Here is a 60948-nt window from a genome sequence, read left to right as displayed (position 1 = left end):
GTTTAACTTCCGTATAGCATATTAGTTTAAAAAGATCCAGAGTTATAAAGCAACAATAGTTAGCCTTCAGACGAATCCAAGAGGTGTGTAGAGATGCTGGAACACAGCCATAACCCATGATGATGATGAGAGGGTGTCAGGCAGAGTTCAGAAGTCTCCACTGAGGATTGCTTTGAAAGGTATACTAGAGTTCCTCTATAACTCTTGTTCTAATTAAATTAATTTGTTATCATTAGTTACACTTAAAGGTTTAATATATTATGGATGTTAAATTTCATTTAACAATGTTTACTTCAGCAGTCGTTTGTCTTCCTACCCTTTTTAGGGTCATAAGAGCGATCCTGCACACATTATACACATCAGAAAAAACGGTCCACATAAAGTTCTAGACAAAAACGGATAAACTACATGTTTCCACCTAGGCAAAAATGGGTAGTTCATTCGTTTCTGTCTAGGCCAGGTGGTGTGAATCACCGTGCATACCAATTTGGATGATGTTTTTTTTTATATACTGATTGGATCAGTTAGTTTTTAGAGATGAATTTCAATTAATGTAAATAGGAATAGTAGTTATTCAATTTCTTCGACCTTTTCAGGTCCATTTTTCAAAAATCCAATTTTTAGTTCAGGAAAGAAAGGATATTAAGTTTTTGAATGGAAAAATGAAAAGGGCGGAAATGTACCAGAGGGACGGTGATAAGTAATTGGGGGTAGCAAAACCCATAAATATCTACCCTTTGCACTATTTTACTTTCCCAGATTCCTTATTCTTTGTAATTATTATACCTCTTTTTCTCAATTTTGATTGGATATTCAGTTTTTATTGCACCACTTTTTTGGTCTCTTATGAATTTATTATGACAATAATACACCCAGGAATGACTAGAAAAATGTCATATTGATGAAAAAATGAATGAAATGATGCGTCTTTACCAAGTTTGTCATCGCCTATCTATCCTCTCACTAGCCCCTCTTTCTTCTCCACTTCCCTTCCTCTCTCTTAAACCTGCGCGATTTACCTCTGTTGACCACCTGAGAACTCACTCTAAATTAAGGCCAATCATGACGGCTGCCACTTCCAGGCTTGCCAATCTCGTGCCTGCAAACTCTTTTCCCGGTGAAAATGGTGGGGGTGCCTCCAACGGCTCCCTTACTTCTTCAGCTAATATCGCAACTGAAGACGACGGTACTCAATTTTCTTCTCCATTTAATTTTTAGTGATTGTTTTTTCTCTGCATGTTTCTATTAGATTATGTTCATCTTCGATGATATTATTGAGCTTATTTTCTAGGCTAAAATTGATTGACCTGCTCGAAGCTTGCTAATTGTGTAATATAAAGTTTAGGAGGAAGTTGAATTGTATTATTATAGTTTGCCGGCGCTTTAAGCGATTCTTCGAGTAACTCAATGAATTTGTCTTGTCTATCTAGTATTCCTTGTTAATTCCTTCTTTTTGCTATACTATCTTCCGTTTAAAATACCATCTCATGCTGTTGCTCTCTGCATTTCTTATTCGTTACTGTGTTACTTTTGAAATTAGCATGACATGATTTTTGTTTCTCACTTGGTGGTGTTTATATAACTTTTATGTATGATTGACTGGACACTGAATGTTTCACTGATGCATATACATAGCGACTCCTTTTCAGATTGAACTCCATTGATCTTCTTAACGGCTATGCTTTTTTTTAACTGCTAACTGACAATTGCAGCGGCTGTGATTGTTTTTAATTTATATGTTTGATTCATTTGTATTCTGCAGAAGCATTGGGAAGTAAGTACCAAATTCCTCCACCAGAGATTAAAGATATTGTTGATGCTCCTCCTGTTCCTGCATTGTCATTTTCTCCACAAAGAGACAAAATACTATTCCTTAAGAGGAGGTCTCTACCTCCATTGGCAGAACTAGCTAGACCTGAGGAAAAGCTTGCTGGTATGCGTATTGATGGAAAATGCAATACTAGGAGCCGGATGTCATTCTACACTGGTATTGGCATCCACCAATTAATGCCTGATGGTACTTTGGGTCCAGAGAAGGAGATACACGGCTTCCCAGATGGTGCTAAGATCAATTTTGTTACCTGGTCTATTGATGGTAGACATTTATCCTTCAGCATCAGATTTGATGAAGAAGATAGCAGTAGTAGCATGCTTAGAGTATGGGTTGCTGATGTAGAGACAGGAGAGGCTAGACCACTTTTTCAGTCCCCAGATGTCTACCTAAATGCTGTTTTTGATAATTTTGTTTGGGTGAATAACTCTTCTTTATTGGTTTGCACAATTCCATCATCGCGTGGAGCTCCACCTAAGAAACCTTTGGTTCCCTCTGGTCCAAAGATTCAAACTAATGAGGCAAAGAATGTAATTCAAGTTCGAACCTTCCAGGATTTACTAAAAGATGAGTATGATGAAGATTTATTTGACTACTATGCCACCTCACAACTTGTATTGGCGTCTTTGGATGGGACAGTGAAGGAAATTGGCCCACCAGCTGTGTATACATCAATTGATCCTTCTCCAGACGAGAAGTATATCTTAATTAGTTCTATTCATAGGCCATACTCTTTTATTGTTCCATGTGGTAGATTTCCCAAGAAGGTAGAGGTATGGACGAGTGATGGGAAGTTCGTGAGGGAAGTCTGTGATTTACCCCTTGCTGAGGACATTCCTATAGCATTTAATAGTGTTAGAAGGGGAATGCGGTCAATCAATTGGAGAGCTGACAAGCCTTCAACTCTGTATTGGTAATTAGCTAATATTTTACCATCCTCACGGCTTATGATTTGCAGTCTACTCATTGCTGTGGCTGGGCAAGATTTAACATAAATTAATCGTTAACTTGGTTTGGCGTTATTTTACTTATTTGTTTTAACAATTTTAGGGCAGAGACACAAGATGGGGGTGATGCAAAAGTAGAAGTTTGTCCACGAGATATAGTCTATACACAACCCGCTGAGCCAGTTGAAGGTGAACAGCCAGAAATCTTACACAAACTTGATCTCCGCTATGGGTATGGATGAGTCTGATGTTCTATTCTTTTCCTTAAAAATTGGCTTGAGATAGCACTCAAATGTTGAATGTGGTTGGAAGAACATTGAACTTTCATTTTCTAATGATACATTTAAGTTCGCTGGACAACTTGATTGTGCTTTCAGACCATGGGAATGTATATATGTTTAATTGCCATGTCTTGTGTTGTGCTATAATCTGGGCCTTAAATTTTCTGTAATTATAGAATTTCATCAGAATGTGGTTTTCAGTGATATGAGTTTATTGGGAATTGAGGAAAATATGGTAGTGGATAGGACGGAGTGGAGGGAGCGAATCTGTGTCGCTGACACGACTTGATTTTCACGGTTTTATATGATGGTTCATGTTAGCCGACCCCGAATCATTTCGGGACTAAGGCTTTGTTGTTGTTGTTGTTGTTGTTGTTGTGGTTTTCAGATTTTTAGGAAGGTTTCATGGAGTAATTGTGACACATTAGCTTTGCTGATTGTGCATATATTTTTGAAAAGCAGCTCAGAAAGTTAAACCTAGAATCTGTTGTTTTATTTTTGGATTTTCTCAGGGGAATTTCTTGGTGTGATGATTCTATGGCTCTAGTTTACGAATCGTGGTACAAGACTAGGCGAATAAAAACCTGGGTGATATCCCCTGGCTCTAAAGATGAGAGTCCACGCATACTATTTGATAGGTCATCAGAAGATGTTTATTCTGATCCTGGCTCGCCTATGATGAGAAGAACTCCTTCTGGAACTTATGTGATTGCAAAGATAAAGAAGCAAAACAATGAAGGCACACATGTTTTACTGAATGGAAGTGGTGCTACACCAGAAGGGAATGTCCCTTTCCTTGATCTGTTTGACTTGTGAGTATCCGTTTCAATGATGTGTTCCTCACATGATCCATTTTTCCATCAGTGCCAACAATCTAACCTGAATGCTTTCAGAAATACAGGCGAGAAAGAACGAATTTGGCAAAGTGAGAAGGAAAAGTACTTTGAGACTGTTGTTGCTCTAATGTCTGACTATGAGAAAGGGGATCTATACGTTGATCAATTAAAATTTTTAACGTCAAAAGAGTCAAAAACTGAAAATACCCAGTATTATATTCAGCAGTGGCCAGATAAGAAATCTTATCAAATTACAAATTTTCCTCATCCGTACCCGCAGTTGGCGTCATTGCAAAAAGAGATGGTCAGGTACCAAAGAAAGGATGGAGTTCAGCTTACTGCAACATTATATTTGCCCCCAGGCTACGATCCATCAAAAGAAGGTCCTCTTCCATGTTTGGTCTGGTCTTACCCTGGAGAATTTAAAAGCAAAGAAGCTGCAGGTCAAGTCCGTGGTTCTCCCAATGAATTTGCAGGCATCGGACCGACATCAGCTCTTCTTTGGCTGGCTAGGAGGCATGGAATTATTTATTCTACATGTTTCCTTTGACTCTCATTTTGATGTTCTTGTGTGTCAATTATCATACAACTTCATCTAATTGCACCTTTACCTTGGCTTGCTTCTATTTTGTAGGTTTGCCATTTTATCTGGACCCACAATTCCAATAATTGGTGAGGGTGATGAGGAGGCAAATGACAGGTAATTTGATGAAATTGTTGTAGAATTTTATTTTCAGGCTATTTCAGATAGATGAGTTCTTGTGGTTTCTTTTTTCCATGTTCCTGATACTAAATCATAAGTAACACAGATACTCATGTAACCCAAACTTTTCCTTGCCTCTATGAAATCAAAGTTTTAAGTGATGCAAGCCATTTCCCAAGTGTATATCTTATCCGCATATTAAAACAGCATATAATCAATAGGTGCGATATTGAAAACAGAAGTGTGAATTGTAATTTTCCCCATTGGAATGATGCCATTCTACACTGGAAGCAATGTTTTTTATTCCCTTTTCAGCTTTTCTGATTTGTTTCCAATGAAATTATACCATACATAAATACCCTTGACCTCTAATTTGAATTGAATCCATTGGCTAGTTATGTAGAGCAACTGGTTGCAAGTGCAGAGGCAGCTGTTGAGGAAGTTATCCGACGTGGAGTAAGCTCCTCTAATGTTTCGCATTTGACTATAATCTTATGTTGATGACTGAATTTGTGATGAAATTAGTTGATGTTGTGCTTGTTAAGGTTGCTCACCCTGGCAAAATTGCTGTTGGAGGACATTCGTATGGTGCATTCATGACTGCAAATCTTTTGGCACATGCCCCTCATCTTTTCAGTTGTGGAATCGCACGCTCTGGTGCTTACAACAGAACACTGACACCTTTTGGTTTCCAGGTAGCACACTGTTGATATAAGTGTACGTTCCAGTATAAAAATTGTGATTGTCAATGTCGGCAATTGAGCATTGTTTTCTGTATTTTCCTCCTCTTTCGTTTTTTTTTTTTGTGTGTGTGTGTGTATTGTCTATTCATTTCTTTCACTATGTTGGCGTAGAACGAGGACAGGACACTTTGGGAGGCTACTAGTACCTACGTTCAGATGAGCCCTTTCATGTCAGCTGACAAAATTAAGAAGCCAATATTGCTTATCCATGGAGAAGAAGATAATAACCCAGGAACCCTAACCATGCAGGTGCTAGATATTTCCTTCTTTCTTTTCTATGTTCTGTATCTCCTTTTTTATGCATTTACTTTTACTTGTTAAGGGATTTTCAAACTCTTTAATTAACATAGTAACCTTAGGCAGGACAATTGTTTCTTCTTGTTGTCTAGTCAAGTGGACTAATATTTTGTTGTTGGTAATTCTTTGTGGCCCAATTTTTCTGCTGCTTATTTGCAATTCAATTCATGCAGTCGGATCGTTTCTTTAATGCTCTAAAAGGTCATGGTGCACTTAGCCGCCTGGTTATTCTTCCTTATGAGAGCCATGGATATGCTGGGAGAGAAAGCATTATGCATGTTCTCTGGGAAACAGATCGATGGCTTCAGAAATATTGTGTGACAAACACTTCTGATATGAATGCAGAACGTGATGCGTGCAAAGATGATGTAGGCGAAGCCGTAACAAACTCTGAAAGTAAAACAGTTTCTGCCAGTGGAGGTGGTGGCTCGGAGCTGGCAGATTTTGAGCATGACGAATTTCATTGTATGCCAAGATCATTGTTATGGTAATGTCTTAATCCAGTATATTTGTTGCTATTTATATGATTAACCATGACACATCTGATCTCTGCATCATCTAATGAAGTGCAAGAAGATCAGGTTTTATGAATTCTATCAAATGGTTTCCCTCTTTAGTGTCTGTTAGTGATGCATGTTAATATAGTACCTATTAACAAAAATCAATGCATAGAGTATGTTAATATCTCTTTGCTGAAATTTTCATATAACTTTCTGTGGGTTCATTCCTACCTTTTAGTGTGTGTATTTTTCAGTGGTGAACCTATCACACTCCAACTTATATTTCACATATTATCTAAAGCATCAAAAGGAAAATGTCAGGAATAGAAAGACACAGAAATTGGCATAATGGGGCACAGTAAGTATTAGTGGCGCGAGCAAGTGTTGCTACAATGAGATTGGGCGTTAATGAGGTCTGGTTAAGAACAAGCAGTGCATTCCAAAGGGATAGAAGTGCTTAAATGTTAAGAAAATAAATGTTTGGGGATGTTATACACTGGGTTAAATGCAAAAACTGTCCCTAAACTTAGGTTTTATAATTTTTTTTTAAAAAAACTACAAAAGTTTCGATCCGTGTCGTAAAATTCTAAAACTTCTATTAGACGTCTAGTAAAACCATTCCATTTACTTTTTTAGGCGATTGATTCACTGAATCTGATGTGACTTCCGCGTCACTTATTGACTTGGTGAGATTGACTATTCACACGTCACATCTTGTACACATGTCCATTTGAAATTTATTTTTCAAGTTTTTTCTGCTGACTTGGCTCCACATGGCAAAGTGAACCAGAATACGTGTGCATGACATGTTGTGTGCTTTGTTCATCTCACCATGTCAACCAGTGACATGGATGCCATATCACTTGAAAATGGACAAATTAGTTTACTGAATGTCCAATAGAAGTTTTAACATTTTTATGGCACAAATTCAACTTATGTTCCTTTTCCTTAAAATCAACGCCCAAGTTTAGGGACGGTGTGAATTTAACTCATTTTAAGTTTGTCAAAAGTTTGAGGTGTCATTACTTTGGATGAAGTGCAGAGTCGAGTTTATGTATGAAGTTTTGATCTTTAGGGAGTGAAAGGCAAGGATGGGAAGGACAAGGGAGAACAGATCACGGCATAGCAGAATGTCTAACTCCTCTAAATTAAGTGTTGCATTGCATCAGTGTAGTGGGTAGATATGCACATTTTACGTAGTGATAGTATATATAACTAGTTTGGCAGTGGTTTTGTTGATTTTTGCTGGCTTTGAAAGTTCTGGCTCAGTTTCTTTCTGTATTTTGTGATGAATTGCCATTATTAAGTGGCTACAATATATTTGTTTGGCCACCACATTTGTTCCTTTGAAAAACGGAGGTCGTAGATCCACTTTGCTACCTGCTAATCGAACAATGTCAATTCAGACTATTCTGATCATGAACTTAAAACTGCAGTGCCTAATATAGCTTTTGCTTACTCAATGTTGCGAAACCTACAGTTCCAGATTTTTCTAATGGGAATGCCTGTTTTTTGTTCATTGGTATTGTTCCTTTTGTAGCTGTACATGTTTTTGTTTGGCCTTGAACTGATCAACTCGTTTCGTTTCCGTGTAGATTGAATTCTGGATGTTCAACTTCTGAGGAATGATACAGAAGCAGCATACAAATGGATACTGAAACAGCACACACGTCCTTCCCCAGGAAGATGAACATGTACACTATGGGGGTTAAGTTTATTATTCATTCCTCTTCCCCAATCTGATCAGCAGCAGGTGCCTTGTCTCTTGCGTGTTCTGGTATGGAATCCTCTATTACACATTCATGGTCTGCGATCATAACTTCACAGACGGCTCTTATTAATTTCTCATTTTCCTTCACAAAAATATGCATTAATGTATCAGTTGACTCTAGAAAGATTTTTCATAGAAATATCAAAATAGTTCTGTAGTTATAATATTATTCGCTGTGGTTCCCTTGCCATGCCGAGTACTGACATTTTATCATGGATACGAAATTCCTATCAGGCTTTTTTCCACGTTAAAACACACCAAAACTTGTAAGTTTTTGGCGTTTGGACCTATAACACATTTGAACTTGTCAATTTTGAACCTCTTAATGTATTTATATGCTGACATGATGGCATGGAACATGTTGTTTAATCTTTAATAATAACGAGGTGCCAAATTAGTAAATAAGGGTGTCGGGTTCAAAATTAATAAGTTTAGGTATGTGATAGATTCAAATTTACAAGTTCATGTGTGATAGGTTAAAGGCTTAATACATTTGTCCTCTGAACTTGTCCAAAAAGCTTGATTAGCTCTCTGAATTCAACTTGCATAAAATGTTCAGTTAGCACTTGAACTTGTGTAAAATGTAATCAATTGATCACTCGGTTGCAAAAAAAGTAAGTTAAATGTGAAAGATGTATAAGTCACAGAATAGATTAAAATGAAGTTCTTATTTGCTCAATTATAAAACTTCTCATATTAGAAACGCATACCCCTGACTTTGGTCGTTTTTTTTTTAAAGTGTGTGCAATACATTTTCCACATTTAACTTACTCTTTTTACAACCGAGTGATCAATTGATTACATTTTATACAAGTTTAAGGAGCTAACTGAACATTTATGTAAGTTGGGGGAGCTATCAGAACGTTTTGAAAGTTCAGGGGTCAATCAAGCTGTTTGGGCAAGTTGAGAGGGAAAATGATATATTAAGCCTAGGTTGATGGGTAAAATATATTTATGATTCTTGAATTATAGTGTTTAACACTATCGTCTTTAAATTTAATTTCATAATGTAGATTCTTGAACTTTATATTATTTTGCATTAAAGAATAAAATAAATTAAAAATCTGTGTAAGCTTTTAGTGAAATGTGATGATTTAGAAATATATATTTAATTATAATTTAGGGTGATATGAATTAAAAGAGCAATGTAATCAAATTTGTTCTAAGTTATTATTTTATTAATTTATAAATTTTGTAATTTTTATTTAATTATTTTTTGATAGAAATTGGGACGAGATAGAACTAAATAATATAGTTAATCTTCAAATTTGTTTTATTTTTATTTTTTGAAAGAAGGGTAAATTTACTTTTAATATATGAAATAACAAAATTTTGCCGTAATGTTTTCTAAAAATATCAATTCATTCTTAGCTGATAGAAAACTTTAATAAAGGGTGGTTTACCATTATTTAATTGTCATGTCAAATTTGTTGGTCCCTTGTAAGGTTGCAAATATAGTTCCAAGGGGGGGTTAGGAACTATTTTACCTTTTTTAAAGATTAGGGCAAATTTCTTTTTCTTAAGAAAAGATTTTATGACAGCGGTGCTGATCAATCGACAAGACTCTGGCTTAGTCAACTAGTGACTAGATCAGTTCCGTTGCTTAGGTCAGGAAATAACACTTAGAGTCTATTCCTGAACTAATTCGTTGGCAGCGCACAACTCAGCTTGACCTCTTTTACTTGGTCAGTTTTAGTTTGTTTTAAGCAAGCAATATAAATAAGGAGTTAAGGTTTAGAAATACTTCATTCAGCAGATTTATCCAGGTTCGGCTTCTTCTAAGCCTACGTCCTGTCCCCGGAACACTTCCGAGATTTCAAATCCTCTACTGAGCTCTTTAAAGGTAGAGCCTCAAACCTTTTACAATATCAGCAATTGAGTATGACAAGAGTACCTTCCGCTATACTTCTACTCAATCCTAATCTCTCCGCTGAGTACTTAAAACCGAGTACTCAGTCTCTCCTTTCTATTCCTAGAAATGATTAAGATTTGTCCTAAACAACAATTGCTAGAACACCTTAGATGATTGAAGATTAATCACTCTAGACTTTTACACAAATGAATAAGCTTGTGGTGTAAGAATTTGCTTTGCTTTTGATGAAGAACTTTTGTACACGTTTGATCAGCGTAACGGTTTTTTGCTCAAAGTTCTCTATAGAATGTGGATTCTGAATGCTCTATTTATAGAGAGCTGTGAGAGCCAACGGTTATTTCGAATTTCGAAATAACCGTTGGAGGAAAACGGCTTCATGTCGCTTTCACTCAGTCTGTTCAGCAGTTCTCTTAGCCAATCAGATTCCAGCATCTTCTGTTCTTCGGTCAGTGTGGCAGTATGTTCCTCCAAATCGGGTAATGTCAAACAGACAGCTTCCTGCGTCTTCTGTTCTTTACCAACAGAGGAAATACTTGGTCCGGAAGTTGCTTTGTAGTCAGCGGCTGTCTTGTACGTTTTGTCGAGACAGCTCAGCAGCTTCATACCGAAGTTGTCTACGTGGATCTTCTCAATCCTTCATTGGTGAGCTGCGTTTCAATATTCAACGGCAGCGTTTTGAAACACGCGGGCTGAGTGGCCTTGGCCTTGTTTGACTTGGGCTTTGACTTCCATATAGGGCTTGGGCCTTATGATCTTTATGTCTTATAACAATTATAAACTCAACATTGAACAAACACATTAGTAACAATAAATCAAAGCATTTAAACTTAATGTGTTATAGAATATTTAATCTCACTTAATTAATTTTGTCAAATCAAAATCATGTGAAAAGGTGTTTCAACAAACTCCCCCATTTTGATGTTGGCAAAACTAATCAGCAAGGAACTCAGCTTTGAGCTCCCCCATGATAGTTGACCCTTTTGATTAAGTGAACTCCCCCGTTAGGGCTGAGCTACTGACTTAGTTCTATGCTAAACATTCTAAGGTTTAATTGAATAAGTCTAAGATCAGTTTTTAGGTATAGGTCAGCTTATGGGACATATTCTATTTTACTCAGTATTCAGCGGAAGTAATGTATAGTGACAGAGCGCTGAGTAATTTATTTGTTCAATGGTTTATATTAGACAAGTTCAAACATTAATTTTTATACGCAGCATGCATTCAGATAATACTTAGCATTTGAAGGATAAATAACCAAGTTGAATTGACAATGCAAGTATTATATTAGGTAACATGAGATAGTCAGCATACATAATATATGTTACAAGAAGAAGGAAACAAACTAAGTATAGATCAAGTTTTAATGAATTATCTATTTCTTCTTCTTTTGCTGACTGCCTTCAGCTTGAGTTCTGCGCTGATCTTTCTTCCCTCCCGTTTTGCCAGCACCGGGTGGAGGTGACTTGAAAGAATCCAAAAGAACAGCTCGGGAGAGCTCAGCAGAGAAGGTCTTCAAACGATCAGCACTTTCGTCTATGCCATCAAAGATAGGAGCACCGTTGCTGAGGACCTCAGGACTAATATGTATATCAGCAGCACTGAGCATACTGAGTACGTAAGCTTGTCCTTTTCCCAGCCATGTAATTGTGTCCGTCAGCACAGCAAAGGAGTTGTGGAAGGTTTTTAGTAGTGAAGTATCGTAGTGCTCGCGCTGAAGATTCGTATGTCTAACATGGTCAAATATTTTCTGGGAAGTGGTCAGTATTTCATCCTGTTTGAGTTGATCGGTGTCCATTTCCTCTTTGTGAAGGTTTAGTAGACGAACTGCCTCACTTAGTTGCTCCATCGAGCATTGAGATGTGTTTGCAAGCTGGGCATTGGTCTTGTTCTGTTCAGTGTGAAGCTGAGCAAACAACATCTTTAACTCAGAAGAAGTGGCGAGATTGGGATTCACAGCTGACAGGTTCTGGATCTGGGTACATAGAGTAGTGAGGCATTGAACAGTGGTCAGCTGAATCTCAGCCAGTTTAGCAATCGAATCCTGCCTAGCGTGCTGTGCTTACGAAGATAGGAGAATACTTAGCAGGTCTTTAAGTTCCTTAACTTCATTGAGAAGTTGAGTTACTTGAGAAGGCTGAGTAGACTCAATGGGAGAAATGGCAGCAGCAGGAGGAGTTGGGTGTTGAATGTCTCGAATCAGGGCCTGCACTGAGTCAATGATTCTTTGACTAGACTCAGTGACATTTGTTGTGGCCTGAGAGATATCAGTTTGACCAGGTAAAGATTCTGGGTCAGGGACTGGAGTTATTGTTGGGTTCTGCTCAAGTGGTTGTTGTTCAGATGTTTGGTGAGCAGGGTCAATTTCAGTGGAATGGTCAGGTTGGATAGGTTCAGAGCGGACTGGTGCTATGTTTTCTTCGAGAGTTTGCTCGGTTTGGATTGTTGGGGTGACAAGGGTAGGTTGTTCGGCGTGTTCCTGAGTAGAAACATAGGCTTGTTTTTCTAAGGCCTGGGAAGGCTGAGTAGATGGTGCAGAAGGAACTGGCTTCCTAAAGAAGGTCATCTTGACCTTAGAAGGATCATGTACTGGTGCGCGGACTGGTTGGTCTAAGATGCTGGCCTTTACCAGTCTTCTTCTTTTTGGCTCTTGTACAGGAGGAAGATCAGCTTGATTTTCATCAGCGTGAGATGGAGAAACGTGTATGTTCTGATCAGCAGTTTGCTGGTCAGTTTGTTCTTGATTGTGTTCAACTCCATCAGCTGACTCAGTTTGAGCTTGGTCAACTTGAGCATTTTCACTGGCGGTCCTTTCAGAGTCAGCTTCCTCCGTTTGCTCCTGTGCATTCCCTTCTTCCGCAGTATCGTCGTTCTCAAGCTCTTCCTCGAGCTGAGTGACGAAATGTTCGTCTAGGTCCACCTCATCTTCCTGTTGCTCAGTTTCTTCAGCACAATGCTGAGCATAATGTGAGTCCGACGTGACAATGAAGTCAAGCGGAAGAGCATGGATGGGTGAAAGGGTAGAAGTCGTTTGCTTCTTCTGAGGAGCACCAGCTGTACCCTCAGTTGCAGGCTCATATTGCCTGCAGTGCTTTTCAGCTGACTGAGTAGTCTCTAAGTTTGACTCAGCAGCAGATTTGGATTTCTTGGATTGAGGCTCAGTTTCCTTAGATGGGGTGCCAGTAGGCTTCCTTTTTCTGATAGCAGGAGCTTTTGTTCTTTTACCTTTTGCTGGGACAATCACCTCAGCAGGTAGCTCTTCTTCAACTTGATCTTCAGGCAGCTCAACGAACTTTCCCTTCTTTAAGGGCTGATTGAATTTGAGAGCACGTAGTGAAGCGGCAGTGATCTCAGATCCCTTAACGCAAGTTTCTCCTTGAAGGTCAACTTTGTGATCAACTAGGATCTTAGTGATCAATGAGCCGAGTCGAAGATTGTTGGTACTGCGCAGAAACCCAGCTATGAGAAACACTGGCATGTTGATTGGTTTGTAGGTCAGCATGTGCCAGATAAAGCACATCTCGAAGTGTGATGCTGAGCTGGTGCAGTTGACCTTTTGGTAGATTAGTTGGACCAGCAGGAAATGGGCCATCTTCTGATGCTGACCCATGGACGAGCTGGATACCTCTCCAATGTACCCAGCAGGTTTACAGAAAGTTTCATCATAGTAGATGTCCTCCTGGTCACCATTTCTTCTTAATTCGGCACCTTCAGTTTTGAGGCTGAGTAGGGATCCCAAGTACGTTGGGTTGATGAAGATGGTTTTTCCTCTGACTTCGGTGACTAAGTAGTCATGGTCTTTTACGTCAGCTTTGAGGTTATGGTAGAATTCCATAACCAAGTCAGGGTAGGTGGGAAAACGCAAGGAGAACAACTCGGTCCAGCCGTTGTTCTTTATCCATTCACAGAACGGTTGTTCTGAGTCGATGAAGGTTTGAGAAACCCAGCGAGAAGCTTCCACTTTCCATTCTCGTACATTCTCGAATACTCGAATGTATTATCTAGGTTCAGCTGGTTTCCCCTGAGCTTGAATGGCTTTTTCTTTGCCATGACCAGCAGCTTTGGAGGGTGAAGGCTGAGTTGGAGGATTGCTGGTTGTTTGTTCATCGGTGGTGGTCTGGGAACGACCGGCACCGGAGATGTTGAAAGAGGCTTTAGTCATTTTAGAAGTTCTTGAGTTCTGAAGGAAGTTCTGAAGCTTTAGAAAGTTTAGTGCGCGTAAAGAGAAGGTAGTGGGGAAAACCCACTATTTATAGATCTCTAATTAAGGTTTCCGTTTGAATTTAGGTCGATTTTGCCCTTGGGTTGTCCAATCGGCAGAAACCCTGACATTTATGACACTTAGTTACATATTCGGCGCATGCGCAGTACATGTGTCATGACACGTGCGTTTGCATTGAATGCTAATGATTACCTTTACTCAGCGTTTGTTGTTATAAACATTTCATATTCTGAGTAGTCAGTTTTGTTCAACGGATAGTTATAGAGGTTAGTTACTCGGCATGAGATAACTCACTCAGTGTGCATTTATTTCTGGGCATGTGATTTTGACAGATACTCTTTAAAACACTCATTCATTCAGCATGCATCATATCACATTTTTACTTAGGAATTTAAGACAGTGGATTAAACATACCAATGGCTTCTCTCAGTATGCTGAATTGCTCTCGTGCTAGAGGCTTTGTAAAGATGTCAGCGAGCTGCTCATCTGTTGGTACATAAGTCAGCTTGATTTCTTCCTTGAGTACATGATCTCTGATGAAGTGATGTCTTATGCTGACATGCTTCATTATGCTGTGCTGGATTGGGTTCTTTGAGAGGTCAATTGCACTTTTGTTGTCGCATTTAACTTCAATTGTCTTTGTTTGAACACCATAATCTTCAAGCTGTTGCTTAATCCAAGATACAAGACAGCTTCCTAGGAAATGGCATCCTCCAGAGGTGCTTTTTCTTTCCAGCTTGTCTCGGCCATAGTCAGCGTCAGTGTATCCAATGAGTGTAAAGTCATGAGTATTTGGATACCACAAACCTGCATTAACTGAGCTTTGCAAATATCTAAGGATCCTTTTTACAGTTATGTAATGGGATTCCTTAGGGTTAGCCTGATATCTAGCACAATAACATACTGAGAACTGAATGTCCGGTCTACTTGCTGTTAAGTAAAGTAAAGAGCCAATCATACCTCGGTACAACTTGCTGTCTACTGACTTACCATTTTCATCAGGACAGAGGACATTGTCAGTGCCCATAGGAGTGGATATTGGCTTACAATGTTCTAGTTCATATTTCTTCAATATCTCCTTGGCATATTTAGCTTGACTGATGAATATGCCATTCTTTCCTTGCTTAATTTGAAGTCCAAGGAAGAAGTTGAGTTCTCCCATCATTGACATTTCGAATTCAGTCTGCATTTGCTTGCTAAATTCCTTGCACATAGATTCATTAGTAGCACCAAATATAATGTCATCTACATATATTTGAGCCAGCAAGGTATCTTTACCCTTTCTCTTAATGAATAAGGTTGTATCAGCTTGACCCCTGACATAGTTTCTAGTCAGTAAAAAGTTGGTCAGCCTCTCATACCAAGCACGTGGTGCTTGCTTGAGGCCATACAGAGCCTTTTTGAGTTTGTAAACGTGGTTTGGGAACTTAGGATCCTCAAATCCTGGAGGCTGATTTACATAGACCTCCTCGTTTATTACTCCATTAAGAAATGCACTCTTAACATCCATTTGAAACAGTTTAAAATTCATGTAAGATGCATATGCACATAAAATCCTAATTGCTTCTAGCCTTGCCACTGGGGCAAAGGTCTCACCATAGTCAATACTTTCTTGCTGACTGTAGCTCTGAGCTACAAGTCTTGCCTTGTTTCTGACTACGTTTCCTTGTTCATCCAGCTTGTTCCTGAAGACCCATCTCGTTCCAATGGTCTTTTGGCTCCTTGGATGTGGCACTAGCTCCCATACATTATTCCTCCTGAATTGGTCGAGTTCCTCTTGCATGGCATTCATCCAGAATTCGTCATGCTCAGCTTCGGCAAAGTTCTTCGGCTCCTGAACTGAGACGAAAGCTACATTGCCGAGATACTTCCTTAGTTGATTCCTTGTCATCAGCGTATTTCCAGCTGAGTCAAGAATTGCATTTTCTGAATGCCCTCTTGGAACTCTTATCTCCTTGGGTAGATTCATGTCTTGTTCTACTCGTGTTTCAACATTCTCTGCAGAAGTAGATTGGTCAGTGAAAGTAATTTTAGGTTCACTCTTACTCTTGGTCAGCCGTTTAGTGAAGGACTCAGTAGCTGGTTCTTGATCAGCAGGTGCTGAGTTTGGTTCATCTTCTATCAGCGGCTGGTATCTTCCTGCAGGGTCAGTTTCATCGAATTGCACATGTATAGATTCTTCTAATACTTGGGTTCTCTTATTAAAAACTCTGTATGCTTTGCTGTTTGTTGAGTAGCCTAGAAAGATAGCCTCATCAGCTTTTGAATCAAATTTGGCTAAGCTATCTTTGGTATTTAAAATAAAACATCTACAACCAAAGGCACGAAAGTATCCAATGTTGGGCTTTCGTCCTTTCCAAAGTTCATAAGGGGTTTTCTTAAGTATAGGTCTGACTAGAGCCCTATTTAGAATATAGCATGCTGTGTTAACAGCTTCTCCCCAAAAATACTTTGGAAGCCTATGCTCATCCAGCATTGTCCTGACTATTTCAACCAAAGTCCTGTTCTTCCTTTCAACAACCCCATTTTGTTGAGGCGTTCTAGGAGCAGAGAAATTGTGGTCAATGCCGCTGGCTTCACAGAATTCAACAAACTTTTGGTTTTTGAATTCTCCACCGTTATCACTACGGATATGAGCTAATTTTAGGTCTTTTTCATTTTCAATTTTTCTAACCAAGTTTGAAAATGTCTCAAAGGTCTCATCCTTGCTGGTCAGCAAGATAACCCACGTATACCGAGAGAAGTCATCTACAATGACCAAGGAAAATCTTCTTCCATCCAGACTCAGCGGCTGGACTGGACCAAAGAGATCCAAGTGTAGTAACTCTAACGGACGTTTAGTTGAGAGAATGTTTTTACTATGAAAAGATTGTTTGGTTTGTTTTCCAGCTTGGCAAGCGTGGCATAGTTGGTCTTTTTGAAATTTAAGTTCAGGCAGTCCCTCAACCAATTGCTTTCTTGCTAATTTGGCCAGGAGGTCCATGCTTACATGACCAAGTCTCCTGTGCCATAGCCAAGAATTTTCTTCCTTTGTGACTAAGCATACAGTTTTTGAAAACTTCTTTTCTAGGTTCAGCATGAAGACATTATCTATCCGAGGGGCAGTTAAAATTAACTCATTAGTTTTACCCTCGTATATTTTACATCCAGTAGCATCAAATATAACTTTTCTCCTATTGTCACATAGCTGAGCTACGCTGAGTAAGTTATATTTGAGTCCGCTGACTAGGGAGACAGATTCAATAGTAGGGTTACCTCCGATGATTCCTGAGCCTACTATCTTACCCTTCTTGTTGTCTCCAAAACTTACACTCCCTCCTCGTTTACGTTCAAACGTGATGAACTGAGTTTCATCACCCGTCATATGCCTTGAGCATGCGCTGTCAATATACCACATCTTTGACTTCTCGGTACATCTCAGGCTTACCTGCATTGTAACTAGTTACTTTTAGGTACCCAATTCTTTTTGGGTCCTGACTTGTTAGGTGCAACAGGTATAGCATCATATTTTATTTTATGGCGACATACATGGACAGTATGACCATTCTTTCCACAGAAGTCACAACTGACCTTTTGTTTAGGATTTTTTACTGACTTGTCAGCACCCTAGTGCTGAGCGTGCCAGCACACTTTAGTAGTGTGTCCTAACTTCCCACAAAAGTCACATTGGACTCTTCGCTGGGGATTTCGTCTCTGCTGAGTACCTTGGTACTGTGTACCTTGATACTGAGTTCTCAGCGGAAAATTGTTTTTGTTTGGAACCTTTAATTGGTTCTGAATGGTTGTGACATCCTTCCTCAGTTTCTTTGAAACTGACTGGACTTCAGAGACAGACTCATGAATGGTTTTCATATTTTCATGCAAAACTAAGTTGTCCTGAAGAAGATATCTGAGGTCACTCAGTTTGACCTCTTCTACTTCATCACAGCGCCGGCTGAGTGCTTTAATCTTCCTGTTACACTTTTTAACAAGTGTATAGAGATCACTCAGGGCGTTACCCATTTCATTTCTGAGTTGAGAGAGTGAGATTACCTCATTAGATTGCTCTTCATTATCTGACTCATCAGATTGGTCAGCATGCTCAGAAATGCATGGCTCAGCAAGTTCGTCAGCCATAAAACATATCTTCGCTGACTCGGTGGCCTCAGTTTCTGTTGATGAAGATTCATCACTATCACTCCAAGTAGCCACCATTGCCTTCTTCCCACTTTTCTTGTCTTTCCTCAGCGTGGGGCAGTTTGACTTAATATGGCCATCTTGATGGCACTCAAAGCATGTAATGGGCTTTGAGCTTTCCTTTCTGTATTTGCTGTCGCTTGAGTCAGCCTTATACTTATCAAACTTTTTGTAAGGCTTTTTAGAGTATTTGTCGTTCTTCCTGAACAGGCTCTTCATCTTTCTTGTGAACATGGCCATCTCCTCATCATCAGTTGAACTCCCGTCAGTGGAGTCAGCCTTCATGACAAGTGACTTCTGCTTCTTGTCATCAGATTTTTCCTTCACCTCAAAGTTTTTCATGGATATCTCATGGGTCAGCAATGAACCGATGAGTTCGTCATATTTGTAGGTGGTTAAATCCTGAGCTTCCTCAACTGCTGTCTTCTTTGCTTGCCAGTCTTTTGGAAGACTCCTGAGTATCTTTTTGACTTGTTCTTCCTCAGTGAAGATTTTTCCAAGTCTCTTGAGCTCATTAATGATGTTGGTGAACCTTGCGTTCATGTCTGAGATGCCCTCATCATTGTTCATCTCGAACAGCTCGTACAGTCTCATCTGCTGATTCACCTTGGATTCTTTTACTTTGTTTGTTCCCTCGTAGGTGACTTCCAGCTTCTTCCAGATCTCTTGTGCCGACTCACAACCTGAGATTTTGTTATATTCTGCAGCATCGAGCGCACAGTGAAGCATATTGATAGCCGAAGCATGATTTTGTAGCTTCTTGAGATCATCCTCTGTCCATTCAACCTCAGCTTTAACAACTGACTGGCCAGCAACAACTTTCACAGGTACAAACGGGCCTTGGACTATAGATAGCCAGACACTCATGTTTGTAGCTTGAATGAAGTTCTTCATCCTATTCTTCCAAAAGGTATAGTTTGACCCGAAGAATAGGGGAGGCCTTGTAATGGACAGCCCCTCAGGTAATATCTGAGTTGTCTGGTTTTCAGGGAGAAACCGAGTGCTGTTTTCACCCATGATATGGATCAACTCAAGGTTGTTAGACCTTTAGTAATGAGCTTTTAGGCTCTGATACCACTTGTTGGTCCCTTGTAAGGTTGCAAATATAGTTCCAAGGGGGGGGGGGGGGTTAGGAACTATTTGACCTTTTTTTAAAGATTAGGGCAAATTTCTTTTTCTTAAGAAAAGATTTTATGACAGCGGCGCTGATCAATCGACAAGACTCTGGCTTAGTCAACTAGTGACTAGGTCAGTTCCGTTGCTTAGGTCAGGAAATAGCACTTAGAGTCTATTCCTGAACTAATTCGTTGGCAGCGCACAACTCAGCTTGACCTCTTTTACTTGGTCAGTTTTAGTTTGTTTTAAGCAAGCAATATAAATAAGGAGTTAAGGTTTAGAAATACTTCACTCAGCAGATTTATCCAGGTTCGGCTTCTTCTAAGCCTACGTCCTGTCCCCGGAACACTTCCGAGATTTCAAATCCTCTACTGAGCTCTTTAAAGGTAGAGCCTCAAACCTTTTACAATATCAGCAATTGAGTATGACAAGAGTACCTTCCTCTATACTTCTACTCAATCCTAATCTCTCCGCTGAGTACTTAAAACCGAGTACTCAGCCTCTCCTTTCTATTCCTAGAAATGATTAAGGTTTGTCCTAAACAACAATTGCTAGAACACCTTAGATGATTGAGGATCAATCACTCTAGACTTTTACACAAATGAATAAGCTTGTGGTGTAGGAATTTGCTTTGCTTTTGATGAAGAACTTTTGTACACGTTTGATCAGCGTAACGGCTTTTTGCTCAAAGTCCTCTATAGAATGTGGATTCTGAATGCTCTATTTATAGAGAGCTGTGAGAGCTTCTGGTTATTTCGAATTTCGAAATAACCGTTGGAGGAAAACGACTTCATGTCGCTTTCACTCAGTCTGTTCAGCAGTTCTCTTAGCCAATCAAATTCCAGCATCTTCTGTTCTTCGGTCAGTGTGGCAGTATGTTCCTCCAAATCGGGTAATGTCAAACAGACAGCTTCCTGCGTCTTCTGTTCTTTACCAATAGAGGAAATACTTGGTCCGGAAGTTGCTTTGTAGTCAGCGGCTGTCTTGTACGTTTTGTCAAGACAGCTCAGCAGCTTCATACCGAAGTTGTCTACGTGGATCTTCTCAATCCTTCATTGGTGAGCTGCGTTTCAATATTCAACGGCAGCGTTTTGAAACACGCGGGCTGAGTGGCCTTGGCCTTGTTTGACTTGGGCTTTGACTTTCATATAGGGCTTGAGCCTTATGATCTTTATGTCTTATAACAATTATAAACTCAACATTGAACAAACACATTAGTAACAATAAATCAAAGCATTTAAACTTAATGTGCTATAGAATATTTAATCTCACTTAATTAATTTTGTCAAATCAAAATCCTGTGAAAAGGTGTTTCAACAAAATTTTCTAAAAAAATAAATATATCTAAAAGATTTATTGTGTTATTAACATAATTGCAATGAATTTATCAAAATGTCAACAACTAAATCCGTTATATATAAATTAATTACAAAAAATTCTAAATTATTCATTATGTTATTAACATAATTATAAATAACCTACCAATATGTAACTAATTGATTAAGTTTATTGTCAAACTATGTTTGATGTGGTAATTTGTTCAAGTTTTTCATTAAATACGTGTAAAATTGATGTTGTTTGAGGTAAAATTTTATCATTTTATATATTAAAGGTAAATATACACTTGAGTGTAAAATTAATTTAATGGTGAAAACATACAAAATAATATTTAATTTGTTAAATTCAAAGTAAACATAGCCTTATCCTATACTTTCTTTTTAAATAAATTTAGATTTTATCCTAAATAATATAAAATTTTAGGAATTATATAGGTTTTTTTTTTTTTTTTGAAGAGAATGTTATACCTCTTGTAGATTAAAACAATATCTCTTATAGATTTCAATCGGATATTTAAATTTCTCTAACAGTAAAACCTCTACTTAGTCCACTAAATCGATTATTCTTGCTCGATTAAAATCGAACCCAAAATTAATCAAAACTTTTTTTTTTTTTTTTGTATTTGTAACTTTTGTAAAATGTTATCTGATGACTTTACCAAAAGTTACATATATAGGTGAAGGATGAGTAAACGCATAGTGTCTACTTCATCTTTCACATATATATATATATAACAATAATAATATTAAATATAATAATAAAACTAATTTTATTATTAAATAAATATACAATAATTAACTATTATCCTAAAACAGAAATGGGAAAATTACACAGAAATTGCATGGTATAGTATTTGATTTTTGATACCTGTAGTTTGCGCTATTTGGGCCTGCGTGTGACACTCATAAATTCAAGATATATTCAAGATATTAAAGGTTCTCTTGGCACAACTAACATAAAGTCGTTGTAGTATAGTGGTAAGTATTCCCACCTGTCACGCGGGTGACCCGGGTTCGATCCCCGGCAACGGCGGAAATATGTACTTTTTGTTTCATTTCTTAGTAAGATTAAATAAGTTACCTTACAATTCTAAAATCTAGCATTATGTCATTGTAGTGTGGTGGGAAATATTGATGATTGATACTGGTGATCCTGGTTCAATCCTAGCAATAGCAAAATTATTCGGTTTTAATTTTTTGGAATTATTTTTATTTAGAAGTAATTATAGTAGAATTAGCTAAGGAATATTATTATCGCAATTTTTGGAATTAACTAATGTCGACTAGAAATTCAAAATATAATTGCTAAAACCTCATTAAAATATATCATTAACTTTACAAGGATTCAAATTTATATATGCATATACAACTTTAACTCTATAATTATTAGAAAAAAGAGTATATTTAACTTATATTTATACGATATTCTTAATTTGTAGACAATTTTGACATGTCACACTCCTAAAATTTAGGTTTGCTGATGTGTCATGCTGGGAAACACGACCTCTTGAGCTGAAACTGCACTTTCTTTATAAACTGCTCGCATCATAACGGTTCATCTTCTCTCTACTCCACTCTTATAATTCCAACTTTCCTTTTAGTACAGTTTTTCTTTGACGGTCTATTTAACAGTTCTCTCTACCCACATCCTATTTTATCTTCTTCTTCTCCAGAATACATCTCTCTATCTCTATTCATATCACACCTTTTGTTTTCTACTTTTCACAGTAAGAACCACCCTCAACAATCATTTTCTATGTTTTGATTTCCAATTGTTATATATACTAAGGATATTTTTGAAAAGTTTAATTTGCAAGTGTCTAATTTTGTAAATGGTTGTTTAATGGATCTAAAGGTCCGTTTGGCTACTTGATGTTTGCTGGTTGCCTTCGGAAAATGTTAAGCAGAGATTCCATATTTTTATAAAAAGTTACTTTCAACTATTAAAGACAAACAGGAACTGTCTAACCAAATATCTAAAACTCTATCTTTTAAAGTAAAAAGATAAATAAAAGGTGAAAAGTAGGCGAAAAACATCCCATAAATACGTAAATGTTCCTCAATCAATTGGGCGAATTTTATAATTTATTCTTAACCTTAATTAAGTAAGGATATCTTACGTGTCTATTTTAGGTAAGTAAAAAAGATGAATTTTTGACTACATGCGTAGGAGGGAGTATTTTATTAGGTCGTGTTGAATTAATGAATAAAATAGAACATAAAAGTCTCAAGTCACTCCTAATTTCCACCCACTCTCTTTGTTTCTTTCCCTCTCCTCACCAAATCCTTCAAATTTCGAATCTCAACTCAACAATGCCTTGCTCTCTTTGCTCCGCCAGATCTCTCATCTTCTTCTTCATCCTCTCGGCCATCCCCGTCGCCTATATCATATCCCTCGAGCTAGCTTCTCCTCCTACCCATGTCTTCCACTACCATAGCTCCGGTTTCTTCCGCGAGTGCGCTAAGTGGGACGATCTCAATCGCCGATTCATAGTCTCCTACTTCGAAAATGGCCTGGGAGAAATTCGCGTGCCCGACGATCACTCCGATGGTGTCTTAGAGGAAGTTACTCTGGTGAAGGACGCTGACTTGGCCGGTAACGCTTCTCTTGGCATTGCCTTTGATCGGCCGAGGAATCGGCTGCTTGTGGCCATCGCGGATGTCTTTGGAAATAGGTACAGCGCTCTGGCGGCTTATGATTTGTCCACTTGGAAACGTCTGTTCCTTACCCAGCTTAGTGGCCCAAGTAAGTTTTATCGCTTCACTTCTTTTCTTTGTGTCTTTTAGCTATCGGTATTGCCGGCAATTTCTTCGAGTTTATGCTTGCTGCTCAAAAGTAGGACAATTAACGCTGAATTATCTTCTTCTTTTTTAACCTCCTATCCTATTGTTTGCTGTATAACAAGAAAATGGTAAATAATTTACTACTACTCTTCTTTCCAGGAACACACCGTTTAATCTCCTGTTTTAAAAAAACATTCGGTGATTCCGTCTATTTTTTTTTTCAGATTTTTAACAGTGATACCTGTATATTTTTGTAGGTATGGTTAAAAATCTAAAAAAACTAAACACAGTGACGAAATAGTTAATACTGATAAAATATCTATTCTTCAAAATAAAGTAAGTAAAAAAAAAAGGACTAATAAATTATTTAAGCATAATAAACTCCTCATCTTTTAAATCATAAGAAAGATTCCATGCCTACCATTAAGATCTTAATGAGACACTAGACACATTTGCAGTATATGGAGCATGATTTCAAAGATGTTAGTATAAAATTTCAGTTCAAAATTTCTATAATTTTAGTTGTGGTTATGTTATGTTATGACAGCTTGATTGTTTTTATAAGGCAAAAAGCATTAGTGAGGATCTAATACACCCATATATGAATTGAATTGATTTATAAAATGACCTAATATCAAGAGTTCAATGTGTCTAGATGAAAGATCGAGGGCTTAATGCACCAAACAATGAAAGATCATGGCCTGACAATGCTTTTTTGCCTTTTTATAAATTGTGTTATCTGAATTAAAAATGGCAGCCCCTGAACTTTATCTGTTTTAAGGATCAAGCTCCTGATCAATTATTTTTCCACATTGAGCCCCTGAACATTGATTTTGTTATGGTTTAGGCCCTTATTTAACTTTTCTGTCGAGTTTGGACTGCATACATCGTTAGGGCGATTCGGCTTGTTGACATGGACAAATAAAAAAAAGATTTTTTTGACTAGGAGAGATAAAAATTAAAAATTAAAACGAAATTATAGAAACTAATTTTCAGTATATTCTTCCAAACTCGATTTTCTTTTCTCCCATTTTGTGATTTTCAACATTAGAATTGCCAAATCGATCTTCTCATCTCCTAAACTCGAAAAAAAAGTTAAATAAGGGCCTAAACCATAACAAAATCAATGTTCAGGGGCTCAATGTGGAAAAATAATTGATCAGGGGCTTGATCCTTAAAACAGATAAAGTTCAGGGGCTTAAATATGCTTTTTGCCATTAAATATTGATTATATCCTTAATCCTTATTAAATCACAGCTGTTGGGCTACCTTATAGTCTTTATGATTTATGTCCCACCTTTAACTTTTAATTTTTCATTAGGTAGACATGGAACCTTTCTTTTCTTTTTTTTTTTTTTTTTTTTTTTTTTGAAGAACATGGAATCTTTCTTATGCTTATTATTTATGGACTTCTGTAGCTAGTTAAATTATTTTGGATCTGGTCATAACAAAATGAAAGCAACTTGTAAACGGCCTAGCTAGATAGCCTTATTAATTGGTTCTACTAATAAATACATACCATTATTTTGATAGAGCAATTTATGAATTGACTAGATCTGTTTTCCTGCAGGAATTAAAACTATTGTTAATAGTAGTAATTAATAAGAATAGTACTTCTGCGCAAGTTGGGTCAATTAATTTTGATGTAAGCCTTTCAATTTGATTGAATTTATAATAATGCTCTTGATTAAATTAGGTTTCAAAATTAGTTGTTTACGGCAGAAAACTTCAACTTCTCTCTCTAACGTTATACCGATGCAATGCAATCTACCCAAATCCAGACCAACTAGATAGAATCAAAGTTATGACTTATGAATATTGGGTTTAATTCATGGCATTTCAGTAGTAACTACTAACATTTTTCCAAATGAATGTAGGTAATGGGAAGGCATTCGCAGATGATGTAGCAGTGGATCCAGAAGGTAATGCGTACATAACCAACGCCGCAGGCAGTCAAATCTGGAAGGTTGGAAAAGATGGAGACTTATTAACCACAATCAAAAGCCCTCTATTCATTCAAAAGCAATGGTACAAGAACCTAGTCGGATTAAACGGCATCGTTTACCACCCGGACGGGTTCTTATTAGTAGTCCATACATTCTCCGGCAAATTATTCAAAATTGATGTGAGTAACAAGAATGAAGAAGCAGTGAAATTGATCAAAGTTAATGGAGGCTCTCTGACACTCGGCGACGGTTTATTGCTACTGTCGCCGAGTAAACTAGTGGTTGCCGGAAATCCATCCGGGAGACTAGTAGAGAGCTCAGACGGGTGGGAAAGTGCTTCAGTTGTAGGCAAGTTTAAAGGTCCATCTCATCGGCTGGCCTCGGCAGCTACTGTGAAAGATGGTAAGGTTTATCTTAATCACTTGGTTGGTATGGGATATCCTAATAAGAAGCATGCTTTTGTTGAGGCTGTGTTTTCAACTTGAGGAATTGTTATATTTTGGATTGTTGATTTCACATGTATGTAGCAAAATGATATACATACAATATAAGGAATTTGATTTCATGTTTACAATAAGAGTGAAAGTCAGATCAAGTTTGAAATTTGAGTTTAGATATGGTATATTTAATTATTTAGTGGGGAAAGAATATGATGTATCTTATTTTTTATTTTATTTTATTATTTTTTTTTTTTTTGACAACCAATGAAGCATATATTAAGAATCAAGAAGAAGCATATTACAAATAAAATCAGGGGTACAGAAAACCACTCACCCCGATGTAAAGGTAAAATACTAGTTCTAGCTAACAAATGAGCAACAGAATTTGTAGAACGACAACAAGGCTGAAAAATTCATTCCTTCCTAGCTCTCCATATCTCATAGATGGTAGCAACAAATGCAACTCTTTTAATAACCTATGCAGGAATAAAAGCTGATGTGACAATTTTACATTCATTTGTAATTAGTATAAATAGGCCGTAGTTGTCTTAAAATGATCACTTAACTTCAATTTGTCTTAGTAAAGTCACTCAACTTTGAGTTTTGTCTCAATTATGATACTCTAACGATTTCAGTGATTAAAAAACATCGGAATAATGACATAAGTCACATGTCAGCATGAGTCAACTCATCTCGAGCAAGTGTTAGGGATGAATAATTACATATGTTTTTCTATGTTTTCTTAATTCATTAAATTGAAATTTTTGGGATGAAATATCAATTTTGAAACCATTACATGATTGCGGTTGTGGAGGATCTTGTTCTATTTTTGTAAACTTTTCGTGATAATAATCAAAGTTATGCATTTCTTATCTAGTTTAAATTTTGTTTATGAGCATATATGCAACCAGATATTACTCATGGATCCAATGCCAAGTCCGAATAATGCTTATTCTTTAGTCCAACGAGTCGAAAAACAAAAAGGCTACAATGTTGAGAGTTTGTTGGAATTTGCTAATATAGAGACAATAGATCCTCAAAAGAAGTAATTTGTTAAGAACGAGAAAATAAATCAGAAAAATACTGCACACATTGCAAGAAGTCGATGCACACTAACAGTGGCGAATACATAACTGCTCGGTTGGGGGCAATTTGACACCAAGCCGAGCGGACCAATTTTACACCAAGCGAAAACGTTAAAAAAATCAACGATATAAAAAGTAGTAGCTATACCAATAATTCCAATAAAAGATAGTTAAAATACACCGTTAATTAGTTCCTATTAGTAAAAGGCAACGATCTACTAACAACTTTAGAACTACCAATAGGTGGCAAGAATATTCTTCGAGATCTCATATTCTGAAAATTTTGCAAAATTAGCTCATGATCAATATTCATGAAAATTCATTTCTCAATATAACACATCAACCAATCTCCAAGCAAATCATCTCCCATTCGGTTGCGCAAATCGGTCTTGATAATGTTCATTGCAGAACATTTTGATGATAACACATAATCAACATTCTCCCTTTGATTTTGATATGGCAACCACTTTTGTTTAGCATAACCGTGTGCACTGTTCTGACCTCTCTCATGACCAATAAAATTTTCTAAAGTTTTTTTTCCAATTAGTATAACTCGTTTGTGTAAAGGCAGTATCCCCATATTTATTACCAGTGGCAAACAAATAACAACATAAGCAATATGCAGCATCCTTAGACACAATATATTCTAGCCACTGGTATTTTTCAAACCATTTACTTTGAAATTTCCTATTATGTCCACCAATGAGAGTTGATGGAAAATTATGCTCAAATGGTTGACAAGGGCCTTTAGCCACATACCGTCTCCTCAATGTTAGGAAATATTGAATAAACAAGAGATACAATTTGGATGAATGGCTCCTTATTTGATAAAAGAGAATGACTTAAATAGCCAAAGACAAAACAAAACAGAGATAAATTAGGCCACTAATAACGTGGACTAATAACAACAAATACAAAAACAAATCTTCAAAACTTATCCAACTATTACCCTAATACATAAGGATTTATTCTAACTGCAAGTCTACAAAACTTATCCAACTAATACCTTAATAAATATGGATTTATTCTAACTGCAAATTAACTTATCATTCCCTCCCTTAAACTAAATACTTTCAAGTATTTGGTTTATTAGGCACCTCACAGACTCCCAACATCTGTCGCAACCTTAGAAAATCTTCTAACTTCAGTGGCTTTGTCATCACATCAGCAATTTGACTCTTTGTGCCACAGAATTCCATCTTGATAACTCCATCTTTAACAAGTCTCGGAGAAAATGGAACCAGGCATCTATGTGTTTGCTTCTCCCATGCATGACAGGATTTTTGGAGACTTTAATGGCTGAACTGCTATCACACATCACAGTTGTGCATCCTTTTTGCTCAAGTCCCAACTTCTTTAGTATCCTCCTCATCCGGATAGCTTGACAGGCACAAGCTGCGGCTGCCACAAATTCAGCTTCCGTGCTTGATAGTGTAACTAATGGTTGCTTTTTTGAAGACCATGAAACAACTCCTGAATTCATTAAGAAAACATATCCAGAGGTGCTTTTCCTATCATCAACATCACCGGCATAATCGCTATCAGTGAATGCAAGAAGCTTTTTAGTTTCACCCCTCTTGTAGAATATTCCATAATTCACCGCCCCTTTCACGTATCTGAGAGCTCTTTTGGCAGCTTGCAGATGCAACTTTGTAGGTTTCGACATGTAACGACTAATTAAACTGACAACAAACATCATATCAGGTCTTGTGGTTGTGAGGTACATGAGACTTCCTACTATTTGCTTGAAGTATGTCTCGTCAACTTTGATTCCCCCTTCATCACTGTGCAACTTACAACCTGGTACAATGGGACTACAAACAACATTGCTAACCTCCATACCAAAACGTTTCAGAACATCCAATGCATATTTTCTTTGACAGATATATATGCCATTGGTTGTTTGTAAAACCTTTATGCCAAGAAAGAATCTCATACCCCCAAGATCAGACATGTCAAATTCCCTTAACATAGAATTTTTAAATTCACACATCATATCTTCATCATCACCAGTATAAATCAAATCATCTACATAAACACTCACTATAAGTATTTTACCTGTACTGTTGGTCTTAATGAACAAGGTTTGTTCACTATGGCACCCCTGAAAACCTTCACTTAGAAAGTGCGCTTCAAGTCTACTGAACCAGGCCCGTGGAGCTTGCTTTAATCTGTACAAGGCTTTCTGCAACTTGTAGACTTTCTGGTCACTCCCTTTTTGCACATATCCAATTGGTTGTTCTACATATACATCTTCATTTAATTCTCCATGAAGGAAGGCTGATTTCACGTTAAGCTGGAAGATTTTCCAATTCTTTTGAGCGGCTAAAGCGATGATCATGTGAACTGTATCCATCCTTGCTACTGGGGCATAAACTTCGGTGTAATCCACTCCTTCTTGTTGAGAATAACCCTTCGCCACCAACCTTGCTTTATATTTGTCCACCTCTCCCAGTTCATTGAATTTTGTCTTAAAAATCCATTTCACTCCAATCTTTTTGGCACCTGTAGGCAATTCAGTTAGTTTCCATGTTTCATTTCGCTCAATTGCCTTTATCTCATCATCCATTGCCATCCTCCACTTAGAATTTTTTTTAGCCTCTTCAAAGCTAATTGGATCTGAAGATGCAATTTGAGCCACGTTAACCTCAAACTCCTCATCTGAAAGTCCCTCACCAGTCACATAATCTTGCAAATAAGATGGAGTCTGTCGATTTCTTCCTCCTCTTTCAGTTAAATCTTCTGAGGATGTGTGTGAAGATGCTAAAGATGTTTATGAAGATGCTGGGGTTGGCTCATCATTCGTTGTTTCTGAGCTATGTGAAGATGCTGTGTTTGGCTCACTATTCGTCGTTTTTGAGGTTTCATCGCTGCCTCCTGCATAACTAACAACGTCATTTTCGATCAAAACATCACAAATTTCATCATCTGCCCATTCCAAGTCCACCAAGATTTGTTCATCGAAAATTTTGTTCCAGTCCCATTGTTTATCTTCTTCAAAAATGACATCTCTACTTACTACAATCCTTTTAAAGATTGGATCGTATAGTCGATATGCCTTTGATTCTTCACTGACACCCAAAAGAACACAAGGGAAGCTCTTGTTGGCCAATTTTGTCCTTCTTTCATCAGGAATATGTACATGTGAGGTGCAACCAAAGACTCTAAAGTAGGCTACTATTGGTTTTGCTCCGCTCCATGCTTCTTGCGGTGTGATGTCTTTAACTGCTAGAGTGGGGCTCCTGTTTAGCACATAAACTGCCCAATTTATAGCTTCAGGCCAGAAATTTTTGGGCATCTTCTTTGCTGACAACATGCTTCTAACCAAATTCATCACAGTTTGGTTTTTCCTTTCTGCTACGCCATTTTGCTAGGGGGTGTAGGCGGCTGTTAATTGTCTTTTAACACCATGCTGCTTGCAGAACTCATTGAACTCTTTAGAATTAAATTCCCCACCTCTGTCAGTCCGCAAACATTTAAGAGACAAACCAGATTCATTTTCAACAAGTTTCTTAAACAATTTGAACATGTCGAATGCTTCAGACTTGGCACTTAAAAAGTATATCCATGTCTTCCTGCTAAAATCGTCTATGAAGCATAATGAGTACCTTTTCTTGCTATTAGACATTGGTGAGATTGGACCGCAGATGTCTGCATGCACCAACTGTAAGTTTTGTGTGGCTCTCCATGTGCTTGTTTTGGGAATAGGATCTCTATGTTGTTTTCCCACTATGCAATCAGTACAAGTCACATTTGAAGTATGAAGTTGCGGCAGACCATGAACCATTTTTTTTTTTGTAGAGTTCTTAAGCCTTTATGGCTTAAGTGCCCATACCTGCAGTGCCAAAGATGAGCCAGATCTGAAGTTGTTGTGTAGAAGCAGGAATCTTTCTCTTTTTCACATGTAAAATTGGCAAACAGTCTGAACATTCTGTTGGTTGTCATCTCAGATTGAATGATAAGCCCTCTCTCAGGATGGTATATGTTGCACTTTCCTGATTGAAATAAGATTGCAAGACCACGTTCCTGAAGCTGTCCAATGCTCAAAAGATTATTCTTCAATTCTGGAACATAAAAAACATTGGTGATCGAAAGATTGCCACCATTCACATGTAGTCTCACCCTTCCTTTTCCGAGAACACTCATTTTGGCATTGTTTCCCAATTTTACTATTTCACGAAACGTCTCATCTAGCTCACAAAATGCAACCTTTGTTCCACTCATATGATTCGAACAACCTGAATCAAGGAACCAAATATCCTCTTGCAATTCTAGATTCATCTCAACATATGACATTAACATCATCTCTTCTTTCTCATTTGATTCTACATAGTTAACCTCCTTTTCCCACATTGGACATTCATACTGAAGATGCCCAAGATTGTGGCACTTGTAGCATTCAACTGTAGCTTTGTTGAAAACTTGTCGAACTCTGCCTCTCCCCCTACCTCTATAGCTGCCTCTGCCACGACCTCGACCTCCATGTTTGTCATCCATAGTCACCTTCAAGGCATGTTCCTCGCCATTGCTCCTATGGAACTTCTGTTCATGCACGATAAGTGAACTTTGTAGTTCATCAATTGTGAGTGCATCAATATCCTTAGATTCTTCAATTGAGACAACAACATAGTTAAATTTCTCAGTTAAAGTTCTAAGAATTTTTTCAACAATTGTAACATCCTTCATCTGCTCCCCATTGCTTCTCATTTTATTAGATATAGCCAAGACACGAGCAAAGTACTCTGCTATACTTTCACTTGTTTTCATCTCCAGGATTTCAAAATCCCTCCTTAGCGCTTGAAGAGTTGAACGCTTTACTCTAGCATTTCCTTCAAACTTCTATTTCATCGAAGTCCATATCTGTTTTGCAGTGCGTTTCTCTAGGATCTGCTCAAGAATTGTTCTGTCAAGGCTCTGAAACAGATAATTTTTGGCTTTGAGATCCTTCAACTTCCAATCGTCTAGCTCCTTCTGTTGCACTTCAGGCAAAACAACACCTTCCTCTGGTTCTTTATAACCAGTTTCAACCAGATCCCAATACCCTTTAGATCTCAAAAGATTTTCCATTAGCATGCTCCAATGGTCGTAATGACCATCGAAACGTGGAATGGCAGGTTGCATAAATTTTTTTATCTTCACTCATCCTTTCTCTTCTACTTCTGTTTGAAATCACTAAAAAAAAACTGCTGTTTTTTTTCTATCTCAGGCTCTAGTGGGAAGCTCTAATACCAAATTGTTAGGAAATATTGAATAAACAAGAGATACAATTTGGATGAATGGCTCCTTATTTGATAAAAGAGAATGGCTTAAATAGCCAAAGACAAAACAAAACAGAGATAAATTAGGCCACTAATAACGTGGACTAATAACAGCAAATACAAAAACAAATCTTCAAAACTTATCCAACTAATACCCTAATACATAAGGATTTATTCTAACTGCAAGTCTACAAAACTTATCCAACTAATACCCTAATAAATAGGGATTTATTCTAACTGCAAATTAACTTATCACTCAATGTATCTCTGATGTCACTATGATAAGTATCAATTGGCTTACGCAATCTCGGATCACCAATTATATCATCATTGGTAACTTCAACTTCAATACACACTCTTTTATCACTTTTTTGCTCAATTGGTCTCAAATTAATATTGGAAGAGGACGACTCAATCGGATTTTTATTCGGTACTAACGTAGAAAAATATTTCTTCATATTTAAGACTCCTAAAATGTAAAAGGAATATATTTAATCAAATCAAGTATATAACAAGTATATTATATAGCAAATTGAAAAATTGGGGACCAATTTATAAAATTTCCAATTTATCAAATACCTAATCAAATTTTAACTACGGAAATTTCAATTAATCGTAACTATCAATATCAACAAGAAAAACTACAAATAATACACATTCAAATAATCAATTCACTTAAAATATAACTAAATAAAAACAATACTTTACTTAATTTAAATTCTAGGTCAAAAAAAGAAAAAAAACAAAGAACAAAGTAAATCATTATTTATCACAAATAACTAAATGAGACAAACAAATAATATACAAAGAAAGAGACAAAGAAAATGCTAACCTCAAAAATAGGCTAAATTACACTCATGGCCACTGACCTTTACCTATTTTCACATTATGGCCACCGAACTTCATTTCTTCCCGGTATGGCGACTGAACTTTACACTTTTTAACACCGGTGGTCACTTAACACCTCAAAACGATCATTGACGACTAAAAATAAAAAAATCCAAAGCGTTAATGATATTCTAAGGAACTTTAATTCTTGAAAATTTTCGTTTTGAGGTCATTTGGGTGTTGTTTGGTTAGGAGAGAGAAAGTGAATTTTTCGAGAGAGAAAGCTCCAAAAAATGTGATTTTTGAAAATAAAAAATGTGGTTTTATGGTAAATGTCGTTCTGAACAACTTTAATTTTTGAATATTTTCATTTTGAGGTCGTTAACGATCGTTAACGGCCATTTTGAGAAGTTAGTTAAAACTGATTGGCCACCAGTGTTAAAAAGTGTAAAGTTTAGTGGTCATACCGGGAAGAAATGAAATTCAATGACCATAATGTGAAAATGAGTAAAGTTCAGTGGTCATAGGTGTAATTTATCCCTCAAAAATATATTCCTCTTGAGAGATGATGAGTGGAAAGTTGAAAAAAAGAAAGAAAGAAAAGGAGAAGAAGATACACAACACAACAGGAGGACCACGATCGAGAAGAGAAAGTGAAAGAGAAAAGATAGGGTAGGGTTATTTTTTAATTTACTGTCTTTGCGTAAATTTTTTTAGCCTATTAAGGACTAGAATGACGTCGTTTTGATCCTTAATAGGCCCAACAAAATTTGGCCCAGGATGGGCCTAAGTTTAGGCCCATTCTGGGCCAAATAAGGAAGACTTGAGGCAGCTCAAAGCTGGGTGCCTCAAGTTTGGGGGTGGTAATTCAGCACCCCCAATAATAATTATTGAAGAAATACGAAATGGAAAATTGTAAATCAATATCTACTCCAATGGGCATTGACAATGTCCTCTGTGCTGACGAAAATGGTAAGTCAGTAGAGAGAAATTGTAAGTCAATATCTACTCCAATGGGCACTGACACTGTCCTTTGTGCTGACGAAAATGGTAAGTCAGTAGACAGCAAATTGTACCGAGGTATGATTGGCTCTCTACTCTATCTAACGGCAAGTAGGCCAGATATTCAGTTCTCTATATGCTACTGTGCTAGATATCAATCTAACCCTAAGGAATCTCATTACATAGCTGTAAAAAGAATCCTTAGATACTTGCAAGGATCAGTGAATGCAGGTTTATGGTATCCCAACACTCATGCTTTCACACTTCTCGGATACACTGACGCTGACTATGGACGAGACAAGCTTGAGCGCAAAAGCACTTCAGGAGGATGTCATTTCCTTGGAAGCTGTCTTGTGTCTTGGTTCAGTAAGAAGCAGTCGCCAGTAGCCTTGTCAACCACTGAAGCTGAGTACATTGCTGCTGGAAGCTGTGTTGCCCAAGTCATATGGATCAAGCAACAGCTAGATGACTATGGTGTTCAGACTAAAATGATTGAAGTCAAATGTGACAATAAGAGTGCCATTGACCTATCAAAGAACCCAATCCAGCACAGCAGGATGAAGCATGTCAGCATAAGGCATCACTTCATCAGAGATCATGTACTCAAGGGTGAGATCAAGCTGACCTACATCCCAACGGATGAGCATCTTGCTGATATCTTCACGAAGCCACTGGCTCGTGAGCAGTTCAGCATACTAAGAGAAGCTATCGGTATGTTTAATCCTCTTCAATAAAATTCTAAGTATAATACATGCTGAGTGATTTTTACATTCTGAGTTGTTATGAATGCTGAATGATTTTACTATGCAAATCTATAAACCTGTTTTATATACTCAGCACTTGAACTGCTGAGTACCTTCGTTGCTAAGTAAAGCAACTTGCACAATTAGGGTTTGCACGCGTATTTAAGTAGCCTCTAGGCTGACATAAGCATCATCATTAGTAAAACCATGCGCCGTTTCTCGCAATTAATGTCAGTCATAACTGATTATCGATGGTTCAAATTCCCACCGTTACCCTGACCTATCAAATCAACACTTACCGGCTATAAATAGTGAAAGATTTCTCACTATTCACTTTCTACGCTTGATTTTCGCACTCGAACTCTCTCTCTCAAATCCCAAATTCTTCTGCATTTCTCAAGAACTCCTCAAGAACACCATGTCTAACGATTCCCAGAACCGATCAAGTGACCAATACGAGGAAAACCATTCCGACATTAATCCCTCTTCTCCAGCAGAAAGGGAGTACCAAGAAACCTCCTCTTCCGAATCCCAACAACAGACTCATGGTCAGCATGACCAGCCAATGGCCGAGATCAGCATCCTAGGTCAGAATCCCCACACTGAAAGATCAACTCATTCGAAGAAAAAGAAACAGAACAAGAACAAGAAACCTAAGGAAAGAACCTTCTCTCCTGTATTCGCAGACGTTGAGAACCTTGACGTCATCCCCTCACGTTGGTTCTCCAAAAGCTTTGTTGAAGCTGAGAAACCTTACTGCGACTGGATATCCAATAATGGATGGACTACCCTCTTCTCACTCAATGGACTGACCTATCCGAGGCTGGTAACTGAGTCTACATGAACTTAGTTGTCGCTAATGACGATGCTGACTATATGGTGACACACGTCAACAAAACCAAAATAGTCATCAACCCCTCATATCTAGCCATATTACTGGACCTAAAAGAGGAAGGCATAGAACTAAGGAGAACAAATGACTATAAGCGAGTCAAGTATGTAGCTGAGTTTTGCAAAGCAAAAGATCATGTGGGAGAAGTCTCAACCACGTGTCTTAGTCAGTCCCAAAGACAAGCACACTACATACTGACCAACTACCTTTTCCCAAAGGTCAAATCCACCTCCTCAGCATCCAACTTTGAGCAGTGCTTCATATGGCATATGCTCAACTACAAACCTTTGAATATGCTCGTATTCTTGATTGGGGCATTTCAACGAAGTACTGGGGTACTCAGAATGGGCTCCCTCATCACCAAAATCCTCCAAGACTATAAGATTAGCTTCAAGGGGGAAGACAGCGAAGTAGGAATTGAAATCACCTCTGCCATCCTGGTCGGCTTAGCACGCAGCCTCCCTTTCAAGATCAAATCTAAGAAAGGAAAAGAAACTGTGGTAGAGGAAGAAGAACAATCTGAGCGGCCCAGTAAAGGGAAAAAGAGGAAAGCTGACTCATCCGCTGAACAGAAAGCTAAACCGGTTGTTTAGACTGCCAAGAGAATCAAAGTGGTGCTGACCAAACCTTCTCCTGCTGAGTCAGCTAAGAAGAAAGCTGAACCTGCTAAGGCTGAACAGAAAAGACCCGCTCCTATAAAAGAGGTTGAGGACGAACTGGAGGAGACTGAGCAACCCCTAAAGAGGAAGAAGGCCTCTAGAGTAAAACCCTTGGATGCAGCTCCACTGGACTTTGCTGTGCCCAAGGACTCCTTCCTGCGAGCTCATGAAATCGATATTGGGACTACTCCTAGTGGTCAAGAGGAGAAACCTGTCTCTGCTGAGAAAACAAAGAGTGATGAACCCAGTAACTCAGCTGTCGCTGAGCACGTTGATGAGCCAGGAGTTGAGACTCCGAAGAAGGATAAGGTTGTTGAGGACCTTTATGAGGACTTTGGCCTGAATGCTTCCTCTGAGTCCACTGAACAGATCATTGCTGACCCTTCTCCTCAATCCAAAAATCCTAAGGGCCGCATGGAAAAGCGGTTCAAGCGGAAGTCATACAAACCCCATGTGTTTGATGTGCTGGATGACTCTCCGCTACGTGACCCCATCACTGACCTGACCGGTTTGGAGTTCAACTTTTTCACAAACATAACTGAACCCACTCAAGATCAGGACAAAGAAAATCAAGCCTCTGTCTCTAAGACTCAGGAACATACCGACCCCGAAACTCCAAAGGGTCCAACTTCTACCGACACCGTTGCTCCATCTTCTACTGAGCAAGTGATCGAAGCTTCTGGTGCTCAACTTAACGAGCAAATAATCGAAGACACTCCTGCTAAAGACAACCTTGAGTTGCCTCAACCTCAAGTCTCAACTCAACTCCAGGTTGACAATAAGTAAATAGATGTTTTTTAACTTGTGTAATCTTGATGTTTGTTGTTGCTATGTTTCTTGCTTCGCTGAGTTAATATATTATCGTATCTTCTTCAAACAACTGAGTTATTTACTTATTGTTTCATGCTTATCTACTGTGTTGATCTAATGCATGACCTTGCTCACATATCTACTTACTTAAAACTCATTGAACAAAGTAAACTAAAACTTGTGAACATAAAAATGAAAAGAAATTTGTACAAGTACTTGGCGACTGAGTAAAACTACTCAGCTCCAACTAACTTACTCAGTTTACTTCCACTTTGATAACTGAACCTAATCTTCCGCTTAACCAAGTATCAAAACTGAGTAAAGACAAAATGTTCCAAGCGCTGACCTTCTTCTGAAGCTGACCTTAGACCTACTTAATTAAACCTTAAAATGTTTAAAGTAAAACTAAGTCAGTGGTTCAACCCTTACGGGGGAGAATCTTCAGAAATTAAGAAAAGGTCAACTATCATGGGGGAGCTCAACACTGAGTTCCTTACTGAATATTTTTGCCAACATCAAAATGGGGGAGTTTGTTGAAACACCTTTCCACGTGATTTTGATTTGACAAAATTATTTAAGTAGTAGAATTAAATCTCCATGATAAAAATATTCTAACACATTAAATTTAAATGCTTTGATTTATTGGTACTAATGTGTTTGTTCAATGTTGAGTATTTTAATTCATAAGACATTAAGTTGTAAAGCCCAAAGGCCCACAAGAGAAAGTCAAGCCCAAGTCAATGGATGAAAGCCACACGGCCCAAGCAGATCAAAACGCAGCTCAAGCTGAACAAACCGCAAGCCCAGCAGGGAGAAGGATCGAGAAGCCTTCGACCAAAAGCTTCAAGACGAAGCTGCTGATTTGTGAGACAAGGAAGTCAGGTCAACGACTGACCTGAACAAACTTGAAGGCAAAGTATTTCTACTTTGGGTAAAGTTCAGAAGACGCAAGGAAGCTGTCTGGAAGACTTTGCAAAAAATGTGGAAACATTCTGTCCAGCCTGACGAAAAGCTGCTGAGCACTGCCGAAGACAAAATATACAAGAATTTGATTGGCCGAGGACGCTGAGCACATACTGAGTGAAAGCGACAGGAAGCCGTTTCCCTCCAACGGTTATTTCGAAATTCGAAATTACCGGTGCATCAAGTGTCACTATAAATAGGCCATTCAAACGCTTCATTCAATATAGATCTTCATCAAGTCGAAACGCTGACTAAATTATTACTCAAAGTTCTGTATTAGAAAAGCAAAGCAAATCTTACACCAATTCCAATCTTTGTGTAAAAGTCTAGAGTGATCTTAGTTCATCTAAAGTGTTATTAGCAATTGTTGTTTAGAACAGAAAAACTTATCATTTCTAGAAGTATAGAAAGGAGAAGCTGAGTACTTGGTCATAGTACTCAGCGGTAGAAATAGGATTGAGTAGAGGAATAGAGGAAGGTACTCTTGTATACTCAGTTGCTATTGTAAAAGGTTTGTGCTCTACCTTTAAAGAGCTCAGTAAAGGATTCTGAAAAGCTCGGAAGGAATTCCGGGGACTGGACGTAGGCGGAGAGGCCGAACCAGGATACGTCTGCTGAGTAATATCCTTCTAACCCTTAACTCCTTTATATTTTGCTTGCTTTAACACTGCCTAGTAAAACACTAAAACGAATACACGCTGAGTTGAGTGAACTGAGAAGCTGAGTTCAGGAATAGACTTAAGTGCTATCTCCTGACTCAAGAATAGAAACAGCCTTAGTCACCAGTTGACTAAGCTTGTGTCTAAAACTACTCAGTATCGCTGTGCTTAAAGACTAAGTTAAAGTCTTGTAAGAAAAGAAGTCAACCTTAACGGACAAAAATTTTAAATAGTTCCTAACCCCCCCTTAGAACTAACCTTGTCACGTTACACAGGACCAACAGTATAAAGGAAAAAAAATTTCTACACTTGTTACTTCTGTTACAATGGCTTTATCTAAAAAGGATTTACTAACAATGATAGTGAAAATGATGTTTTAGATCATCGATCACATGAGTTCTGACAGCACCAAAAAGCATGGAGAAGGATATCATGCTTTTGGTTCATAAAGTTGAATGCTTAGTGAAAAGGGAACATGAGGTGAGGTAAACCAAGATCGAAACTAAAAGGCCTTTTAATATTTTAATGTTTTATTTTGTGAGCCAATTAAAAAGCGTGAAAGTTAGAAAATGATGAAGTCTATCAAACATTGAAGTCATGGAAATCACAAATGGAGTAATTACTGAAGAAGATGGAAAACATAGATTAGTGAAAGCAAGCAGGAATTTGCTTGCAACAATCGCGATAAAAAAGACACAACTCAACACACAATCATATCTCTAGATTTCTACAATTTAATTTTTCAAATTGAGTTTTATTTTGAATTTTTTTTCTAGTTTGTAGACATTCAGTTCAATTAATCTAAGCACATCATTTCCTTTCAATTTATTTTAGGGTTAATTACAAAAATGGGTCAAATGGGAGACTCATTTATATATTTAACCCATTTACTCAACGTACTACATATCTAGACTGATTTTGTGTGACTTTACCATAATACCCTCAATATTTACGCGCGAATGTCTTCCTCCCATCTGACTTCGTAGAGGTTAGCATATGCGAACCCTGCGAAGCTAAATATGCGAAGCCTGTGAAGCTAATGTTTGGTTTAGTTGATGATTTTAGTTAGCATATGCGAAGCCTGCGAAGCTAATGTTTGGTTTAGTTGATGATTTTAGTTAGCGTATGCGAAGTCTGCGAAGCTAATGTTTGGTTTAGTTGATGATTTTAGTTAGCATATGCGAAGCCTGCATGCGAAGCTAATGTTTGGTTTAGTTGATGATTTTAATTAGCACATGTGAAGCCTGCGAAGCGAATGTTTGGTTTAGTTGATGATTTTAGTTAGCATATGCGAAGTCTGGATGTGTTTTTAACAAAGTTCGCTAAGTGGTATATAACAAAAAAATGGCAAAAAACAACGGATTCTAACATTATTTAACAAAAAAATCAGAATATAAATGCATACACCAACAATAATTCAGTGAGATTTATAGAATTAGGCATTTTCTCTGCGTTTCCCAATCTTCCGCCTCACGGAACGAGGTTGTCGTTCGCCCTAAAATCGCCCTCTTTCTTCCCTTTTCTCTGTTGTTCGCCTTCTTCCCCGTCTTTTCTCTCACTGTTCACCTTCTTCTACCGTCTGTTCGCATTCTTCCTATTCTTTGCTCTCACTGTTCACCTTCTTCTACCGTCGTTCACCTTCTCTCACCATCGTTCTCCCTAAAATCGCCCTCTCGTTTTTCCTCTACCGCCGTTCGCTTCCCTTTTCTCTCACCGGAGTAGGAGTTGCTGGAGAACGCCGTCAAACAACAACGGATTTCGCAGGTTAGATCCCTGTGGAAGGAGGAGGAGCCATTTTGGGTGAAGAGGAAACCGTAAGGAAGAGGAAGAGGAAGATGAAAGATTGAGGGTATTATGGGAAAGTCGTACAAAACCAGTCTAGATATGTAGTAGGTTGAGTAAATGGGTTAAATATGTAAATGAGCCTCCCATTTGATCTAGTTTTGTAATTTTCCCTTTATTTTATTTTGTTATCCAAATATTAAACTGCCAACCCTCCTCTTCTTCCTTTCTCTTTCCTTTTTTTTTTTTTTTGTCAATCTTTCTATTTTGTTGATCTAATTTGAGGAGGATGAAGGATCTTCCTTCTTCCTCCTCGCACTGGGTTAGGTTTCTGTATTTTTTTTTTTTTGTTTTTTTTTTGTCTGTGTTCATATATTTTATCTGAACTTTTTATCTGTCTGATTGTATCTGCTCTATTCTGTTGTTTATGCTTTTTTTTTTGAATTTAGCAAAAGTGGAAATGGTTTATCTTGTTTGTAGATCAATAAATCTACATGATTGCAACAAAAAATGACTCAGATCCGAATGTTCGGAATGGTCTAAAGGATGAAGTTTCGATTATAGATGTCTTTTTACAGATTTGGATTTACGAGAAATATATGTTTTATTATTGTTTTGTGTTTTTTTTATGCATTTTATGAATTTTTTTTTTGCTCTTTGTAATAATTTTTACCTTTTCATGGATATTATATTAACTTTAACGTGTAATTGTGTAAGGTTTTCTTACATTTTAATTGTTATATTTTTTTTCTAGTGAAATTAGAAGCATTTTTCTAAAAAAATTTGGTAAGCACACCCAATTTAATTTAATTTCATATGAGAATATTTTAATTCTCCCAGACTCCCTGGATTTTTTTAGAAAAGAGACAAATAATTCTTTTTTTTTTTTTTTCTAGTTAATTACAAGATGGGAAAATTCCACACGTTCATGGTATCCCGCCCGGTCAAAGAATATTGTATATATCAAAAGTTTTTTTTTTTGAAAGAATATATCAAAAGTTTTTGAAAAGTAAACAATTGAGAACAAGACTTTTATTAAGAAAAAGATATCATGATGATATAATCTTTGAAAATAATACAATTAATTTTTCAAACAAAAAACACGACCCGTTTAATGTATTTGCAAACAAGTTACTATCATGTAACGTGGTTAATCAGTTTATTAAAATTAATTTCATCGGTTAATCATTTGATCGGTTTTTTAAAAACACTAACCATATAAGTTTACTAAATTCGTTAATCACTAATCGGTTAATCAATTATTTCGGTCGATTAATCTTTTATTTCGCTTTCTATGCATGAATAAATAATAAAAGAGTCAATGACGTGTTGAAAAGATTAACGACGGAGAGGGAGATATGCGTGCAAGTGTGATTTTATATAATACACTAATTATTTAACCCTTACGGGGTGTTTGTTAGAAGGGATATAGAAGGTGGGAGATGGATAAAAAATACGAGATAAGTTATCCCGTGTTTGTTTGGAGATAGAAAAGTGAGACAGATGAGGGATAAGACTCTTATCCCTCAAATCTTATACCCAGGATGAGGGTGGTATAAGGAGGTGGGATAAGCTCCTGCGATTTTAATAGGATGGAAAAGTCCATCTTATCCCTCAAATTAATGTTATGTAGTTTAAATAAGGTTAAAATAGTAAGGGCCGTTTGGTAAGATGTAATGGGCTTTGTAATGGAATGCCCATTACATTGAAGAGTCATTACCATGTTTGGTTGCACTTTAAAATTTTATTGTAATGGAATGAGAAATCCATAGATTAAATTTTGTTTAACAACTATTGTAATCCCATTACATAAAAAAAAATGGATTGAATTCTCATTACATCCAACAAGTAATCCTAATTTCTATCTTTAAAGTTCCATCTAACCTCTCATTTGTCAAGTCTCACTTCTCATCATTCTCAAAAACGCAAAAACTAGAAAACCTAAAAACGAAAAAAAGCAAAAAAAGAAAATAGAAAAAATCGGTGAAAATGGAAAACGAAAAACGAGAAAAATGTAAAAAAATACTATGAAAACACAGAAAATTATATACTAATTTCACGATTTTCATGTTTTTTTTGTTGATTTTAATTATGTAAATAAAATTTTGCGATTATATTTAAATAAGCAAACATAAGTAATGTAATGCTAATTACATTTCATCATTTTTTTAACCAAACATGGTAATGGAATCGTCATTCCATTCTATTACATTACAAGTTTGATTATATTACAACTTTGATTACATTACATTGCATTACGTTACGTCATACTAAAAGCATCCTAAATGTATTATTTTATCCCTATCCCTATCCCACATACCAAACATTGAATAATAATTTTCGACTATCGTATTTTTATCCTTATCCCACCCATTTATCCTTATCCCTATTCCAACCTTTATCCTTATCTCTATCTCAATAGAATACCAAACTCTCCGTTATGATTTTACATAAGATACTAATTAGTCTCTGACTTTGTTAAAATAATTATATGGTCCCTCATTTTTTATTCTGTTAAACTGTTTAGTCCTTATATCAAATTTTAGTCTACAAATATGTTAAAGAACAATTATGCGGATAAAAATAAATTTCTAAAAGGCAAAATTGCCTCTAATAAAACTTTTGACTACAAATTTTTGAAAAACAAATAATAAAATCTTGTCCTTGTTTCTATATCATCCAGAGACATAAAAGAAAAAAGAAAGTCACATAAACTGAAATTAGAGAGACACTAACAAATAAATTGAGGGTTATTTATGTATTTTCATCTCATCTAGAAGGACTAAACTATTGAAAGTGAAAAACTTTAGAGACTTTATAATTAAATAGTGGACTGATTAGTGGGTTATGTAAAACTATAGGAACTAAATAATTATTTACCCATTTAAATAAATGTATTTTTACAATTTTTAATATTTAATTGACATTTAGTTGGTTTCGGTTAACTTTTTTTATTATTAAAACTGTTACCATAACTATTAACCACGATTTTTAAAATTAAATACCGTACATTAATCCGTGTTGCAGATCACTTGGCGGCGGCAGGCCATGAGGGGGTGTTAGGTGTTTCTACCTTTACCGTTCCCCCCTATCGCTCTTTCTCCTCTTCTTTTAGAGGATATGATTGGGGTTAGCTTTCCTAGGCTAATCCCGGTGTAGTTGCTTGTTTTGCTTTGCTTTGCTTTCCTTTTCTACCAAAAAAAAAATTCCAGTTAACCTTATTTCCAATTCAGTTTCGGTTTTCCAAATTTTTATATGCACCCCTAAATTACTACTTAAACAAACTTACTTGATATTTTTAAATATATTTTATTAAAATAAATTTGGGAAGTAAAGTGTTGAATATAACAAAATTGACAATATTGTAATGTATTATTTTATTTTGGAAATCTAATATTTTATTAGCTCGTGTTTTGTTTTGTTTTTTGGGATAAAATATTTGCTCGTGTTGAATAAATGAATAAAAAATCCCTTCAAAAAAAAAAAGAATAAAATAGAGCAGGAAAAAAATCGAAACAATCGTGATATATAATAGGGTTAATTACAAAACAAGGTCAAATAGGAAGTCCATTTACATATTTAACACATTTACTCAACCTACTACATATCTAGACTATTTTTGTGTGACTTTTCCATAATACCTCCAATCTTTCATCTCCCTCTTCCTCTTTCTTACGGTTTCCTCTTCACCCAAAATGGCTCATTCTCCTTCCACAGGGATCTAACCTGTAAAATCCGTTGTTGTTTGACGGCGTTCTCCAGCAACTCCTACTCCGGTGAGAGAAAAGGGAAGCGAACGACGGTGGAGGAAAAACGAGAGGGCGATTTTAGGGCGAACGACGGTAGAAGAAGGTGAACAATGAGAGCAAAGAAGAGGAAGAATGCGAACAGACGGTAGAAAAAGGTGAACAGTGATAGAAAAGACGAAGAAGAAGGCGAACAACAGAGAAAAGGGAAGAAAGAGGGCGATTTTAGAGCGAACGGCAACCTCGTTCCGTGAGGCGGAAGATTGAGAAACGCAGAGAAAATGCCTAATTCTATAAATCTCACTGAATTATTGTTGGTGTATTTATTTATGTTCTGATTTTTTTTTGTTAAATAATGTTAGAATCCGTTATTGTTTGCCATTTTTTTGTTATATAACACTTAGCGAATTTTGTTAAAAACACATCCAGACTTCGTATATGCTAACTAAAATCACCAACTAAACCAAACATTCGCTTGGCAGGCTTCGCATATGCTAATTAAAATCATCAACTAAACCAAACATTAGCTTCGCATATGCTAACTAAAATCATCAACTAAACCAAACATTAGCTTCGCAGACTTCGCATATGCTAACTAAAATCATCAACTAAACCAAATATTAGCTTCGCAGGCTTCGCATATGCTAACCTCTGCGAAGTCAGACGGGAGGAAGATAGCCGCGCGTAAATATTGAGGGTATTATGAGAAAGTAATACAAAATCAGTCTAAATATGTAGTAGGTTGAGTAAATGGGTTAAATATATAAATAGACCTCCCATTTAATCCATTTTTGTAATTAAACCTATATAATATAGTACATCTTAAATCTCCATGCACTCCTAATTCCCACCCACTCTCTTTGATTCTTTCTTTCCCTCCCTTCCTTCACCAAATCCTTCGAATTTCGAATCTGAGCAATGGCTTGCTCTGTTTGCTCCGCCAGATCTATCATCTTCCTCTTCCTCCTCTCCGCCATCCCCTTCGCCTATATCATCTCCCTCGAGCTAGCTTCTCCTCCTACACACGTTTTCCACTACCACAGCTCCGGTTTCTTCCGCGACTGCGCAATGTGGGACGATCTCAATCGCCGATTCATTGTCGGCTTCTTCGATAATGGCCTGGGCGAAATTCGTGTGCCTGACGATCACTCCTCCGATACTGTTTTAGAGGAAGTTACTTTGGTCAAGGACCTTGACTTGGCCGGTAATGCTTCTCTTGGCATCGCCTTTGACCGCCCGAGGAATCGTCTGCTTGTGGCCGTCGCCGATGTCCATGGAAATAAATACAGCGGTCTGGCGGCTTATGATTTGTCGACGTGGAAACGTCAGTTCCTTACCCAGCTCAATGGCCCAAGTAAGATTTCTTTGTGTCTTTCTTTTCTGCTATCGATATCACCGGCAATTTCTTCGAGTTTATGCTTGCTGGTCAAAACTAGGACAAATAACGTTGAATTATCTATTATTTTAACAGGGGTAACCAACCGATACCGAACCTAGGCTCGTGTATGTCCGAACTCAACCCGAACTTTATCAACTCGAGCTTTGAGTAAGCTCGAACAGTTTACGAACCACTCTAGCTCATTGACACCTTTAGGCTTAATACATTTCTAACCACTGTATTACAAAGAGTCAAATGTTCTATTAAACTCTTGGACTAATGGACTCTTTAAAATGTATTATTAGCTCCATGAACTTTCTTAAAGTGATTTATTATTCTTTTAAACTTGCTTAAAGCATACGCATTTCAATGTTTCTAAAATTTCTTCTTTCGTCACATGGAGTTTAGGAAGTTAATAGGTTACTTTTAAACAAGTTAAAGAGTGATTTCAACATTTTAAATGTATAAGAGGCAAATCAACTTTTTAAATAAGGACATGGAACCTAAAAAAAAATACTCAACTTCCTCATCTTTTCAATTTTTTTATTGGTTATATTTCAATTTTTTAAAATATTTATTTTTTATAGTATAATTTAACATATTAAACTTTCAATCTATTTTTTTATTACACACGTCAAATCAAGAAATTTTACTATACGTTTATTCGATGTACATGTCATTCGAGCACCGTATTAATAATTTGATGATATGTTATATATTTTAGAGTTTAGAGTTTCTAATTATTTTTATAACTAAACAAAGAAATATAACAATAGAAAAATAAACAAACAAAATATCAAATTATCCCAGAATAAAATGTGGAAAACAAACAACCAGATAATCCTGTAAAACTCAAAAAGTAGTCATTTGAGGATGAAAAATCTTGGTATATCTAAGACCCGAGCCATTAGTACTAAAAGTAATAGAATTCACTACATGTTTCTGTTCTCAATAAATATGATGAACTTCCATTTGATTAAAAGAATTAATGATGTTTCGAATATCCACTAGATTCTTACGAGACCTCACCACATCCACTTTTGGATCAATACTGTGGATAACCTCTTGGTTGTTAGATTCCAACTCTAGAAGATAGATATTACACTCTTTAGTAAGAAGGAGATCAAAATACCCCCTCCCATAGTTTCAGCCTCAAAAGAGCTTTCACAACCTATACGATGCCAGAACCTAACAATCTAGTCTTCAAAGATATTCCATAGGAGGCCTCCAGCAATTGAGTTTGAATCAACCAAATTTCAGGTTAGCCCAACCAATCATCTGATTAGCGCTATTGACCCCACGAACAACAATATACTATTAGAGGGATTGAAAGAATAAGACATTAAATTCGCATAAATTCCAAACTTAAATATTTTTGTGTGTTTACTTCCAAGAGTAAGGCCCGATTAGGTCATCTATTACTGTTTTCTATTCATTGTTGGTGTTAGGTAATAAATATTAGTTGATTTTTTTTTCCCAAAAGCATTTCCAAATTTATTGAACACTTTTTACCTCATCTTTAGAATTAAAAAGCAAAAAGTAATTCCGAAAAATGAAAACTGATACAGATCGGATTTATCTGAAAGTGACGTGTTAGTTTTAATCGTAAACTAACAAAGATATTCCAATTCTCTAGCTAAACTAGAAGGAGTGAATCCCAATTCATGGACTAAATCCATAGGAAATCAAAGATCCCCCATTGTTGAAGGTGAAAACCTTAACAAAAGCTTCTTGAAGAAGATATAATTTTGATTGATAAAAAGTTAACCTATTACAAGAGAAAAAGATGAATTTATATCATCTCAAAAACCCTAAATCAAATTACATAAAAGGGTAAATCAAATAACTAATTAAAATGATAAGAGAAGGGGTAAATGGGGTAAAGGTAAGTGGATGGGGTTGATTTGTAGATGGGGAAAGGAGCTGAGGGACCAAAAGTGTAAATAACCAGGAAGCTGGAGTAAGGAGCAAGTTCCTGAAAAGTGAAAGTACACGAGGCGTGCCCAGAAGTACACGAGGCGTACTTTGGCTGATGAACCCTTCTCCGGATCAATATCCATTATACTCGAGGTGTGCCCTGAAGTACACGAGGCGTACTTTGGCTGATGAGCCCTTCTCTGGATCAGTAGCCATTATACGCGGGACGTACCCAGAAGTACGCGGGACGTACTTTGGCTGCTGAACTCTTCTCCGGATCAAACCCTCAAGTACGCAGGGCGTGTTTTCTTCCACGCGGAGCGTGCCCAATCCAAGCCCTGCATATGTGACCTTCCAGACCTTCTCCGGATCAATCTCAAATACACGCGGAGCATGTCCAAGTACACGCGGGGCGTGTCTGAGCGGATGTGTTGTATTGTTTTGGCCTCCTTGCTTACTTGTTGCTCGTGCTTGATTCTTTCCCCGACTTCCCTCGTTCGGACTCGATCCTAGGGAAAGATGCCCCGCATCATACACTCTCTCTTAAAAAGAACTTGACCCCAAGTTGCTTGCCATACATTGAAGAGACGTGTTCGTTGTGAATGAACCCAAGCCCTCAAATCGAACCAAGGTGTTGTTCGAGATGAATTCAAGAAGTCCACTCCACATATTGTCGGACTCACCTTCTCCTCACGAGCTTTTCCCCATATTTCCACAAGTGTCTCACCCCGGACTTCATCTTCCGTGGTGCTCATCTCCCAATCTCCACCAATTTCGGATGCTCTACCAACGTCAAATGGTATGTCTTGGCGAAGATTGTCAAACCAATTCCCAATGAATGCTTGGATGGTCTGCCCACACCCCTCATTTCGTTGAACGGACCACCCATGGACCCTCTTGATCTCCCCATCACGAACTTGAGGAATGAACTCGACCTTCTTCCGCTCATGGCCTACGTCGAATGGAATGTCCCGACGACACATATCAACCCAACTAGGATCAATCCCATAAGCACTCTTCAAAACCCCAACATGGTCTTGAGTCGAATATGCCCGGACCTCAATATACCTTACGCCATCAACCCGGATGCTAAGCTCAACCTCCACTCGCTCATAGCCAAACTCAAATGACATGTCCCGGTGCTATATGTCAACCCAAATTGGAGCGATCCCTTGAGTACTCTTCACAACCCAAACATGACTTTGAATTGAATATGCCCGGACTTGGCTATCACTCATTCCGCTAACTCGGCTATCATGTTCATTATCTCCTTGCCTATGGCCCACATCAAACGGAATATCTCGGCGACACTTGTCAACCCACATCATAGTGAACTCAAGCACACTTAGACTAGCTCCATCCTCCCCTTGGGCTAACAATCCCGGAACTTCAAGACTTGCCACTTCAATAACTTGGCCATTATTCCCCAAGTCTTGACTTCCGTCAATCTCCTCAACACCTCTCAAGCGGCTATTCCCATTCATCAAAGACTTCATAAACCCCACTCTCTTTATCACAAGATTGCTTCCCATTGACTCCTCATAGGGTTGGTGCTTCTTCAACAAGCACCACATATACCCCCACACATACATAGCAATAAAGTGCAAAATAATGAGTTCCGAGTTTACCAAGTCTTGATCTCCTTCCATCCTTTCTATGTTTCCCGGGAAGCCATTCCCCTTCAATGAATAATCACCATAGTCCATAACAAGATCAACCCTCACGGTTCCATCATAGGGAAGGTTCTCCCTCAATATCAAGCTCCCCTTTCTCACAACAAGATCACCTCCCATAAGCTCATCATCGGGAAGGTCCTCCCTCAACATACACATCCAAGATTCCAACACAAGTATCTCAACAAAGCACAAAAGAATAAGTTCAGAATTTACCCAATGAGTGACTCGATTCTTTTGCATGTGGCATGTGCTAGGCATCTCGGTGCTATCAATAGGCTTCATAGAGCAACCTTCCTCCTCCTCTCTAGAGATCAGCTCACCATGCGTAGAGCTAGGTGCACTATCTCCCGGATCCCATGCTATGTCATGTGGTAGCTTCCTCAAAGGTGGAAGTCCTTTAGGGAGCCCTTTAGGTGGCTAATTGAAAGACACGTGCTTGTCACCCTTGAACATCGGCTCTACTTCCCCACTTCCAACTTTGCTACTCCCTTTCTCAACCCCATCCTCCTCTTGGGATTTGACTTCACTAGGAGAGTGGCTAGCTAGCTCAACTATGGAACCCAAGTCAAGATGATTCAAGGTCTCAACCGTTCCACCAATGCACCCATTCACACTCAACTCTCGAGTTGGACAATCTTCTAAAGTGGTCTCCATTCTCTTACTAGGAGAACTCTTCAAAGGTGTAAGGACATATCGGATTCTGCCTTTGCGTATGGTGTAGGTGTTGCTTCTTCCCGCATGTGAGGCATCACAATCAAATTGCCATGGCCTACCAAGTAGCACATCACAAGCACCCATCTCCACAACATCACACATAGCTTCATCCCCATAAGCTCCAATAGTGAAAGGAACTTTACACCAATGAGTAACTTGAAGCTTTTCCACTTCGTTGACCCAACCAATGCGGTAAGGTCTAGGATGTGGCTCGGGAACCAACCCAAATTTGATCATGGCGGACCAACTAATGATATTCACTTGGCTTCCTCCATCGATCACCATCTCACACTTCTTCCCACGAACTAAGCATCGAGTTCTAAATAATCGATGACGTTGGCTAGGCTCCTCTTCACTAGGCATTGGCACCCTAGTCACCAAATACACATTGTGCTCATTGCCATCATCATCAACTTCATAAGTGTCTTCATCTTGGATCCACTCAACACTTCTCGCCTCATCCTCATCTTGGAACCGATTTTCTTCATCATCATAAGCATCTTCGTTTCGGTTCCACTCTTCATTACCCAACTCATCATCATGATGGAACCTACCTCCATCATACTCATAGATATCGTCATGGTAGTCCCGTTCAACATCCTCCAACTCATCATCACAATAGAATCTACTTTCATTATCTTCATAAGGAGCCCCGTGTCGATCCCACTCAACACATCGATGCCCACTCTCATCATAGTAGACTCCATCTTCGTCTTCCTCATAAGTGGTCCCATATTGGTTCCACTCAATCCGTTGACGTTCATCCTCCTCATGGTAAACTCTACCATCTTCATCATAATCAAACTCATATGCACTATGACAAAGTTCACCATCCTCACATATCTCATCTATGGAAGCGTGCTCTCTCTCTTCAACCTCATCCTCGAATTCGCATTCACAATAATCACACTCCTCATGTCTTACTAGCTCATTCTCGGATTGGTTCTCCTCTTCATCAATCTCTTCTTCTAACTCCTCTTCCTCATGGTTGTATTCAAATTCATTTCCATCCTCATCCACGATCCGTCTTTTCCCATGACCTCTCGTTTCCTTCCACTTCTCTTCATAATTCGAACCGACTAATTCACGTGCCAAGTCGTCCGACTCAAAAGATATGCTACAACCCAACATGGTAGAACCACCAACATCTCTCCCATCTCCATAGCCATCAATCTCTACACACAATGCAATTTCAGCACTCTCCTCAAAGAGATAAATAAGCCCAAACTCCTTCTCCCCTTCTTCAAGACAAATATCCTCAATGTCCTTAAGCATACATATGTAGCTATGCTTAAGAGGCATTTCATCAAACACTTGGGGAGCAACACTTGCTACATTGTTTTCCCCAACATCCTCCCCTATCAACACTCCTTCCTCCTCATCCACATATAAATCCACATTCTCATTCACAACATCATTATCAAATAACCCAAAATGAGAATCTAGTTCACAAATAACATCACCAACATCCAATCCCTCACTAGAAATAAATTCATCCATAACTTCCAAATGAGAATTCGAAAATGTTGGGTTTACCTCTTTCTTGTATAATGGAGGAAAGATTTGGGATGAACCTTGAGGAGACAACATGGAGGTTTCTTCATCCTTTTCCCGTTGGGCCCGACGTTGTCGCCTACGTTTGTTTCGGTTGCCTCTTTGTAGCCTTTCTTGCTCCAAGTTCTCTATAGTCTTCCTCCTCATCTCGGCAAGCTCAATATCCATCTCCCTTGCTTCGGTTTGGAGTACTTCAAGGCTCTTGGCGGCATAATCTCTAATGGCCTGTAGAAAACTCGGTTGAATCATCGTCGAAAGAAGTCTCCGTTCAAGGAAAACGATCGGCTCTGATACCAACTGATACAGATCGGATTTATCTGAAAGTGACGTGTTAGTTTTAATCGTAAACTAACAAAGATATTCCAATTCTCTAGCTAAACTAGAAGGAGTGAATCCCAATTCATGGACTAAATCCATAGGAAATCAAAGATCCCCCATTGTTGAAGGTGAAAACCTTAACAAAAGCTTCTTGAAGAAGATATAATTTTGATTGATAAAAAGTTAACCTATTACAAGAGAAAGAGATGAATTTATATCATCTCAAAAACCCTAAAACAAATTACATAAAAGGGTAAATCAAATAACTAATTAAAATGATAAGAGAAGGGGTAAATGGGGTAAAGGTAAGTGGATGAGGTTGATTTGTAGATGGGGAAAGGAGCTGAGGGACCAAAAGTGTAAATAACCAGGAAGCTGGAGTAAGGAACAAGTTCCTGAAAAGTGAAAGTACACGAGGCGTAGAAGTACACGAGGCGTACTTTGGCTGATGAACCCTTCTCCGGATCAGTATCCATTATACTCGAGGCGTGCCCTGAAGTACACGAGGCGTACTTTGGCTGATGAGCCCTTCTCTAGATCAGTAGCCATTATACGCGGGACGTACCCAGAAGTACGCGGGACGTACTTTGGCTGCTGAACTCTTCTCCGGATCAAACCCTCAAGTACGCAGGGCGTGTTTTCTTCCACGCGGAGCGTGCCCAATCCAAGCCCTGCATATGTGACCTTCCAGACCTTCTCCGGATCAATCTCAAATACACGCGGAGCGTGTCCAAGTACACGCGGGGCGTGTCTGAGCGGATGTGTTGTATTGTTTTGGCCTCCTTGCTTGCTTGTTGCTCGTGCTTGATTCTTTCCCCGACTTCCCTCGTTCGGACTCGATCCTAGGGAAAGATGCCCCGCATCATAAAACAAACGGACACTAAAGGTCCATATTGATTCAATGAAGTTTTCTGATTGACCAGTGAGTTAAAGTCCTATTTGATAACCCTAAAATTACATAATTAAATAATTTAAACACTAATTTACTTTAAATGTGTTTCATAATTACAACTTTTTAATCATTTAAAATATCCAGCTAAGTTAAAAATCACTAAACTATTTTCTTTATATAAATTTAAAATTTAATTCTATGAATTACTTCCTTCTGTTCCATAGTATCTATCACTTTTAATCATAATCTCAATTTCATTTATTTGTCACTTTTAGATTTTTAATGTTGTTTTTTCAAGTTTAGGAATGTGAAGTCGTGGGATTTAAAAAATGTATTAAATTCACTATTTAAAGAAAGTCAAATTTAAGTTTATGCATTATATAATTTTGAGTTTTTCTAAACCATTCTAAATTCAAGACAAATTATTTGATCCTTAATCTCAATGAAAACCATAAAAATGACAAATATTATAGAATAAAAATAATAATGATACTTGTTTTTAGAGGATTTGTTTCAATTTTTTAGAATAGCGTTTAGCGTTTTACTCCAAACAACAGAAAATACAGTGTTTAGTTAGGTTTAAAAAACACTAGGTTTAGCTTTTTTTTATTAAACAACTACATTTCAGAGCTTTTTACGAAAAACTTCTTTTTTGAGCTTTTTATGAACATTTGTAATTAGTTTCTAAAAAACATGTTTCTTTTTCAACATTATTTCTATCTCTATAATATCATTGCTGAAAAAACAATATTTTGCTCCGTTTAGTAAAAATTTATTTAAATTATTTTTATTAATTTGTGTAATTAGTTTTATTTTATAATTTATTTGTTGATTAATTTAAAACATGTTAATATTAAACATTTTACACACGAACATTAACAGTTCAACATAATTTTACCAAAAACAGTATAAATTAAACAACTAATAACAAACAAATAACAACGGCAAACAAACATCGACAACTATTAACGAAAGAAGGGAAAATATTATCCACCTCCAACTGTCCCTAGTTCACCGATATTATCATCTTTGCCTCAAAGTGTGAGTATCCTAGAAACCAGTCCCTCTTTATCCTTTACACCTTCCATTGCCTTGTTTACTCCTAGTGACCATATTCATTCCGTGATCCTGTAATGTATTTATTGTGGTTGGCATTCCTGTGCTATTGACAATGATCATCCCACTTGCTTTACAAAACCAAACAAAATTTCAGAATAAAGGCCTTCCATAGGGATACAAGTCCTTCAAATTCTGAATCTGAACAATGTGTTGCTCTTTTATTGGGTCCTCCACATCTATCATCTTCATCTTCCTCCTCTCTGCCATCCCCGTCGCCTATATAATCTCCCTCGAGCTAGCTTCTCATCCTACCCACGTTTTACACTACCACAGCTCCAGTTTCTTCCGCGAGTCCGCCAAGTGGGACGATCTCAATCGCCGATTCATTGTCTCCTTCTGCGATAATGGCCTCGCCGAAATTCGCGTGCCCGACGATCACTCCTCTGGTAGTGTCTTAGAGGAAGTTGTTTTGGTCAAGGACATTGACTTGGCCGGTAACGCTTCTCTTGGCATCGCCTTTGACCGGCCCAGGAATCGGCTGCTTGTGGCCATCGCCGATGTCTTTGGAAATAGGTACAGCGCCTTGGCGGCTTATGATTTGTCCACGTGGAAGCGTCAGTTTCTCACCCAGCTCAGTGGCCCAAGTAAGATTTGCTTCACTTCTTCGTGTCTTTCTTTCTTTTAGCTGAAGGCAAGTTCTCCACTAGTCAAAAGTAGGACAAATAGCACTGAATTATCAACTCCTCATCTTTTCTATATTTTTTTTTTCTAATTTTGTAATTTAACATGATAAACTCTGAATCAATTTTTTATACTCCATCCGTTCCATAATATTTATCTTTCTAAAGAAGTTTTTTTGTTCCATAATGTTTGATGTTTTGATACAATCAATGTATATTAATTGATGTTTTACTAAATAGATCCCTATTTAAGTTGCTTTTTTACTTTAAGAATAGATAAAGATTAATTAATGAATACAATTAATACAAGGGTAACAAAATTTTTTAGTTAACATTAATTGTATTTCTTAATTCGTCAATTTTAACCTTAAAAGACAAATATTATGGAACAGAAGGAGTAACACACATCGAGAAATTTTACTCTATGTCCTACAATCCTATATACACGTCATTCGTGCATTAAATTATTTGATATATTATATATTTTAGCCACTTAATCGCGTCCCAATCTTTCATGCAAAAAAAAAAAAAATTTTAGCGCTTAGCATTTATAAATTACTGTAGTACGTAGGGTTATTTGTCAAATTTATGGTATATATTTTAATATCTACAATAAATATATATATATATATATATATATATATATATATATATATATATATATATATATATATATATATAATTAACCAATATATTGTACATATATATAATTTATTAACTAAATGATGCTAATATTTTATTTTATTGATTTAGATGTCACATACTATGAAATTATTGGTTTGGTGCATAGTGTAATACACTAGATAGTGAAATTTTTCATAAATAAAATATTAGATTCACATAAACTCGAAGCCCATTTCTACTCTTTCTTAAATTTTACTTTTTAAAAGTTTGAAATGTGTTTTTTATAAATTTCTTAATACGACATTGATATATTTAAATCTAATTTTCAACTATTAAAATTATAATTTACAATTCAGATGTATGGATAATAAATTCTGGGATTAAACTATGCTTACGTTATTTTTAACAAAGTAAACCTTATTTTGTTTTTTTCCACTCTTAGGTGGTGATGAACTTTGACAAAGTAAGTTCATCCAATGATAGAAAAACAAAGTAAATATTACTTTGTCAAAAACAAAGATAACATTCTTAATTGAATTTGATGGTCATAACTTTTTTAATAATCAAAACTTCATTATAAGTAAAATTTTATTTCAAAAAAATAAGTGAAATTTTATTTCAAATTGTAATATTAAAAATTTAGGGAGCGTAATGATATTTCCCTGTATTCAGATTATAGAGTAGACTTAAACTTGAACCTTTAAACTTTGATGGAATTCTCCATTTAAGCTTTATATTCATTTCAATTTTGCTTCCTTGTTTTGTTTTCAAATGAATCCGAAAGTCAGAAAACAGGGAATTATTTCTGTCTGCAGTATTTTGAGCTTGATTTCAAAGATGTTACTTATAAAATTTCAATTAAAAATTTCTATAATTTTTAGCTGTGGTCATTTTATTATGACAGTTTGATTTCTTGTTTATAAATTGATTATAATTCTCAAGACTAAGTGCAGAGAAATTCAAAATATCCTATTATACTCTCGATCCATTTGAATTTTACTAATAATAAAAATGAAAAAAATTATACATCAATCATTTCCATTGAAGTAGTATGTATCTTGTTTTTTTTATTGGTCGAATTTATTGTACACGGTCCACAGAAAAACTTGCCTTCAGCTGTTGGGCTACCTTGTAGTCTTCTTTATTTATGGGCCACCTTAACATTTAAATTTTCATGGAAATTTACACTTTTAAAAACTTAACTAATTATATTATGTATTACATGGAATCTTTCTTATACTATTAGTATTATGTATGGACTTCCGTAGCTAGTTAAATTTTGTTTCATGCTTTGAAATTAGAACTTCATATATGAATATCATATTATCAAACTTAATTATGAATATATTATTATTTTCTATATTTAATAAAATAAATATGTTTTTACATCCTAAATTAAAATTTATAATAAACCCTAGACAATATATCCTAATTCTCTAATTTATAAAATTTAATTTTTAAAATATACTAAAAATATTAGTTTTATATAATTAAAAACTTATAATTTAATATAAATGTAGATAGTTTTTTTTAAAAATGAATTAATATGAAATTTTCCCTTGAAAATATAGCATTATTATTGTGGGCCTGGCCTGATAGTAAGAAAATGAAAGCAACTTGTAAACGGCCTAGCTAGATACCCTTATTAATTGCTTCTAATAAATACAGATCAGAGTAATTTATAAGTTGACTATATCTCTTTTCCAGCTAATCTTATAAGTCGAACGTGGAATAGGATTACTTTTTTTAACAAACTTGTATTAATAACCAAAGAAATAAATATCATCCTAAATACAAGAAGAAATACAAATTGGAAAATCTTCAACGAAAAGGATTATAAGTCGAACGTGGAATAGGATTACTTAGTTAATCAAAACAAGAAAAGGGTTAAATATTCCATTTTTAAATATATATAAACTAGAACAGTAAGGGATCCGAATTTATTATCAGGGTATTATTTTTATTTTATTTTTGTGTGTATGTACTCTAAAATTTGAAGTTTCCTATATTGGTTGAATGCAATGCAGTTTTATGATCGACCAGAGGAGGCTTAAGTCCCGTTTAATAATCCAAAAAATCACTTAATCATATATTAATCGTATTTATGCATTTATTTATTTTAAGTTTGTTTGATAATTAAAACTCTTTGACCACTTGAAGCATTCAATTAAATTAAAAATTATGTATGTAGAGAAGTCAAAATATTTATCTTAAAGCATATATAGAGTAATATTTTTTATATTTGATATTTGATTTTAGTATTTATCAAAACAATTATATCATTTAATACTTTAACCATTAATATTTAACACTTAAAATTATTTATCTTTCACCATTTAATTTTTAAATTTATCAAACACCACCTAAAACTCCGCCTGTGAGGGTCACTTGGTGGCCTTTACAGCCGGTCCCAAGCCCGGACAAAGGAGGAGGGTTGCGGTAGGTTTGTGGCGGCCAGCGTAAAACTTAGCCACATCTTATGACATGAACCATAATATAAATACCGTTGGGGCGTTCCCTACTCAGCGACGCGCTGCACTTCCTAGACCCGGGTGTAGTGATAAATGTGCAAGGGTTGCTAGGTCGTCGCCCCGAAGCGGCGCGCCATCCCAGGACCCGGGGGTGGTGTCAAATATGCAAGGGTTGCGGGTAAATAAGCTAGTCCACGGTAATGGTAGGGGTAGGGGTAAGGGTAGTAGGTTACGCTTTGGGACATGGAACATAGGTTCTTTGACAGGAAGATTAGCTGAAATTGTAGATGTTATGAAGAGGAGGAGAATAAATATATTATGCCTACAAGAAACCAAGTGGGTTGGAGCCAAGGCTAGAGAGATAGCTCCTTGGGGTTATAAGCTTTGGTACTCAGGAAAGGATAAGGGTAGAAATGGAGTAGGTATTCTTATTGATAGGGAGTATATTGATGAGGTAGTAGCGGTGTCTAGGAAGAGCGATAGAATTATGAGTGTTAAGCTAGTGATAGGGGATGAGGTTGTGAATGTCATTAGTGCATATGCGCCACAAATAGGATTAGATGTGTCTATAAGACAAGCTTTTTGGGATGACTTAGAGGGAGTGGTGCAACAGGTTCCTAGGGATGAAAAAATGGTACTAGGGGGTGATCTCAATGGACACGTGGGTTCTTGGCGAGATGGGTTTGAGAGTGTTCATGGAGGGTATGGCTTTGGAGATAAGAATGAAGCAGGAAATGATATTTTGGAATTCGCATCAGCCTATGACTTGAGTATCATGAACACATGGTTTATGAAGAGAACATCCCACTTAGTGACTTATCGGAGTGGCGGTAATGCGAGCCAAATTGACTTCTTCTTAGTAAGGAGTGCTTGGAGAAAGAGTTATATTGATTGTAAGGTGATCCCTGGCGAGAGTACGACAACCCAACATAGAGTAGTGGTGCTAGATTTTCGAAATAGGAAATGTATAAGAAAACAAACACCTCAAGTAGAGACTAAGATTAAGTGGTGGAAATTGCAAGGGGAGAATCAACAAAAATTTGTGGATGAGATGACCAAAAAAGATATTTGGACTTGCAATATGGATTCAGATATAGATTCGATATGGAATAAGATGGAGCATAGTATAAGGGAAGTAGCGAAGGAAGTTCTAGGGGAATCTAAAGGTAGCATGCCACCGGGTAAGGACACATCTTGGTGGACAGAAGAAGTACGACAAGCAGTAAAGAGTAAGAGAGAATCCTATAAACTATTGGGGAAATGTAGGAGTGACGAGAACTACGAAAAATACAAAGAGGCTAAAAGGGAAGTAAAGAAGGTCATACGAGATGCTAGAGCAAAGGTGAATCGGGATCTGTATACAAGATTGGATACGAAAGAAGGGGAAAGAGACATATATAGAATTGCTCGAATGAGAGATAGGAAGACGCGAGATCTCGGAAAAGTTAAATGTGTGAAGGATGTGGACCAGAAAGTCCTAGTTGGAGATAAGGATATCAAGGAACGATGGAGGTCCTATTTTGATGACTTATTTAATGGAGATCGCCAACAAGATGTTGGAGATATAAGTATCCATCACGATATGATAAATCATGAATGCCTGCGGAGAATTCAAAAGGGTGAAGTCAAAATGACATTAAGTAAGATGAAGTTGAAGAAAGCAGTAGGACCTGATGGCATCCCTATTGAGATTTGGAGATGTTTGGGAGAAAGAGGAATCGAATGGTTGACGACGTTCTTCAACAAAATTTGGAGAAACAATAAGATGCCATCAGAATAGAGGAAAAGTACCTTAATCCCTTTGTATAAGAACAAAGGCGATGTCCAAGATTGTGCCAACTATCGGGGAATCAAATTAATGAGTCACACTATGAAACTTTGGGAGCGAGTGATTGAACAAAGGCTAAGGAGGACGGTGAAGATCTCGGAAAACCAGTTTGGCTTTATACCGGGAAGATCAACTATGGAAGCCATCCATCTAATGAGACAATTAATGAAGCACTATCGAAATAAGAAGAAAGACTTGCATATGGTTTTCATTGACTTGGAGAAAGCATATGATAAGGTACCAAGGGAAGTACTTTGGTGGGCCTTGACAAGGAAAGGCATTTCGCGGAAATATATTGACATCATAAAGGACATGTATGAGGGAGTATGCACGAGTGTACATACTAGTGTTGGGAAGACTGAAGAGTTTCCTATTACGATTGGAGTGCATCAAGGTTCCGCACTAAGCCCATTTCTTTTTGCCATCGTTATGGATGAACTAACAAGTTCACTTCAAGATGGTATACCATGGTGCATGCTGTTTGCAGATGATATTGTGTTGGTTGATGAGACGAAAGAAGGAGTAGAGATGAAGTTGGAACTATGGAGGCAAACTCTAGAATCTAGAGGCTTTAAGTTGAGTCGAAGTAAGACAGAATATTTGGAGTGTAAGTTTAGCGGCCGTAGGAGTAGGGAGGTAGGGACAATCACCCTAGATGGGAGAGTTGTTCAGGCCTCGGATTGCTTCCGGTATTTAGGATCTATTATCCAAACGGATGGAGAAGTAGATGGAGATGTTGCTCATAGGATTAAAGCTGGTTGGTCGAAGTGGAAGAGTGCTACGGGTTTCCTTTGTGATCCCGGCATGCCTAATAGATTGAAGGGAAAATTCTACCGGACGGCAATTAGACCAGCATTGTTATATGGTACGGAGTGTTGGGCAGTGAAACACTGCCACATCCATAAGATGTCGGTGGCGGAGATGCGTATGTTGAGATGGATGTGTGGTCACACGAGAAAGGACCGGGTGCGTAATGAAATAATTAGGACAAAAGTAGGGGTCACATCTATTGAGAATAAAATGAGAGAAAACCGACTAAGGTGGTTTGGCCATGTGAGACGTAGAGCGCTTGATGCGCCGGTTAGGAGAACCGAAGAGTGGCAAAGGGATGTAGTGGTGAGGGGTAGGGGAAGACCTAAGCAAACTTGGAGGAGGGTGATCGAGAGTGATATGAGTTTATTGGGAATTGAGGAAAATATGGTAGTGGATAGGACGGAGTGGAGGGAGCGAATCTGTGTCGCTGACACGACTTGATTTTCACGGTTTTATATGATGGTTCATGTTAGCCGACCCCGAATCATTTCGGGACTAAGGCTTTGTTGTTGTTGTATCAAACACCACCTAAATATACAGTCAAATCAGAATTAAATTATTAATGATTTGATGGCATTGCAATAGTAATTGTCATCCACGAATTATTAGTTTAACATATTATTAAAAAATAAAACCCCTAAGTTTTATTATTATTATTTCTCACATAATAAATTAACAAGTTAATCATATTTCTCCAAATGAATGTAGGTAATGGAAAGGCATTCGCAGATGATGTAGCAGTGGATCCAGAAGGTAATGCATACATAACCGACGTCGTAGGCAGTCAAATTTGGAAG

General features: G+C 37.3%; 3 protein-coding genes and 1 non-coding gene across 6 annotated transcripts in view; all 4 read left to right on the top strand.

Moving 5' to 3' along the window:
• Positions 1-890: 890 nt before the first annotated feature.
• LOC136217645 (probable glutamyl endopeptidase, chloroplastic) lies at positions 891-8142 on the top strand. 2 transcript variants are annotated; one of them, XM_066004259.1, is made up of 11 exons: positions 892-1186; positions 1763-2744; positions 2882-3010; positions 3572-3871; positions 3953-4411; positions 4530-4595; positions 4994-5054; positions 5144-5293; positions 5453-5590; positions 5812-6125; positions 7734-8142. In XM_066004259.1, coding segments are annotated over exons 1-11 (2877 nt in total). In that variant the 5' UTR covers positions 892-909; the 3' UTR covers positions 7735-8142. The 2 variants fall into 2 exon arrangements, with proteins under 2 accessions (XP_065860330.1, XP_065860331.1); XM_066004258.1 differs by lacking the exon at positions 7734-8142 and having other exon boundaries at positions 891-1186; positions 5812-6129.
• A 13449-nt stretch (positions 8143-21591) lies between these two features.
• Positions 21592-21663, top strand: TRNAD-GUC (transfer RNA aspartic acid (anticodon GUC)). The gene has a single exon. It is a non-coding gene; the product is annotated as a tRNA-Asp (tRNA).
• Positions 21664-22841: 1178 nt separating this feature from the next.
• On the top strand, positions 22842-25968 carry LOC136217644 (uncharacterized). Its single transcript, XM_066004256.1, has 2 exons — positions 22842-23376; positions 25292-25968. The coding sequence occupies exons 1-2, from the start codon at positions 22944-22946 to the stop codon at positions 25843-25845; spliced, it is 987 nt and encodes a 328-aa protein (XP_065860328.1). The 5' UTR covers positions 22842-22943; the 3' UTR covers positions 25846-25968.
• Positions 25969-45057: 19089 nt separating this feature from the next.
• Positions 45058-60948, top strand: part of LOC136217643 (uncharacterized) — a 16502-nt gene continuing 611 nt past the window's right edge. The window contains exons 1-2 of one of the 2 annotated variants that reach the window (XM_066004255.1): positions 45058-45581; positions 60860-60948. The exon at positions 60860-60948 is cut by the window's right edge and continues 611 nt beyond it. In XM_066004255.1, the coding sequence (XP_065860327.1) occupies positions 45146-45581; positions 60860-60948 (525 nt within the window). In that variant the 5' untranslated portion in view covers positions 45058-45145. Of the gene's footprint in view, positions 45582-53539; positions 54380-60859 lie in introns of those variants that run through there. The other variant, XM_066004254.1, reaches the window with a different exon arrangement.

This window comes from Euphorbia lathyris, chromosome 2, assembly GCF_963576675.1.
Source record: "Euphorbia lathyris chromosome 2, ddEupLath1.1, whole genome shotgun sequence".
Taxonomy (NCBI): Eukaryota; Viridiplantae; Streptophyta; class Magnoliopsida; order Malpighiales; family Euphorbiaceae; genus Euphorbia; species Euphorbia lathyris.
This window is presented reverse-complemented; position numbering and strand designations above follow the sequence as displayed.

Coding starts and splice junctions, on each gene's coding strand:
- LOC136217645 (XM_066004258.1), top strand. CDS start 910: ATGAATGAAATGATGCGTCTTTACCAAGTTTGTCATCGCCTATCTATC. Junction 5,055..5,143: donor AGGAAGTTATCCGACGTGGA/GTAAGCTCCTCT, acceptor GTGCTTGTTAAG/GTTGCTCACCCTGGCAAAAT. Junction 5,294..5,452: donor TGACACCTTTTGGTTTCCAG/GTAGCACACTGT, acceptor ATGTTGGCGTAG/AACGAGGACAGGACACTTTG.
- LOC136217644 (XM_066004256.1), top strand. CDS start 22,944: ATGCCTTGCTCTCTTTGCTCCGCCAGATCTCTCATCTTCTTCTTCATC. Junction 23,377..25,291: donor TACCCAGCTTAGTGGCCCAA/GTAAGTTTTATC, acceptor AAATGAATGTAG/GTAATGGGAAGGCATTCGCA.